Source organism: Pongo pygmaeus, chromosome 5 (genome assembly GCF_028885625.2).
Source record: "Pongo pygmaeus isolate AG05252 chromosome 5, NHGRI_mPonPyg2-v2.0_pri, whole genome shotgun sequence".
NCBI lineage: Eukaryota > Metazoa > Chordata > Mammalia > Primates > Hominidae > Pongo > Pongo pygmaeus.
Window position 1 is genome coordinate 84,925,255 of NC_072378.2, and position 71,173 is coordinate 84,996,427.

At 39.4% G+C, this 71,173-nt stretch overlaps 1 protein-coding gene, 1 long non-coding RNA gene and 1 pseudogene across 2 annotated transcripts; all 3 read right to left on the bottom strand.

The window, feature by feature from the left end:
• Positions 1-11,313: 11,313 nt before the first annotated feature.
• Positions 11,314-15,023, bottom strand: LOC129039257 (uncharacterized). Its single transcript, XR_008503299.2, has 2 exons — positions 14,110-15,023; positions 11,314-13,649 (listed from the first exon to the last, which is right to left on the bottom strand). It is a non-coding gene; the product is annotated as an uncharacterized LOC129039257 (long non-coding RNA).
• A 35,576-nt stretch (positions 15,024-50,599) lies between these two features.
• On the bottom strand, positions 50,600-51,033 carry LOC129039255 (deoxyuridine 5'-triphosphate nucleotidohydrolase, mitochondrial-like; annotated as a pseudogene).
• Positions 51,034-51,287: 254 nt separating this feature from the next.
• On the bottom strand, positions 51,288-52,038 carry LOC129039254 (translationally-controlled tumor protein-like). The gene is made up of 2 exons (XM_054492890.2): positions 51,645-52,038; positions 51,288-51,549 (listed from the first exon to the last, which is right to left on the bottom strand). The coding sequence occupies exons 1-2, from the start codon at positions 51,879-51,881 to the stop codon at positions 51,412-51,414; spliced, it is 375 nt and encodes a 124-aa protein (XP_054348865.1). The 5' UTR covers positions 51,882-52,038; the 3' UTR covers positions 51,288-51,411.
• Between the last annotated feature and the right edge of the window lie 19,135 nt (positions 52,039-71,173).

Consider the following 71,173-nt stretch of genomic DNA (forward strand, 5'->3'; position numbering starts at 1 on the left):
TGCATTGCATGTAACACTTCACACTACAGATACATAATTTTTTTTGAGATGGAGTCTCACTCTATTGCCCAGGCTGGAGTGCAGTGGCATGATCATGGCTCACCACAACCTCTGCCTCCCAGGTTCAAGTGATTCTCTTGCCTCAGCCTCCCAACTAGCTGGGATTACAGGCATGCGCCACCACACCTGGCTAATTTTGTATTTTTAGTAGAGATGGGGTTTCACCATGTTGCCTAGGCTGGTCTCAAACTCCTAACCTCAGGTGATCCACCCACCTCGGCCTCCCAAAGTGCTGGGATTATGGGCATAAGCCACCCCACCCGGCCTAAATATACAATTTTTAAGATACAGGGTCTCACTATGTGTATGTGTATAAGTGTATATATGTATACATATGTACCATAGATTGGGTGGTTTAAACAATAATTATTTCTAACAGTTCTAAAGACTGGGAAGTCCAGACTGAGGTGCTCGCAGATCCCATGTCTGCTAAGGGTCCACTTCCGAGTGTGCCAATGACAACCTTCTCCTGGTATCCTCACTTAAGGGAGAGCAGAGAGACAGGGGAAGGAAGCTTTTATCTGTTTCTGGTAAGGGTGCTAATCCCATTTGTGAGGGCCTCACCTTTATGACCTAACCACCTCCCAAAGGCCCTACTACCTCTAAATACTATCACGCTGGAGATTAGCCTTTAACAAATGAATTTTGGGGAACACAAACTTTCAGTCCATAGCTAGTATCTTAATTGATTACTCCTAAATAGACATGGCAAACTGACAGTCCATGAGACAACTTAAGTTGAAGACATATTTATTGGCCCAAGTAATGTTGATCTAATGCTTTAAAATTAGGATATTTCGCAGAGAATCAGGACATCCCACATCTCTTGAAAACTTAGACTATTGAAATCTGTAAACCACTATTTCTGCATGGCAAAAACTGGCTGGAGGTGAGCAGCAATTTTCTTCTTGGAAAGACACTGCCCTCCTCTATTTATCCAGGCCCATCACCTGCTTCACTCCAACTCTCCTCTCTATTTACACTGCCCTACTGGAACAGGGTTTGAGTTTTTCCATGTTTCTTAATGAAGGCAAGGTCAATGGTAGAAATTTCAGACATCATAGATATTTTTGATAAAGTTCTCAAAGCTGTTAATAATCACACCGCCACTGTCTACTAATGCTTATGGGTGAGATCAGCCTGCATCACAGTTTCAAAAGCCATGCAGTTCTGACCATCACTTTAAGAATGACACATAATCATTCCCAGCACTTTGGGAGGATGTAATCCCAGCACTTTGGGAGGATGAGGTGGGTGGATCACAAGGTCAGGAGTTCGAGACCATCTGGCTAACACAATGAAACCCCATCTGTACTAAAAACAGAAAAAAAAAAAAAAAATTAGCCAGGCATGGTGGCGGGCACCTGTAGTCCCAGCTACTCAGGAGGCTGAGGCAGGAGAATGGCATGAACCCAGGAGGAAGAGCTTGCAGTGAGCCTAGATAGAGCCACTGCACTCCAGCCTGGGCAACAGAGCAAGACCCTGTCACAAAAAAAAAAAAAAAAAGAATGACACATATTATTACTCAAAATATTATATTCAAACTGCAAATATTCTTTGAAGCAGAAGATTAAAGATGAATGAACCTGAGCCGAATAGGAACAGCTCCAGTCTCCAGCTCCCAGTGTGAGCGACACAGAAAATGGGTGATTTCTGCATTTCCCACTGAGGCACCGGGTTCATCTCACTGGGGCTTGTCGGACAGTGGGTGCAGGACAGTGGGTACAGCCCACCGAGCGTGAGCTGAAGCAGGGTGAGGCATCGCCTTACCTGGGAAGCGCAAGGGGTCAGGGAATTCCCTTTTCTAGCCAAGGGAAGCTGTGACAGACGGCACCTGGAAAATCGGGTCACTCCCACCCTAATACTGTGCTTTTCCAATGGTCTTAGCAAACGGCACACCAGGAGATTATATCCTACGCCTGGCTCAGAGGGTCCCACACCCATGGAGCCTCGCTCATTGCTAGCACAGCAGTCTGAGATAGAACTGCAAGGTGGCAGCGAGGCTGGGGGATGGGTGCCCACCACTGCTGAGGCTTGAGTAGGCAAACAAAGCAGCCAGGAAGCTCGAACTGGATGGAGCACACCGCAGCTCAAGAAGGCCTGCCTGCTACCATAGACTCCACCTCTACGGGCAGGGCATAGCCTAACAAAAGGCAGCAGAAACCTCTGCAGACTTAAATGTCCCCGTCTGACAGCTTTGAAGAGAGTAGTGGTTCTCCAAACATGGAGTTTGAGATCTGAGAATAGACAGACTGCCTCCTCAAGTGGGTCCCTGACCTCCAAGTAGCCTAACTGGGAGGCACCCCCCAGTAGAGGCAGACAGACACCTCACACGGCTGGGTACCCCTCTGAGATGAAGCTTCCAGAGGAATGATCAGGCAGCAACATTTGCTGTTCAGGAATATTCGCTGTTCTGCAGCCTCCGCTGCTGACACCCAGGCAAACAGGGTCTGGAGTGAACCTCCAGCAAACTCCAACAGACCTGCAGCTGAGGGTCCTGACTGTTAGAAGGAAAACTAACAAACAGAAAGGACATCCACACCAAAACCCCATCTGTACGTCACCATCATAAAAGACCAAAGGAAGATAAAACCACAAAGATGGGGAAAAAACAGAGCAGAAAATATGAAAATTCTAAAAATCAGAGCACCTCTCCCCCTTCAAAGGAACACAGCTCCTCACCAGCAAAGGAACAAAGCTGGAAGGAGAATGACTTTGACAAGTTGAAAGAAGAAGGCTTCAGATGATCAAACTTCTCCGAGCTAAAGGAGGAAGTTCAAACCCATCGCAAAGAAGCTAAAAACCTTGAAAAAAGATTAGACGAATGGTTAACTAGAATAATCAGTGTAGAGAAGTTCTTAAATGACCTGATGGAGCTGAAAACCATGGCACAAGAATTACATGATAAATGCACAAGCTTCAGTAGCCAATTGGATCAACTAAAAGAAAGGGTATCAGTGATTGAAGATCAAACTAATGAAATGAAGTGACAAGAGAAGTTTAGAGAAAAAAGAATAAAAACAAACGAACAAAGCCTCCAAGAAATATGGGACTATGTGAAAAGACCAAATCTACATCTGATTGGTGTACCTGAAAGAGATGGGTAGAATGGAACCAAGTTGGAAAACACTCTTCAAGAGATTATCCGGGAGAACTTTCCCAAACTAGCAAGGCAGGCCAACATTCAAATTCAGGAAATACAGAGAACACCACAAAGATACTCCTCGAGAAGAGCAACTCCAAGACACATAATTGTCAGATTCACCAAAGTTGAAATGAAGGAAAAAATGTTAAGGGCAGCCAGAGAGAAAGGTCGGGTTACCCACAAAGGGAAGCCCATCACACTAACAGCGGATCTCTCGGCGGAAACTCTACAAGCCAGAAGAGAGTAGGGGCCAATATTCAACATTCTTAAAGAAAAGAATTTTCAACCCAGAATTTCATATCCAGCCAAACTAAGCTTCATAAGTGAAGGAGAAATAAAATCCTTTACAGACAAGCAAATGCTGAGAGATTTTGTCACCACCAGGCCTGCCCTAAAAGAGCTCCTGAAGGAAGCACTAAACATGGAAAGGAACAACAGCTACCAGCCACTGCAAAAACATGCCAAATTGTAAAGACCATCGAGGCTAGGAAGAAACTGCATCAACTAACAAGCAAAATAACCAGCTAACATCATAATGACAGGATCAAATTCACACATAACAATATTAACCTTAAATGTAAATGGGCTAAATGCTCCAATTAAAAGACACAGACTGGCAAATTGGATAAAGAGTCAAGACCCATCAGTGTGCTGTATTCAGAAAACACATCTCACGTGCAGAGACACACATAGGCTCAAAATCAAAGGATGGAGGAAGATCTACGAAGCAAATGGAAAACAAAAAAAGGCAGGGGTTGCAATCCTAGTTTCTGATAAAACAGACTTTAAACCAACAAAGATCAAGAGACAAAGAAGGCCATTACATAATAGTAAAGGAATCAATTCAACAAGAAGAGCTAACTATCCTAAATATACATGCACCCAATACAAGAGCACCCAGATTCATAAAGCAAGTCCTTAGAGACTTAAAAGGAGACTTAGACTCCCACACAATAATAATGGGAGACTTTAATACCCCACTGTCAACATTAGACAGATCAACGAGACAGAAAGTTAAAAAGGATATCCAGGAATTGAACTCAGCTCTGCACCAAGCAGACCTGATAGACATCTACAGAACTCTCCACCCCAAATCAACAGAATATACATTCTTCTCTGCACCACATCACACTTATTCCAAAATTGACCACATAGTTGGAAGTAAAGCACTCCTCAGCAAATGTAAAAGAACAGAAATTATAACAGTCTCTCAGACCACAGTGCAATCAAACTAGAACTCAGGATTAAGAAACTCACTCAAAACTGCTCCAGTTTTTATATCCAGATATAATATCCAGAATCTACAAAGAACTCGAACACTTCTCAAAAGAAGACATTTATGCAGCCAACAGACACATGAAAAAATGCTCATCAAAACTGGTCATCAGAGAAATGCAAATCAAAACCACAGTGAGATACCATCTCACACCAGTTTAAATGGCGATCATTAAAAAGTCAGGAAACTACAGGTGCTGGAGAGGATGTGGAGAAATAGGAGCATTTTGACATTGTTGGTGGGACTATAAACTAGTTCAACCATTATGGAAGTCAGTGTGGTGATTCCTCAAGGGTCTAGAACTAGAAATACCATTTGACCCAGCCATCCCATTACTGGGTATATACCCAAGGGATTATAAATCATGCTGCTATAAAAACACATGCACACGTATGTTTATTGCAGCACTATTCACAATAGCAAAGACTTGGAACCAACCCAAATGTCCATCAATGATAGACTGGATTAACAAAATGTGGCACATATACACCATGGAATACTATGCAGCCATAACAAAGGATGAGTTCATGTCCTTTGTAGGGACATGGATGAAACTGGAAATCATCATTCTCAGCAAACTATTGCAAGGACAGAAAACAAAACACCACATGTTCTCACTCATAGGTGGGAATTAAACAATGAGAACACTTGGACACAGGAAGGGGAACATCATACACTGGGGCCTGTCATGGGGTGGGGTGAGGTGGGAGGGATAGCATTAGGAGATACACCTAATGTAAATTACGAGTTAATGGGTGTAGCACACCAACATGGCACATTTATACATATGTAACAAACCTGCACGTTGTGTACATGTACCCTAGAACTTAAAGTATAAAAAAAAAAAGAAGAAAACCACAGGAACAGAAAACCAAACACCGCATGTTCTCACTGATAAGTGGGAGCTGAACAATGAGAACATATGGACACAGGGAGGGGAACAACACACACCAGGGCCTGTCGGGGGTTGAGAGTAAGGGGAGGGAGAACATTAGGACAAATACATAATGCATGTGGGGCTTAAAACCTAGATAATGGGTTGATAGGTGCAGCAAACCACTATGGCACATCTATACCTATGTAACAAACCTGCATGTTCTGCATGTGTATCCCAAAATTTAAAAAAAAAAAAAAAAAAGAAGTGTGTTTGGAAAAAAAAAAAAGGTGACTAGGTTAAAAAAAAAAAAAAATGAATGAAACTTGGGTATCATCTAATCCAATCTCTTCTTTTTATCAATGTTTGAATCAAGGCCCAGAAAGACAAAGTAACTTGACTGAAGTAACTTATTTTTGTACTTCTTGTATTTTACTGGGTTCATTCATTTATTCTTAGATTGCTTCAAACAATTCAAGAAAACTGGTACTTGAGAAATTAAAATATGTTGAAAAAATAATTTTTTTGCCTGAATTTAGAATAAAAGAAAAGGAAGAGGAAACTCAACAAAGGTAGACACTCATTAGACCTCTAGTTCTGGCCTACCTAAAATATTTTTATGTAAGTGAGAACTGACATCAAAGAAAAAATTAAAAGAGCAACATTACCATTATTTTGGACATGACCTTGAAATGTCAGTAAATGAATTCTCTACATTTAAGCCTTCAAGCTCCAATTTACATACTTAGCCAACAGACTTGTTTAAAGGTAAGATTTTATTTTAATTTGTTCAATCTCAGTGACAAACTTGTAGCCTAAAAGCATCCTAGCCTGATTTTCATATAATCTAGCCATTAACTTAATTCACTGGCTTTAAACTTATGCCATAGTCCTCATGTGATTGATGTTTATAAATTTGCACTAGTTGGCCAGGCGCAGTGGTTCACGCCTGTAATCCCAGTAGTTTGGGAAGCCAAGATGGGCAGATTGCTTGAGTCCAGGAGTTTGAGACCATCCTTGGCAACATGGCAAAACCCTGTCTCTACAAAAAATACAAAAATTAGCCAGGTGTGATGGCTAGCACCTTTAGTCCCAGCTACTCAGGAGGCTGAGGTGGGAGGATTGCCTGAGCCCAGGAAGTCAAGGCTGCAGTCAGCCATGATCACACTACTGCACTCCAGCCTCAGCGACAGAGCAAGAACCTGTCTCAAAACAAACAAACAAACAAAATTGCACTAGTTTACTGATCAGTTTGCCAGTTAGTTATTTGCATGCCAAACTCACTTTCTTACTGCTACTTGACCCTCAGTTCTACTGCCTCTCCTTTCTGGGTTTCAACCTTTCTCTCTCTCTCTTGGACTGTAGACATCAACTCAACTCATCTACCCAGGAAATTCCTTGCTATGGGCCACCAGTTGTAGTGACCTCACTTTTGAAAGAATGCAAAGAAAGGAGGTTTCAGAGACATGAACAAATATATACTCAGGATATATTATGTGCCAGACAGGAGGCCATGCACTTCCACACATTATCTCAAACTCTCGGTAGAGAATTAAAGAAATGAAAAATATATCCTTGTAGGATGGGGCATTAAGCTTAGTGCTATGCAACGTAGAAAAGAAAATGGTGTCTCATTTCAAGGCAGAAGAAATCTATGACTCCCAAGGTGATAAAATCCATAACACTATCTGAAATACTTGGCTCCTAACCACAAGCAGCCTTGCAGCTTCTCTTGTATTGCTTCTCTGTGCTTGTCATGTTCATAATGTATACCTTTTCATCCTGCTTCTGCCTGTGGCTTATCTCCAGACTACCTTATAAGTCTTTGAGAGCTGGAATTGAGCTCTGCTCTCATCCTGCCCTTCCATAGCACTAGATAGATGCAGTCCTCTGTTAAGGGTTGAATAGCTGCTCAATCGATGCTTGTTGAGAGAAACTGCAGTCAAAGAAGGTAAAAGGGCATTTTAGTGGAGACGGTGGGAATAGCAGTCCTGAAGGTTCAGTCCAATTACCTCAGCAAAATTGCTTAATTGGAGCAATGGGTACTTAACAACCTAATTAGACTATTCAAGTATATCCCAGGAGATGGTTGCAGCATCTTTCCTTGCTACAAAGCTAAAATAACTTTTTATGACTCCATGTAAAACGTGTTTGTCAACTCGGGTTGCTTTTGTGCAACTCTAAATCTAAATTTCAACCAATCACCTCTACCAGTGCCTTATCTAGGCCCATTGACCCTGCTGTTTAATTTTTAAAAAGGCTTTTGCAACCACATAAGAATGTTCATAGACTTGTTAATGTTTTTACTATATGAGCTAGATCTGGACTAATCCCTCTTCCCTCATTCTTTCACATTTCCTAGTGGGCACCTAGCTTCAAGCTAGAATGGGTTTCTACTCTTTGATTTCAGGTTTGAGAGCTAGAAACTGTAAGATTTGAATTACATGTAATTCTCCTAAGTACCACAATTAAATCTAATTATAAAAATATGTTGATAACACCATGTCATAAACATTACATAGTTATTTTATAGTTGTAAAGACTTAAAAATGAAAACTCTAAATGGGGGCTTAGATTTACTGACATTGAGTTTTATTCGTTTATCTCAGCCCTTGACATTTGGACTACTTCTTCTCCTAGAAGTTGTATGTAGGAACATTCAACAAGAAGTAGGACTGTGATAAACTAGAACTGAATTTTTTCTATATGCATTTTCTTCTGATTACAATAGCAAAATACTCATTTGTTCACTGATTCACTCAACAAATATTTTTTGAGCACCTACTGTGTGACAGCCATTCTGATAGTAGTAGGATGCTATGGTGAACAACTGACACATCTCTGATCTTATGGAGCCTGGAGGCAGTTTTGTTTGAATTGAAATCACAAGAAGAGATATAACTGGGGAATGGTTATATACAAAGGACAAGAAGGACATTTCAGGGAAACTAAACAGTATAAACAAAGGTCCCATGGCACTTCTTTCAAGAAGGCAGCTGATTAGGTGCGAGAATCTCCACTCCCATGGAGATACATATATTGTTCCACATTAAGGCACAGTTGCGCTCAAAAAAAAAAAGGACATCTCTATATGCCAAAAATTAACAGGGCACTAAAAATTACAAAGATAAGCAGTTTTTGAAACCACCCAGACCTTGAGAGAAATTGGACCAGACATATATTTTAAGGGCTGGTGTGTTCATACCTTTGTGGAAAAGGAATTGATTCCTCAGGCCCCAAATACATCAAGGAGTAGAAAAGGGGAATCCTGCTTAGCACTAATTGCCCAAAAATGTGCTGAAAATCTTATGAACATTACCTGGAAATTTTCTCCAGCAGGCCAAGAGTTATAGGAAAAAGTAAGCTGACTTCCTGGGGCTCTCAGAAGCAGAGATTCCAAAAGCTGTCCTACCACACACTGAGAAGTTTGAATCTTGAACCCACATCATGCACTGTCGCAAAATCAACCACCTTTTTATTGCCCATTCACTATGGGAATCAGGAGCTGAAAGCCTAGTTTAAACAATGGTTTGGAATCAGTGAACTCAGTAGGACTTGGGCAAGGGCAATGGTGAACCTCTGTCATGAAGAGGCCTCCGCAATCTCTGGGACATGGACAAGACTCCCTCTAAAGGTAACTCCTCCTGAAGATAAGCTTGTAGACCTAAACTATGAAACACATGAAGAAATACAAAACAAAAAGGGAAATTTGGACAAAGAATTTATGTCTGGGAAATCAAAAATATGAGTATTGTTAAATAGATTTTTAAATGAATATTTTAACTGTACAAAAAGAAAAGAAAATGTAGAATCTAATTTTTTATAAGATACAAAATAAATAAGAACAGATTGATTTCAAAATGAACAAAGTGGAAACTTCCAGAAGTGAAACATGTAGCCAAAATAGAAAGAACAATAAACAGGTTAAACAATAGACTCAGATAAAAAAATAATTCATGAATGGGAATATGGATCTGAGGAAATCACTCAGAACACAGCTCAGATCAGTAAAGAAGCGGAAAATATGAAAGAGAAGTTAGATGCATGGCAGCTGAAATGAAAGGCCCTGACATGTTTAGTAGGTGCCCTAGAAGAAAAAACTAAAGAGAATTGGGAAGACGGAACTTTGAGGTAATAGTGGAGAATTTCTCAGATTTGAAGAAAGCTATGAGATGTCATATGAAAATACACAAAATTGGCCAGGCATGGTGACTCATGCCTGTTAATCCCAGCATTTTGGGAGGCCAAGGTGGGTGCATCACGAGGTCAGGCATTCAAGACCAGCCTGGCTAAGATGGTGAAAACCCACCTCTACTAAAAATACAAAAATTAGCTGGGAGCGGTGGCAGGCATCTGTAATCCCAGCTACTCAGGAGTCTGAGGCAGGAGAATTGCTTGAACCTGGGTGGCAGAGGTTGCAGTGAGTCGAGATCACGCCACTGCACTCCAGGCTGGGCGATAGAGTGAGATCCCATCTCAAAAAAAAAAGAAAAGAAAATACCCAAAATTAAACGACATAGTAACAGAGTAACAAAGGCTTGCCTATACACCTCATTATGAAACTAAAACTAGAGAACCATCCAGAATAAACAGGAAACCTTGGAAGCTATCAGTGAGGAAAGGCAGGTTACCTAAAAAGGAGCAACAATAAGACTGACAGAATGCTTCTCATCATCAACAATATATGCCAGAGACAACAGGTGAGTATCTTAAAGGAAGGAGGGAAAATAATTCTCAGTCTAGAATTCTATATCTAGCTTAATTATACTCCAAGAAGTTAGGGGAAAAAGGCATTTTAGGACATACAAAGACAATGACATAACTGTCCACAGACCCTCACTGAACAAAACCTACTGAAGGACATACTTCCATGAAAAGGAAATGAGTAAGGCACAGGCAACAAAAAACAAAAATAGGCAAATGGGACTCAATTAAACTCAAAAGCTTTTGCACAGCAAATGTTCAATAGAATGAACAGACAACCTGCTGAATGGGATAAAATATTTGCAAACTATCTATTTGACAGGGGACTAATATTCAGAGTATGCAAGGAACTCAAACAACTCAATAACAATAATAATAATAATAATCCTATTAAAAGGTGAGCAAAGAACACAAATAGACATTTTTCAAGAGAAAACTTACAAATGGCCAACAGGTATATAAAAAAAAAGTTCAACATCACTAATCAGAGAAATGAAAATTAAAACCACAATGAGGTATCATCTTACTCCAGTCAGAATGTCAATTACTAAAGAGTCAAATAGTAACGGATTTTGGTGACAATGTAAAGAAAAAGGAACTCTTATGCACTGTTTATGGGAATGTAACCCTTATGGAAAACAGAATGGAGATTTCTCAAAAAATGCCAATCACAAAGAAGCTAGTATGGTTATATTGCAATGGAACACAATAGACTTCAAAGCAAAAACTATCACTAGAGATAAGCAGGGACATTTCTTAATGATAAGAGAGAATGAAAAAATGGGAATAACAAAAGAGAAATAAAAAAAGAAAGTATAACAATTATGAATGTTATGAATCTAATAACAGCTTCAAAATACATAAAACAAAAACAGATAAAACTAAAGGAGAAATTAGACATGTCCACAATCAAAACTAGAGATTGTAACATTTTTCACTCAGTAGCTGATAGACCATCTAGAAAAACCATCAATACAGATATAAAATATTTGAAAAAAATTATCAAGCAACTTGGCCTAATTGACATTTGAAGAAAACTATACCCAGTAGCTTCAGAATTCCTTTCATGAACACATACAACATTCACCAAGCTATACCATATGCTAGGCTATAAAGTATATATATAAATTTCAAAAGATTAAGATCTTTCAGAGTATATTCTCTGAAAACCATGGAATTAAATTAGAAACCAACAACACAAGATACAAAAGCACCAGACATTAGTAAATAAATAATACAGTTTCACTAAATGTATTATAATACACTTTTCAAAATTTATTATAATAATTCATGAGTGAAAGGAGAAATCACAAAAGAAAATATAAAATATTACAAACCAAATAATAATGTAAATAGAACATATCGTAATTTGTGGGATGCTATTAAAATAGTCCTTAGAACACTACTTAATAGTAAAAAGAAAATAAACTACTGATGCATACAACAGCATGAATGAATACCACAGATATTATCCTTTGTGAAAAAAGTCAGACACTACCAGTGAGTACATTCTGTATGTTCTCAGTTATATGAAATTCTAGAACAGGCAAAACTAGCCTAAGATGAAAAACAAAAGCAGAGCAATGACCGCCTCAGAAATAAAGAGGCATTAACTAGGAAAAGACACATGGATCTTGCTGGAGAGATGAAATGCTCAATGTTGTGATAGAGTCATTGGTTACACAGGTGTATCCACATGTCAAAAGTGTACAGCTAAGATTTGTGCATTTCAGTTATATAAATGTTATCTTAAAAACTGTAAAAAAAGATGAGAATATTCAAGTAGGGGATGGGAAGGAGGTGAGGCATAAATGAAACAAGAACAGTAGAGTGTCGATAGTTGTTGAAGCTAGGTAATGGTACTTGAGGGTTTATTACACGATTCTGCCATTCCTTCTGCTTTAAGGATACATGTCCTTAGTTGCAAAAGGAGGAGAAACTGCTCTAATATCTCAAATATTGTACCTACTAGATTATGAGCACTTTGAGAACATAAACATTTTTTTTTTTGAGGCAGGATCTCACACTGTTTCCCAGGCTGTAGTACCATAGTGTGATCACCTCATTGCAGCCTCAGCCCTTCGCACTAAAGCAATCCTCCCACTTCAACCTCTCAAATAGCTGGGCCTACAGGTGTGTGCCACCATGCCCAGCTAATTCTTAAGAAATTATTATTTGTAGAGACAAGGTCTTGCGATATTACCCAGGCTAGTCTCGAATTCCTGGGCTCAAGCTATCCTCCAGCCTTGGCCTCCTAAAATGCTGGGGCTATAGGCATGAGCCACCATAACCAGCCTTGACCATCTTACCCATGTTTTGCGCTTAGTACCAAGAACACTAAAGGACTACCCAACCAACTAATGACCCTTTAGTGGTAGGAATACACCTGTACCTGCCCCAATTTCAGATATGAAGCACCTAGGTTCCAAAGCATTTTTTTGTCTTTAACACCTTTCTGGTGACTCCAAAATTATACTTTGAAGTAATTAATTAGACTCTCCCCTTGCTCAAAACACCATTTAAATTTAAACTGTCCTATTGTATGCTCAACTTGCATGCTGAAAGCATTTTATGTTAGTAGTTAGGCGATTGGGATCCTTGTTCTGACTGTGCCACTACAGAGCTGTGAGAACTTCAGCAAGTTCTTTCATCTCTGTGGTCTGAATGGAAAATGAGGGAGTGAGACTAAATGATTTCCCAGATCCCTTTCAGCTCTCAGTCTGGATGCCTCTATGTAGGGCGCTTTTGATTTCGCTGTCTGTGATGGACTCCTGTTCCTGTTCCTGAAGAGCTTTAGAATAGTTCTGTCCTGGAGAACAGAGCTCCTTTTAGTCCAAATGCAAATTATGAACATGAGCGTGAGCATAAATGAGCAGCTGCTGTCTATTCACCCCACTGGACTGTGGCAAAGTGCTAAGAAGGCAAGGACATTCTGGTTTGATTACAGAATAAGATGCTGAAGATTTCACAATGAAAAATAATTAGTGTAACACTTATGTATTGAGGTGTGGCAAAACACCCCAAAAGTTAGTGTCTTTAAACAACAACCATTTTATTTGCTTACAATTCTGAGTTGGCATTTGGTTTAGATTTAGCTAGAAGGTTCTTCTGGTCTTGCCTAGAGTCACTCACAAATTGCAGTTGTCTAAAAGTTCACCTGGGCAGCATGGTCTAAGACAGCATAACTTGCATATCTGAATGTTGTTATTGCCTGTCGGGTCATCTGTGTGTCTTCAACAGGCTAATCGAAGCTCCCTCATTTGACAACAGCATATCCACAGGGTTAGACTCCTTGAGCATAGCCTTGAATGTTGAAGGCTGCATTTCATTTCTCTGCATTCTATTGGTCAAGCAAGTTACAAGCCCAGCCCAGATTCAAGGGGGAGGAGAAACAGTCTCCACCAATCGACGGGAGAAGTTGGCAGAGTGACACTGCAAGGAAAAGTGAGTTAGGGGACAGGAGGGATTTTGCAAACATCTTTGTGAGCAACCGGCCACACTCAATTATAGCATGAAGAAGTTGCCCAGTAAACACTTGTCTGAAGGATACATGTCCTTAGTTGCAAAGGCTTTGGGGGTTATTTCCTTTCCTAGAAGAGAGGAACAATGACACAGATCAAATGTCTTACTAATGGAAAATCAGTTGAGTCACCATTGAGTACAAATTCTGGTATACACCAGGGAGGGTGTGGGCGGGCAGCAGGGTTTGGTTTTTGTTTGCAGTAGCTTTGTCATTCTCCCTTGCTCCATGGATATAAAACATACTGACATGGAATGTCGACCCCATAATAACATCTTTAAAATGACAGTTACATTTCTATAAGAGAAATACTAGAGGTGAGATTGTTACTTTCTTATCTTCATAAGTTAACAAAAAAAATCTGTCAAATCAATTCAATAAATATGTATACAATATCTATTTGGTGCCAGGAACATAGTCCCTGAAAATAAAAATTACACTGAAAAAAGGTGTGTACCTCTTTCCCCGTGCCTGGCCCAGCCCAACGTAGGAGGCTTCATTAGACCCTTGACATGCAGAATATTTCTTACCATTCTTACTGTTGCATCCTCAAGAATTACAACCACCAGCATTGGCTGCTTCAGCTACTCCACTTTTCAGATGAAAAGTTGTGAGCAAGACTTAAGCAGCAACTTGCTTTGAATGGTTGTGGCACATTTGCACATGCTGTTTCTTCTGAGCAAAATGACTTTGTCCTCTTTTCTGCCTGATTTGCTCTTCCAATGCATTCTTCAAGTCTTAGTCCAGTGCTTCCTCTCTGAAACCACACCCTAACCCAGCCTGCTGGTTTGTCATCTATTTTCCAGGCTCTTCGTAACCCTGGGCATATCTCCATATACACCCATCACACCTGCTATTACTATTGGTTGATGTGTCCATCTCTCCCAGGACTTTGAGCTCCTGCGACTGAGAACAGATATAACTTAGTATTTATCTCTATAACTCTAGACAAATTCTCCATAAATGTTTGATAAATGATTTAAGAAATGACTGGAAGAAAAAGCAAATGAATAACAAGCCAAAGAACAGTAGACAGCCTACGCTAACACTTTGAAGCTTACAGTGCAAATTGAACTCTGCCTCTCCTCTCAACGACTGAATCTATTCCACTTTGTTTCTGCCTCCCTTACTTTCTTATTCTAACAGATCTGAAGCAAATTTTAAAATCTATAATTAACTTTTTTTATATTACCCTCAAGGGATCATAGATCAATGACTTTCCAGAAAAAGAAAGATCCCCATTCTTACCTTTGCATAATCTCTTTTTTAAAAAAACAAGAGATCACATTTCATGTTCAAATGCCTAAATTATCTCTTCTTAGGCCACACAGCAATATTATCTCCCATTTTGACAATTGCCATTGGGTTTACTTCAATTGAAATGAAACACACTTTCATTGTAATTCTGCAAGCACACTGATGAAGTTGTTTTCAATCAAGTACTAAAACTCATCTAGGGACAGTTATGCTTAGCTAAACCTTTGGAATGTGCTAAGTCATGGTTAAGTTGTGCTGAGGGAAAGAATGCTGGGGAACTTATGCCAGTCTCTCAAGATGGCAGCCACAAAGCAGGCATTAGAGCCATAGAACTGAGGTAACTGACCCCGAGTTCAGTTATCACTAGTATATGGATCATAACAGTCAAAACAACCAAAAAAATGATAAATTTCCATGGAGCAAAGGGGAACAACAATCCCACTACAAATTTCCAATGACTGGATTTTCTTTCAGATAATAATGTGGTAGTATGAAGAGCTAATGCCTTTGACAATCTAACAAAGAAAGTCCCTGAACTCCTTGGGGGAGACCTTATTGCACTCTTCTTTATGTCATCATCATCAAACATGACAGCTACACTAATACAACATTCAATGCCTGATAAATATTTATATTTCAGATAGCAGCATGTGTGTCAGAAATTATTTGGAACCTAAGTCCAATAGACACAGCTAATTAAATTATAAAATGTGGAGCAAAGTGTGTTGGATGCTTTAAGAGCTTATATATACATGCAGAAATGAAAAGCAATGAAGAAGACAGAAAACCACATGGAACCAAATAAAAGGAAACAGTAAAGTTTCAAAGTGGTGCTTACTAGGTGTAATCTTTCTGAGGTTCCCTGAGCAACTACCATTGTTTCATTCAATTTGATCTTCCCCGGTACAGTAATAAATAATGCCAGGAGTTCCTTATAAGGGTCGTTCTCAAACCTCACTAATTATCTCAATTATCTAAGGTTTTTTATTTTGAGTCATGGTCTTACTCTGTTGCCCAGGTTGGAGTATAGTGGTGTGATCATAGCTCACTGCAGCCTCCAACCCTTGGGCTCAAGTGACCCTCCCATATCAGTCTCCCAAATCACTGGGACTATTGGTGTGAGCTACCATACCCAGGTCTTAAAATATTTTTTACATGTAAAGATTTCCAGCCCCATTTCAGACCCACTAAATGAGAGTCTCCTAAGGAGGGGCCAGGAATCTGTATTTTTAAATATCTCCAGGTAATTCTAGTGATCAGCCACTCAGCTAATACCAGTGATTTTTAAAAAGAAAAAAAAAATTGTAAGATATACTGCTAGGGGCTGAATCGTGTTCCCCTAAAATTCATATGTTGAAATTCTAACCTCCAATACCTCAGAATGTGACTGTGTTTGAAGACAGGGTTCTAAAGAGCTAATTAAGTTAAAATGAGGTGATTAAAGTGGGCCCTAATCCAATATGACTGGTGACCTTATAAGAAGAGAAAATTAGGACACAGAGCGATACAGTGGGAAGGACGTATGAAAACAGGGAGAAGGTGGCCATCTGCCAGCCAAGAAGAAAATCCTCAGAAGAAACCAACCCTGCCGGAATCTTGATAATGGGCTTCCAACCTCCAGAACTCAGAAAGTAAAATTCTGTTGTTTAAGCCATACAGTCTTAAGTACTTGGTTATGGCAGTCCTGGCAGACTAATACATGTACCTCCATGGTTAATGATATGGTTTTGTTCTGTGTCCCTACCCAAATCTCATCATGAATTGTAATCCCCATAATCCCCACATGTCAATGGCGGGACCACGTGGAGGTGATTGGATCATAGGGGAGGTTTCCCCTATGCTGTTCTCCTGACAGTGAGTGAATTATCACGAGATCTGATGGTTTTATAAGCATCTGGCATTTTCCCTGCTTGCACTCACTCCATCCTGATGCCCTGTGAAGAAGGTGCCTGTTTCTCCTTTGCCTTCCACCATGATGGTAAGTTTCCTGAGGCCTATCCAGCAATGCAGAACTGTGAGTCAATCAAACCTCTTTCCTTTACAGATTACCCAGTCTATGGTATTTCTTCATAGCAATGTGAGAACAGAATAATACAGTTAACTGGCACATCTGAAAAGCAAGAAAACATTGTGAAGGATGACCTGTGTGATAAAGAGACATTATCTTATATCCCAAAGGGAAAATAGTCCCTATTAAAATGGCTGATTAATTGTTACATTTTACTTCTAACTTCAATGGGGAGAGAAGCTGCTGAAAGAGAAGGGAAAGAGAGAAAAGAGTCTGAAAGTGAAAGGGAGTAACAAGTTGCTGGTAAAATGAGAGAAAGGAGCAACATTCAGGAAAATGGAAACCATATCCCATAAGGAATGAACTATAATACAATGACATTCTGAGGAAACAGCCTCCCCAGGAAAAACAATGAAAAGTAATGCCCAGGAGCACCTTTAGAAGTCATGGGGAATTTTGTCTGAGTCTTTCCTTGCCAGAGGGAAAAGTTTTCTTTCTTTCACTTATTTCATCAACAACCATTTATAGGCTGCCTCCTACATCTTAGACACTAGGCTACAGCCTGGCTGTGCAAAGATGATCAACACAGGAGCTGTGCTATCTTAAGAATGTCAGTCTAGAAAAAGGAGTTCTCTTTACAAGCCTCCCTAAAGGTCCAATCCCAAGACACACTTAAACCTCCTTTAGAGATCTTAGGTTCTTCAATTCTTATCTCTTTATTCAGCCCCCAGGTTCCCAGGTAGGAAATCCACAGCCAATTCCTGTTCCTAAGCACCCAGGAGGCAGGTGTGTTTCCAATTACTATGCTCTCTTCGGGCTATAATTAGGAAAAGTAACTCTCTGACATTTTGACTCTAGCACAGGGCCAGGCACATAGTAAGTATTCAATAAATATTTTTGGAATTAATTAATGCCTTAATCAAATCTATCAATCCTAGAAGCCCTCCTGGTGAGTCTGGTACACCTTCCCCTCCCCTGCTCCCTAGATCTTTCCCAGAAGCAGCTTTGCCTTTTTGGAATCTCCCAGAAGAAGCTTCCTAAGGTAGTGTTGAGGAAATATAATTAAAAGCAAAATCCCCTCCCAGCCCAGAAAACCTCTCCACAAACATAATCAAGAAAGAAAACAATTTTACTATTGAATAAACATTAAACCAGAATGTAACGTGTATCACAAACAATTCACTGGAGAGATTGCAATGGTGAAAAGAAATCTTTCATAGAGCAAAGTGGATATAATCCATTACACTCATGTTTTCAAGAAAAAATCCCTAAGTTTATTGTATCATTATAACTAGAGGCAGGGGTTTGCCATTTCAAGTCAGGGGAGAGTTGAAATTAGGCCCATTTTCTCCCAGGAAACTGAGAGATGAGGCCTTATCTTTTTTGACGATTACATTTCAAGAAGATGAGGAAACATGAGGAAGTGTGTCAACCAATGTTGCCACAAATCCATGAGGAAATATTCTTGAGTTGTGTCAACCAAAGAATCATGAGGTTTCCACATTTGGACAGGAGAACTTTATTTCTTATAAAAGGTTGCAGCCTCCAGGGTAACAATTCACAGCCTGGGAAGCATAACCTCCAGTAGAAGCAGAGAGGAAATGGTGACACAGGAATTTAGGCCAAATGGGTTGGCTAAGCATACATATTCATCAGATTACAGGAGCAATAAATATTCATGAAAGAGGGCATGCATGCATGCATGCATAGTAAACTAACATGCATGTCACATACATCCCAGGTTCACTTTTTGGTGGATACTTAACATTTAAATGCATTAAAATTAGGCTATACACATTATAAGGTGAAATGGAGGACACAGAGGCATCCAGTGCATAGATTCCATAAACTGACCAAAACCAGTTCATGGTTAGTGGTCTCTTATCAGGAAAAAATGCTGGTTGATTGTTGGGTCAAAACAGCAAAAATGGAGGGGAGTCCACTGAGTCTTTTGAAATGGCTGGTTTCTGTTAAATCCTTGGGAAAGAAGGTTTAATGGCAGCTACTGAGAGAGAAAGTATAATGAAGCATATCCAACCTCCCCCATAATGGGCCAAAACTTGGTTTTTAAGGCTTCTCTGGGGTCTCCTTGGCTAAGAGGGGGTAGATTCAGTCAGTTGGAGGGTTTAGGATTTTATTTGTATTTCTCAGGTGTAAAACTCACAAGATGTTTATTTAGCATTTGACCTTAATAGTGGCAAGGCAGTCTAGTCTTCCTGGAACACCATACTCATCAGCATCTCTTTGAGACTGGCCTACCCTCTGAACAGGAATGCACAGAAACTGCCTGCTGGGACTGCAGGTGCTCTGTTAGCCAGGTCTCCTGGCCATGGCACTGTGCTCTAAGGCCAACTCTTGGGACAGAAAAGTGAAACCTCTTTCTGTAAACCCATTTAGTAAACCCTTTGACCTTGAACATTAAGCATCAAAACACTCAAAGAACAGACTTTGAAATTACACAGACCTCTGCTAAAATCCAGACTACTTCATCTGTGTTGTCTGATCTTGAGTTAATTGGTTGGTTAATTTTTCCAAGACTCAATGTCCTTGTCTATAATAGGGAGATAATATCTTCCACAGAGAGCACAGCTGAAGAGTTGTTAAGTGCTCTTATTACTATAATTGAAGCAAGAAAGTAAAGAAGTTTGGTGCATACAGTCTGAACCCAAATGCCTGGCTTTCATCCCAGATCCACTTTTGGCAAAATCACTTTTCCTGTTCCTTAGCTTCCTCTAAGTAAAGTTGTTTAGAAGAATTGCTAGCCCACATAAGAATTTAATAAATGTTGGCTATTATTTTATTTTTTTCACCTTCATCTCCATTTTGCCAATGGAGATTGGAGAATTGTTTCAAGTCTCTTTCATTTTTTAAACTAAGTAGAATCCTTTGAATTGCAAGCTCTGTAGACAAATTATTATCCAGATTAAATTCATTTAAAAGCAAAGGGAAATAATTTGAAAACCTAAAGAAGCATGAAATTCCAAATTGCAGTAGAGAGAAGGCCACTGGTTATTATCCCTGTTTAATGCTTATTGTCTTCCCTCTTTATCTTTTTCTTTTCTTGGCAGTTTCTGAATTAAAAGAGAAAGGCTTAGCCTTTCATGTCTATTTAATATTTATTTAACAATTTACATGGCTTTTAAGAACCAACTACATCCCCAGCAGGAGAGTTACTCTAATTGCTCTCCAAATGTGTAACAGTCATCATTCTTTTCTGTTACTAGGCTAAGATCAGATCTGGGGGCAAAGTTCAGTTAAATAAATCACCCTAATCAAATCAACTCTAACAACTGATAAACTAGCATATTAGGTAGAGTATTTTTAAAGATCTACATTGATTGATCAAATGCAAACTATTTATCTTTGTTTAAGCTAAATATAAATCAAAGTTCTAATGCCTTTTATAGTGTCTACTGAGACAGAAATGAACTGTCTTTTCATCTCAAAATAATGCAGCATCCTAGACTTAATCATGATTAAAATTGTCTCCAGATTTGATTTGGGTAAATAATAAGTCAGATCACGGCAAAAGAGTGCAGCAGATGAATAATGAATATCATTTTTGGTGCTATAGTCCAACAGAAGACTGTTTAATCTTTCACTTTTCAGCCAGCCGTGTTTACATTCACTTTCCAGGATTGGCCCCATATAGATTTCGATCCTATATCTGCCATTTACTAGCTATGTCAATTTGAGCCAACCAGTTAAGCTCTCTGGCCTCAGATTTCTATTCTATAAACTATGGATGATGATACCTTTCTCAGATGGTTATTATTTGGGGGATTAAATATGATAGTGTGTGTAAACTGTGTTCCCAATCATTGTGCCCACTTCAGTCCTATATAACCTGTATGACTCATAGCCCCACTTCAGCAAACATTGTTTCCCTTCCCTCTACCTCCCCCTCCAGATAAAGGCTCTATTTGTCAGCCCCAGACCACAGATCCAATGCTATCTTCCCAACTCTGTAGAAAAATAATTTAATTCCAACTCATTCTTCGGATCCTCACTTTATTCGACTTCCTCCTGTCAACCTAAAAGGAAGAAGCTAAGGCAAAATTAATATAGAGAGTTTAAAATCAGTAGCATTTCTATACACCAACAACATCCAAGCTGAGAGCCAAATCAAGAATACAATCACATTCACAATAGCCACAAAAAGAATAAAATACCTAGGAATACAGCTAACCAGGGAGATGAAAGATCGCTACAAGAATTACAAAACACTTCTCAAAGAAATCAGAGATGACACAAACAAATGAAAAAAACATGCCATGCTCATGAATAGAAAGAATCAACATTGTTAAAATGGCCAGACTACCCAAAGCAATTTATAGATTCAGTGCAATTCCTATCAAACTACCAATGACATTCTTCACAGAATTAGCAAAAGCAATTTTTTTTTGAGATAGGCTCTCACTCTGTCACCTAGGCTGAAGTACAGTGGTGCAATTGGCTCACTATAGCCTAGACCTCCCAAGCTCAATCGATCCTCCCACCTCAGCCTCCTGAATAGCTTAGACTACAAGCACACACCACTATGCCTGGCTAATTTTTGTATTTTTTGTAGAGATGGGGTTTTACCATGTTGCCCAGTCTGGTCTCAAACTCCTGGGTTCAAGTGATCCACCCACCTCAGCCTCCCAAAGTGTTGGGATTAAGGGCATGAGCCACCACACCCAGCCAGAAAACACAATTTTAAAATTTGTATGGAACCAAAAAAGGGCCCAAATAGCCAAAGCAATCTTCAGCAAAAAGAACAAAGTTGGAAGCATCACATTATCCAACTTCAAACTATACTACAAGGCTGTAATAATCAAAACAGCATGGTACTGGTACAAAAACAGACACATAGACCAATGGAACAGAATAGAGACTGCAAAAATAATGCTACACACCTACAACCATCTTATCTTCAACAGTCAACAAAAACAAGCAACGGGGAAAGCAGTCCCTATTCAATAAATGGTGCTGGGATAACTGGCTAGTCATATGCAGAAGATTAAAACTGGACCCCCTTCCTTACATCATATACAAAAATCAATTCAAGATGGATTAAAGACTTATATGTAAAACCCAAAACTATAAAAACCCTAGAAGATAACCTAGGCAATATCATTCCAGACATAGGCCCTGGCAAAGATTTCATAACAAAGATACAAAAAGCAATTCCAACAGAAACAAAAATTGACAAATGAGGCCTAACTAAAGAGCTTCTACAAAGCAAAAGAAACTATCAATGGAGTAAACAGACAACCTACAGAGTGGAAGAAAATATTTGCAAACTATACATTTGACAAAGGTCTAATATCCAGAATATATAAGGAATATAAATAAATTTACAAGCAGAAAACAACCCCATTAAAAAGTGGGCAAAGAATATGAATGGTTTTCAAAGAAAGACATATATGCAGCCATGAAAAAGATGCTCAAAATAACTAAATATTGGAGAATGCAAATCAAAACTACAATGAGATACCATCTCACATTAGTCAGAACGGCTATTGTTAAAAAGTAAAAAAATAACAGGTACTGGCAAGGTTGTAGAGAAGAGGGAATTCTTATACACTGCTGGTGGGAATGTAAATTGGTTCAGCCATTGTGGAAAGCAGTGTGGCAATTTCCCAAAGAACTTAAAACAGAAGTACCATTCAACTCAGCAATTCCATTACTGAGTATATACCCAAAGGAATATAAATAATTCTACCATAAAGATACATGCATGCAAATGTTCATTGCAGCACTGTTCACAATAGGAAAGATGTGAAATCAACCTAAGTGCTTATCAATGGCAGATTAAAGAAAATATGGTACAAATAAACTATGGAATACTATACAGCCATAAATAGAGACAAGATCATGTCCTTTAGAGCAACATGAATAGAGCTGCAAGCTGTTATCCTAAGCAAACTAATGCAGGAACAGAAAGCCAAATACCACGTTTTCATTTATAAGTGGGATCTAAACATTGAGAACATGGACACAAAGAAGAGCACAACAGACACTGAGGCCTACCTGAGGGTGGAAGGTGAAGGGTGAGAGGAGGGAGAAGATTAAAAAACCACCTATCAGGTACTATGCTTATCACCTGAGTGATGAAATACTCTGTACACCAAACCCTGGTGACACACAATTTACCCATATAACAAACCTACACATGTACCCCTAAACAGAAATAAAAGTTAAAAAAAAAAAAAAAAAAAAAAAAGAAAGAAAGAAAAGGAAAGGAAAGGGGAAAAAAAATGTAGAGTTTATCCGGGCCAAGTTTGAGGACCGCAATCCAGGAGCACAGTTTCAAATTGCCCTGAGTATACACTCTGATTAGCAGCAGTTACAAGTGGATTTTTAAAGGGAAAGAAGAGGCAGTTCCAGAGTTGTTTACCAAAAATTCACATTATAATGACATTATTGATTGGCTACGCATTGTTAAGCTGTAGAATGTCAGTTATAGTGTCCTGGGTGGCATTATTAGGTTAATTTGTAGTTACTTGTGGCAATAACAAGCAGTTTCAAAAGCTGAAAACATAGCTCAAAAAAGAGGAGAGTAGGACACGATTGCTGTTTCATTTTAATGCCTCTCTGGGCCTGATAATTTCAGTGGACTCACATAATTTTCTTATTCCATTGTCCTGTTTTTTCCAAACTGAAACTATCTCCCCTTTCTTTGAATCCCTCTATAGCTGTCATTTTTGTACCATTCATAGTACAGGCCATGTTCTGCTAGTGGTCCATTTTTCTTAGTCTCTTCTGTCTCTATTACTAGATCTTTAAGAGTTTCGCTGGTCTAGCATGGTGCCTTAGTCACAGTTTGTCTGCCTCTGAGTTCCTCTGAAAGCGAACCCCAAGGCAACCCTGGGTTAGGTAGTTTATTGGGAATATGATCCCAGGAAGTGCAAGTGGGGAGATCAAGGCAAAGAAAGGAGGAATGCCAATAGTGTGTGCATCAGTGAGTCGATGGCCACTGTGGGCAGATGAGGACCCTATGGGAAGCATCCTTCAGAACTGTTCCACCAAGGGATACAGAAGCTGCAGTATTTATTCACAAACTCTCATACCTCATTGATTAAGTGTTGCCCCTGGAGCATCCATTTCCAGCATTGCCAGCAGCCCCGCACATGGCTGAGGGAGCTCTTTTTGTTGCAGGGAGAGAAACAGAGAGCCGTGGACAGGTAAGAGGGGAATCTACCAGTGCACCCTAGAGCTCTCTGCTGTAGCTGCAGGTGAACTCAGGGTTGGTTATCCATGCCATCTACTGTAGAGTTCAATAAAAATCTAGTTAGTATTGAATGATTGGAAAAAATAAATGTTTCAGAAACACTGCTTATTTCTCAACACAAAGTCACATATCTGGAAGAGTTACACCTATTTCTTTTTATACCACTATTCTATTTAACTCGTTTACTACACAGTGTTTAAGGACCAATTCTGGAATGTTCTAGAATACAGATCATGGCTATTTTGCTCCCTGGTTCTGTTTGGGAGACTGTCGAAGTCCCTGGGTATTGCTGTAAAAGACAAAAGGCAATGTAGCAAATAGCTATCAAGAAGCTTTCTCAAACATTTCTCAAATATTCTTTACAAAACATACAGTAACTTGTCCAGGTTTAAATAGTAAGTCAGTCCTCAGGCTGGAAAAACAACTTGGAATTTGTCAAGTTTTCCAAAAGCCCAATCAAGAAAGGCAGGTAATTAACCACTCACACAGCCCACATCCCGGACCCTCCACCTAACTAACCATTCCATCTGTGCTTCTACCGTGTTTTCTTTACTCCTACAAATACCATGACTTTATGTTTCCACAGAGCTGTTATTCCAGGAGAACCACGGGTAGTACAAACAACTCTGTGATTCTAAATAACTTCTCTTTGTCCCTCACTGCTTTTCCCAAACACCATGGGTGGTAAAAGTAAAGGCCCATAATTTTAATGACAACATGTAATATTTTTAATCAGGCTACAGAATTCACACAGGAATTTCTTGGGGGAATGGCAACCTTTGCATCTTACATTTTTCCACATTAATAATGATAAGATTAGCCTAAAATCAACTAATAAAAAAGGTAAGAGCAGTAATAGAAGCCAGAATTGCTTATTAATTCTTATCAATTCCAGTCATGTTGTTTTGCAATGTCTTTAACACCTGAAATTAGAGCAAACTTTCCCAGATCAGGCTCAGAGTCTTCAATGAAGCATTAAAATTTGGCCAGAGCTTAGTGCAGAGCCCTACTCAGAAAGAGGCCTTAATAAATAGGAACAACTCTGGGAAGATTGTGTATATTCTCAAGACTGACAACTAAACCAAAAATGACAATCTCCATGAGCAACTGTTCCAGGACAAAATAAAGGTCTGAAAAGTTTCCTTGGGATTAAAATTTTTAATTGTTCCTGCCTAAAATGTTTCTTTCAAAAAAAAAAAAAAAAAAAACTGGATTAGGGCACTAAGCTTTATTTAGGTAAACTCTGATCTCCTACCAATTTTATTCACAAATATAAAACCGCCTGAGTAGTGCCAAATATTCTCAGTACCCAAGTTTTACAACTACCTTCCAAGAACAGAATTTTCAAAGCCACATGAAAACCAGGAAGCTCAGGCCTTTTGGTTGTGTACATTTTTAAGAAGCAGAAGAGAGAGGGAGGAGGACCTGAGAGCACAAAGAGAGAAAAACAAAAACAACGTTTAGTACCAGATGCACTCAGGAAGGCCTGAGCGCTATCCAAGTGGGAGTTTTGAATGATCCTCAGCAACTGTGAGGACCTTTGAAAGGTTTAAAAATATAAATTGTGGCCACTAAAAAGAAATACGTTCACAGCTGCTTCAGGAAGAAAATAGTATATATTTTCTGAGTCTGAATAGACTCAGACCCTTACACACAGCAGACTTTAACCTTGTGGGTCCTTTTCCATTTCCTCGGGGGCAAACAGGAAGTCATTTCTGTCCTTGCTCTCAAAGTGGTTACAGCCTAGCTGGGGACTGAACTGAAACATACAGGAAAAGAAAGTGAACCCCTCCAAACAATCCCAGCCTGGAGGACTTCCAGACTAGACACACCTAGAGGGAAGGGGCTGAGTCAGTTGCTCACCCAGACTTTCCAGTCTCTGAGGGAGTCTGGCTCCCCTTAATTGCCAGTTAACTGAGAACCATTTCCCTACCAATGAGGACCCTAGTGTGTGTGTCATGAGAGTTTTCTTTTGACAGTGCAGTGTAAGTGCTAAATAAACAACTGCTTTTATTCATTGTTATTACTATTTGTATTTGCTTCCTTCATTAGCAGTATCTTCCTAGAGGAAGAACTTCCTGGAGGTTAGGAAAATGCCCTGTGACTCCCACCTGGAACTGAAATCCACTTTCCTACTGTTGTAAATAGAACTTAGGGGATACTGAATACTAATTAAATGTTATTATTTGCCATCAGACTACAACTATAACAGATAACGTTCTTTGAGACACTGAAACCAGAATTCCTGACAAGGTCAACTTTACAGCTGGTTGGCAGACAAACAGGAAACATTTGGAGCCACATCCTTGATTACTAGTGTCTACCAATGGTTAATAGGAACCAGACTGGTGAAATAGGCAACATGTGCTCAAAGTCACCCAGAGGAGGGGAAAACACAGAGACTGAAACCCAGGCCCCACCCTGCCCCAGGACAAAACCCTGCTTCTGTGACTACAACCACAGCCTTAGTTTTCTTTGCATGAAAAAGCTTCTAGGGGCCAAGGCCATGGTCCAGGGGGCTGTGCTGCTTACAGGAGGAAACTTTCTCTAGTTCCTCTGTCCTGAGAAGGCACAGAGAATTAGGTGAACCTGGCTCAAGCCTCCCAATTGCACCATCTTGAATGAGCCTTGTATTCTCCCTGTGAAAGATGTAACATCCTCAAGATACCTTCATTTGCTCTAGCTTCTGTACAGGGGTTCCACTGTAGGCCAACCCAGAAGCAAGATCTACCCCTCTTATTTTCCACAAGAAGAAAGCCAGTCTCATGAGCACATCATGATCATAGTTGTTGGGTCAAAGATGAGTGACCTTGGGGGTAAGGGTACTTCCCACAGGACAACCCAGGTCCCAGCTCTCCTATTTTTCTTGCAGAGTCAGCCCCATACCTGGGCCCTGGTCTCTAAAAGCCCTAGCCCAGCCATCACCCTGTCCACTGCACACAGCAACTTTGGGAAGGCCTGTCCAGCCCTGTCCTCCTCAGCCTGCTTCTCTCCCGTGGGCCAGCCCTTGTCCTTTCCAGTCCTTTCCAGAATTCTAGTGAATAAGATGTCTCCACACAAATGAATAATTCAGTAAGCACCTGGCACGTAGCTGGCACTTACCAAATATTGGTGGAATATGCAAGGGAGGGAATGAATACATGAACAATTGGAGCCTCATCATGTGTATTACCTAAGAAAGCTGAATTCCGGGTTGAGGTGGAATCGAGTGTTTCTGCAGCCTGTTTCAAAATGGACAAGTCAGCACAAGGCATCTGGCTCCTCAGCAAACTTCCTAATCATAGGAAATAAAAGGTTATACGGCACAGAGGTTACCTACAGGCTGGAATGTTTTCTAAACAAAAGAATAAAACACCATGCCTGTGAAGGAAAAGCAAAGCTAGAGCCAGGAGCCAGGGAAGGGTCCTTGGTAAAGAAGACTAGAGCGTCATGCCTTTGACAAGGAAAGAGATGGCCAGCAGACCAGATGCCTGTCACTGAAGCAAGTCCCCTTCCTGCTTCACTAGACCCCCATGGCCAGCCTTGTAACAAGGCACAGAGACGTGGCTTTAGCTGTGAGTCATCCCATTCAAGGAATGTACATCTCCAACTCCAAAAAGAGCCTGCCTCCCTGACTTCACTGAACAGCAAGTCTCTGCTTTCCTCAAAGTCTCAGCCTGGGCAGGAACAAGCTATTCTCACACCTCCAATTGCAGCCCCTGAAACATCATCTCTATCTCTTGGCCCAAAGAGAAACGGTAAAAATATCCACTTCACACCATAGGACTGTTTGCCAGAAAGAATAGAGTTTTACCCACCCTTCATTAAGTATGTTTTCAAATGTTATTCTTTCCCTCTCTGCTGGGTATGAGTGAATCACATCCTCAGGAAATACGACTGGGTATGTAAATTAGCACTCTGGAATGTCTTAAGACATGAAGTTAGTTCAGCTGACTCCCTGGTTTTATGTGGCTTTGAAGTGAACATTTAAAGCCTTTAAACAGGTATGACCTGTTACTAATTCAAGATGGGTAATGTTGGTGCTCAGGTGTTTGTCCAGGTAAAAGGCAAATCAGCTTAATGTAAAGCCCTTACTCCACGGTTTTGACACACATGCTGTTGCCTAAATAAATGAATCTTGCGGATCACTTCTAAGGCTGGTGAATGAAGTCAAAGCAGGTGGGGACCCAGCTTTAGGAAACAGCATGGCTTATGTTACCCTTAAACCACTTTTGTTTAAAAAAAAAAAAAAGATAATAGGGACCTAACAGAGAGGCTGTGTGTCCTTAGAGCACCTTTTATCAATGTAGCAGGAAAAAGAGGTTAAGAACTCTGAATCTGGAGGTTGTCAGGCCTCTGAGCCCAAGCTAAGCCATCATATCCCCTGTGACCTGACATATACATCCAGATGGCCTGAAGCAACTGAAGATCTACAAAAGAAGTGAAAATAGCCTTAACTGATGACATTCCACCATTGTGATTTGTTTCTGCCCCACCCTAACTGACCAATGTACTTTGTAATCTCCCCCACCCTTAAGAAAGTTCTTTGTAATTCTCCCCACGCTTGAGAATGTACTTTGTGAGATCCACCCCCTGCCCGCAAAACATTGCTCCTAACTCCACCGCCTATCCCAAAACATGTAAGAACTAATGATAATCCCACCACCCTTGGCTGACTCTCTTTTCGGACTCAGCCCACCTGCACCCAGGTGAAATAAACAGTCTTGTTGCTCACACAAAGCCTGTTTGGTGGTCTCTTCACACAGACGTGCATGACAGAGGTAACTTTAAGAGAAGGAACAATATAATCCTTGTATGTTCAAGCTATTTGCTCCTGTGTTCCAGCCTTGATGGAAGAATCGGGCATCACTGTGGGGGCGGTGAGTCAAGCTGGCTGGCAGTGCTTCAGGAAATCGGGTGTGAGGCCTGTCCATGCTATGCAAATAAATAATACTCCCAGACGGAGGCAGGATTTTAATTCAATCTTCCGGAATTTGTATGAATCGTAGACCTAAAAATGATGGGCAATGAAGCTGAGTCACAGTATAATCTGAGTGGATCCTATAAACTCAGTTACTTCACTCTGTCTTTTGTTTGTATCAGCCCAGAGAGATCTTACTGCAAACCTAGAGGAAGGGCTCTCAGAAACCAGAACACAGGAGCTCGTTTGTGCTTCCAAGTTGATGGAAGGGAATCACAGGTGTCAGTCCTGATTGGGCACAGAGAAAACTCACACCAAGTTACAAGAGGAAATTTCATTTGTTTCTCTAAGATAAAACAATACATCCCTCCAGATGCTAATTTATAAAATGTCATTGTACTCAATGTTTTTTCAGTCCAATTCAAGCTTGTGGCTATGAATTCAAAATAAACAGAGCTGATCTGGGGAGCCACAAAGCTTTGCAGAGAAAAACAAACATCAGTTATTGTTAAGGGAAAAACCACACACATCTTTGCCTCAAATCAGAAGAAAGGTGAGGCTAAAAGCCAAGTGGTTTAACATTTGAAAACTTCCTTTTTCTAAGGGCGCGTTTGTCTTAATAAGTTAATGCTTGATATGCCTGTGCAAAGTCCAGGATGGATAGCTGCCCCAACTCTAACCAGACAATGTCCCCTCTGTGGCCCAACCCTGATTCTGACTTGGGGAAATCTGGGGGCTGGGGAAGCCGGGCTCTGTGCAGACAACCTCCAAAATCCCTCCTGCTTTCTGGCCTTTCTCCACCTGAACTGCCCACTCCAACACAACTTTATCCACTTGTTCTCTTCAGCAAGAAACTCCTTCACGGAGAAACCACCAGCCCGTTCAGCCCCTTTGTGGGAAATATGAAAATGCACCTCACAGTACCACTGACCCAGGGTGCCTCTGAGAGGCAGGGAGCACCCTGTAGCGAACCAGGTAGGGCTCCTCTCCCCTCAAAGGGTTACAGGCTACACACACGTGACCCATGCCCCATCCTCATTCTCCCCCTACTCTAGATCGAAACCCAGCCTAGGAACCACCTTCAGCATGTCCCATGTCATCTGGTGCTTCATCACTTCCAAAGAGCCCCGGTGACAACTTCCTAATCTCATCCTGGCTAGAATGCTGATAAAAATGTGCTAAGGGGAAAACCCAAGCCCGGGCCTTTCTTGCTCAGACCTTTTTTCTATGTTGTTCCTTTATAATTCTAAAACAATGCCTGTTTATTGTGCAAAGCCTAGCCTACCTCTTTTTAATTTGGGATCAAAATTAAATAGAAGCTTTGGGCTTTTTTGTGTAATAGATCATACTTATTTTCCCATGACATTAAAAACTTTTTTGAAACATAATGACAGCATAATATCCCCTTGCATAGAAATACCTTCAGAGTCCACCTGACCCTGACTGTGATATGTTCATTTATGCATTACTCATTATTGCCTGTGTTTTGGGGTTTTAGCCATTGTAGGAAAAGGCAAGGAGTGATTAAACCCTTAAGTTATCCTATTCTGTTTCTGTCTGGGGCCCTGACTGACACAGCAAAAATGTGCAAATGCAAATGCCCCTTTAATTATAACAGGACTGTGTGATACACCTACAAGAAGGGCAAGCCCCAGGTTTCACAGACCATTTTGCTTTTTTCCAGTCCTTTGAGTCCTAGAAAAACAAGTTAGAGAATGTGTCAGCCCATGATACACGCTGTGTGGATGGGACAAATGATGTGCTCTACAAGCATGTGGGAAGGACAGGGACAACTGATGGATTCCACAGGAGATGGACCCCCTGAGGCCACATCCCTGAGGGTAGGAACCATTTCAGTTGCATGAGACAGCCCCCACCTGGATCAGAGAGCCTCCCTGCCCATATTAAACAAGATCAGACACAGCCTGCGACTTGCAGCCTGTTCTGGCAACACAACAACTTCTACCAAAGGTAGGTATATGAGATCCAGCACTTCATTTATTCATTTGACAAATGTTTGTTGAATATTTGTTAATTTACTATCCTCTATATGCCAGATCATGTTCTAAGTGATAATCTCACTTTCCAGCATGCCTTTCATCTTGGTGGTACTAAAAGCAAGTGCTTCTCTCTCACACACAGACACACACATCATCATCATCATCATCATCATCATCTTTGGTTCCCACCTTGAAAACCACATCTTTCATCTTTCACTACTCAGGACTCTTCCTCCTCATGAGTTTTCTGTAAGATACCCAATATCCCTCTCTGGCAAACTCCTAACTTTCATCCATCTCATTTCCTCACTCCCATAGGACCTTCCCTTCCACCCCATAGAGACATGGGGACTTCAATCCTCCATTTATTTCCATTCATCTTTTCCCTCCTGGATCTCCTCCATGCCTTGCTACTGCCACAGCTTCCTAATTGGTCTCCCTGTTTTCAGTGTCTCTGAAATTCAAATCATTCTCCACCCTGCCATTGGAGGATGTATCTAAAATTACCTCTGCTCATACTGCTCCCCAAAATCTTAGCAAAGCATAACCATCTTGAACTCGCTCCCCTTCTTCAAACTTGACATGATCCCTGAGGCCTCAGCAACTGTGGCTCCTGTGTTCTCCTGTCCATGGTGTTCTTTTCTCTCCTTGCTTTGGTGACTTCCCATTTGACCATACAATTCCAGTCTGTCATCACCTCATCCTGGTGGGCGAGGCTGAGGAAGAACTTAAAAGAGAAGAAATATTTATAGAAGGAGGATTTCATGTTTCTCTTGCAAGTTGAGCCCTCTCCTACAGATCACCTACATTGGCTAATGCTGCTCTTATGGGCACAGAGTCTTCCAGAAATAACCATGATAGGTGTGAGGTTTTGCCTCTAGCCAGCACAGGTTGACATGGCATGTTCCCAAGGCAGAAGACAAGTGACCCAGTTGGCTCTGCTGCATCGCTACAACCAGCACCCTGGTTCTCAAGCCCACCATCATTTGCTACATACTGGGGCAACTCCTCTCTACCAGAAAATGCTTCATGGATTTTTTTGCTTGTTTATTGTATGCTTTCCCCACTAGAGCAGGGTCTATCATTTATTTATTTATAGCAATTAGAACACTTTCAGAAACATAGTGGTTCAATGAATGTTGCCTAAATGAAAGCAGAAGGAAAGTCTCCTAACTCTTCATACAATCACTAAGTCATCTGTGCTCCAGGCTGGAGAGGCCAGGGAAATTTGGGTTAGATACTCAAGTTCAAATCAGACCACATCATTTTGCTTCTCAGAAGTTTCAAATGCTCCTGGGCTTCTAACTGGCAATGGTGGAAATGCTATAAAATGCAAACCTCTTAACAGGGCAGGGGAAGGTCCTTGCTCTGGCCCCTGCTTGCCATGCTGGTGTCATCTTTCACCACTCCTGGGCTCACATTTTATCCTCCAGAGCACTGAGGAGCTGTTGCTTCTCCCACATATCCTGTGTCCCTCATTCCCTGATACTGCCCACACGGTCCCCTTCCCGCCCTTCCCTGTTCTTTTCATCTCTCTCAGATCCAGTTATTCTTTGAGGATTCACTCAACTCATATCTCTTATACCAATTATCCTCTCTCATCCCTAGTCCCCAAAACAAGTTTGGGAACTTGCTCCAGGTCTTGGGAGAGGCTTTAGGGAACTTACGAGGCAGGCTTTTTTTTTTTTTTGGTTTTTTTGTTTTGTTTTTGTTTTTGTTTTGAGACAGAGTTTTGCTCTTGTTGCCCAGGCTAGAGTGCAATGGCATGATCATGGCTCACTGCAACCTCCGTTGAGGCAGGTTTTAAGGGGAGAGATGCAATATGAGAAAGAACGTCTGCAGAGACTGAATGCCTCAGCATCTGTGGCTACACTGAGGGAGCTGGGGTTTTATTTTTTCTAAGTAGAATATTCTTCTGATAACTTTCATCATTGAACTTAATAAACTGACTTTACAAGGTTTTTTCCTTGCAAATGATTATAACAATAGCAAAAAAAAAAAAAAAAATCTCCTATCCTACCCTTCCATATTCCAAGTAGATTCATGTTGCCACCATCTCAATCACTATACAAGACAGTTCCATCATCACGAAAATGCCCTCATACTATCTTTTTATAGTCACACCCTTTGCCAACCTTTTTCCCTTAACAATCATGAATCTATTCTCCATCACCATGGTTTTCTCTTTTCTTTTCTGATCTTTTTCTGAGACAGAGTCTCGCTCTGTCAACCAGGCTGTCATGCGGTGGTACAATCACGGCTCACTGCAACCTTGACCTCTCTCGGCCTCAGGTGATCCTCCCATCTCAGCCTCCCCAGTAAATGAGAATACAGGCACATGCCACCAGGCCTCGCTAATTTTTTTGTGTTTTTTAGTAGAAACGGGGTTTCACCATGTTCCCCAGGCTGGTCTCAAACTCCTGAGCTCAAGCAATCTGCCTGCCTTGGCTTCCCAAAGTGCTGGGATTACAGGCGTGAGCCACTGCATCCAGCCAGTTTTGTCATTTCGAGAATGTCATATAAATGGAACCATCTGGTATATAACCTTTTTTTTTTTTTTTTTTGAGACGGTGTCTCGCTCTGTCACCCAGGCTGGAGTGCAGTGGCACAATCTCCCCTCACTGCAAGCTCCGCCTCCTGGGTTCACGCCATTCTATTGCCTCAGCCTCCCAAGTAGCTGGGACTACAGGTGCCCACCACTGCGCCTGGCTAATTTTTTGTATTTTTAGTAGAGACAGGGTTTCACCATGGTCTCAATCTCCTGACCTCATGATCCGCCTGCCTCGGCCTCCCAAAGTGTGGTATGTAACATTTTTGAGACCAGTACCTTTAACTCAGTGTAATGCCTTTGAGAGCCACCCAAATCATTCATTGGATCAATAGTCTATTCTTTAATATTGCTGGGTAGTTTCCATTGTATAAATGTACCGAAGTTTATCCATTCACCCATTGAAGGACATCTGAGTTGTTTTCAGATTTTAGCAATTATGAATAGAGCTGCTATTTATATTTGTGTATTTTTCTCTAGAGTAAATACGCAGAAAAGGAACTGTTGAATTGTAAGTGTACGCTTAACTTTATAAGAAATTGGGAAACCCATTTTCTTCCCACAACATATGAGTTCTTTTGTTTTGTTTTACTTGCCACCACGCCCAGATAATTTTTGTATTTTTAGTAGAGACCGGGTTTCACCATGTGGACCAGGCTGGTCTTGAACTCCTGACCTCAGGTGATCTGCCCGCCTTGGCCTCCCAAAGTGCTGGGATTACAAGCATAAGCCACTGCGCCCAGCCGCACAGCATATGAGTTCTAATTGTTCCACATTTTTGACGGCACTTGCTATTATCAGTATTTTTAATTTAAGCCATTCTAATAGGTGTATAGTGGTATCTATTGTAGTTTAATTTGCATTTCCCAAGGGCTAATGAGGCAGAACATCTTTCTATGTGCTTATTTCTATCTTTGTACTCTCTTTGGTGTAGTGCCTATAGATCAATTAGGAGAGAACTGATACCTTTTCTATGTTGAACCTTCCAATCCATGAGCACAGTATATCTCTCCACATTTTTTTTTTTTTTGAGATGGAGTCTCACTCGGTCGCCCAGGCTAGAGTACAGTGGCATGATCTCGGCTCACTACACCCTCTGCCTCCCGGGTTCAAGTGATTCTCCTGCCTCAGCCTCCCTAGTAGCTGGGATTACAGATGCCTGCCACTGCACCTGGCAAATTTTTGTGTTTTTAGTAGAGACAGGGTTTCACCATCTTGGCCAGAGGCCTTGAACTCCTGACCTTGTGATCCACCTGCCTTGGCCTCCCAAAGTGCTGGGATTACAGGCATGAGCCACTGCACCCGACATCCACTTTATTTTGTAAAAGAATATGTTTAGTATAATTTTAATTAAATTGTTAATATTTATGACCCAGAATATGGTCTTCCTTGCAGAATATTGTATATGCACTTAAAAATAATCCATATTCTGCTGTTGGATAGAGTGTTTATAAATGTCAATTAGATTCAGTTGGTTGACGGTGAGATTTAGTTCTATATTCTTGCTGATTCTCTACCTATTGGTTCAATCTATTCCTGAATGAGGAGTGTTCATCTCTCCAACTATAATTTCAGATTTGTCTGTTTCTGTTTCTTTTCTTTACCTCTGTCAGTTTTTGTTTCAGGTATTTTGAAGCCCTGCTATTAGGACATACATATTTATAATTTTTATGTCTTCTAGGTGAATTGACCTTTTTATCTTTATGTAATCAATATGTAATGTCCCTTTTCATCTCTTTCCTCTGAAGTATACTTTGACAATAATAAAATCACTCCAGCTTCCTTTTTATTAGTTTTTGCATGGCATATCTTTTCTCATTCTTTAATTTTTAACTATTTTATTACATTTGAAGTAAGTTTCTTGCAAACAGCATATGGTTAAGACATGTTTTTTATTCCTTCTAACAATCTCTGTTTATTAATTGGTGTATTAAAATGACTTCATTTAGTAAAATTTTTATGTGTTTGGATTTATGTTTACCATTTTATTATTGTTTTCTGTTTGTTTCTTCTGTTTTTCATTTCTCTCATTCTCTTCACCCTTTTCTGCCTTTTTGAAGGGATTATTGGGTATCTCTTGTCATCCTATTCTTTTTGCATGTTTGTGTTGTTTTAACTTTTTGGTGTTGGAGAGCAGGGGTTGGAAACAGGATCTTGCTCTGTAACCCATGCTGGAGTATGGTGGTGTGATCATGGATCACTGCAGCCTCGAACTCCTGGGCTCAAGTGATCCTCCCACCTCAGCCTCCTGAGTAGCTGGGACTACACGTGCACACCAACACCTAGCTAATTTATTTTATTTTATTTTTTGTAGAGATGGAGTCTCACTGTGTTGCCCAGGCTGGTCTCAAACTCCTGGGCTCTAGCGATCCTCCCACCTTGGCTTCCCAAAGTGCTAGGATTACAGGCTTGAGCCACCATGCCCATCCTATTCTAATATATCTATTGTGATTTTAGCAGTATATGTTCACATAATTTTTTTTAGTGGTTGCTCTAGGAATTACAAAATATATACTTAACTTTTCACATCTATCTAGAAACAGAAACCTTAACACCATAAAGTCTCACCTTTCCCTCTTTATGTTAGAGTTGTCTTAAACATCACATCTATATGTACTGAAAACTTCATCAATGTTATACTTTTGCTTTCAACCATAAAATATTTTAAAGCACTAGAGAGGAAAAGATAGTCTGTTATATTTACTTGAACATTCCCCATTCTGTCACTCTCTTCATTCTTGAAGTTCCCATTTCTTTCTAGAATTATTTCACTTCTATCTAAAGATCTCCCTTTAGCTATTCTTTTCTTTTTTTCTTTTAATAACATTGGTACCAACTTTAGCACTTCTTTTAGAGCAGGACTGCTGGATTAAAATTGGGTCTTCATGTTTCTTTACTCATATTTTATTTAACTTTCATTTCTGAAAGCTATTTTTCCTTATATGAAATTCTGAGGTAACAGTTCTTTTTTTTCAACACTTGAAAATGTTGTGTTACTTGTCATCAAATCATTGTTCTCCTGTAGATTTTGTATTGTTTCTCTCTGGATGTGTCAAGAATTTTTCCTTGTCTTTAGTGTTTCAGAAACTTGAGTGTGGTGTGTTGGACATGCATTTCCTTGATTTTATCCTATTTGGAGTTTGCTCCACTTCTTGAATATGTACATACATGTCTTTCTCAAAATGAATGAAGTTTTCAGCCACTATTTCTTCAAATCTTCTTTTCAGTACCACATTCTTTCTTCTTTCCTTACAGAAAACTCATGACAGAAATATTAGACCTTTTGTTGTTATTCCACAGGACCATGAGATTCTGTTCTTTTTTTACATATTTTTTTTCTCTCTGTTGTTGAGATTGGATGACCTTTCATTGATCTATCAAGTTCACTATTTCTTTCCAATGTTATCTTCATCCTGCTAGTGAGTCCCTCCAGTGAATTTTTGATTTTAAGTACTGTGTTTTTCAGTTCTAAACTTTCCATTTGATTATTTTTATATCTTCTATTTCTATTGTAACTTCATTCCAAAAGTGCTCACAATTGCTTCTTTGGCCATTTGTATGATAGTCATTTTAAACTCTTTGTCAAATAAGTCCAACATTTGTATTGTCTCATCATTAGCATCCATTCTTGCACAAGTTGAGAATTTCATTGTTCTTTGTATGCCAAGTAATTTTGGATTGTATCCTGGATCTTTTGTAAAAAGCAAAAGATTTATACAATTGGAAGAGAAACAAGAGTATGTATCCTGGATATTTTGAATATTACTTTATAAGACTGTGAATCATGTTTAAATCCCAGAAGAGAATGTTGATATTTGGGTTTTAGCAGGCACTTGCCTGGTTAGGTTCCAGCCCACTTTCTGGGTGCTGTGATTACAATGTCAGTTCAGGTTTCAAAGGCTTTAAGTGCTATTGAGATCAATTTTGTGGAGAATGTTACCCACGGATCTGTCTGGGCCCTAGGAAGAAGTCTATCTGGTGGCTCAGTTCTCATCATTTTTGGAATGCTAATGAGAAGCAGATCCACCTATAGGCAGGTTGGAGATCAGTACAGATGTTAATAAACAGTTTTATGTGATCTATTTCCTGTGCACTTCCCTCTCTGCTATCTTCCTAGTAGTTTCTAGTTCCCTGGGTCTTCTTGTGTTCAGTCCATCAGCCAAAATCCACCCACTTCTGTGGTTGAGCTACATTTGGGGACCAAATGACAAGGGAGAGAGGGGACATTATAAAGGGGATTTGGGGTTGGAACTGCAGCTCCACCAAATGAAAAATGAAGGCTCCCCTCCCTTAGAGTTTTAATTCATGTAGTTTTCCATGATGAACACTGCCATCCCCATAAGGTTGTGTAGGGCTGGGATAAAAGAGAATGGAGAAAAAGGAGGTGGGGGGAAAAAAACTCAGGTAAATCCATCTCTACTCTTTCTGATCTTTAGAATTCTTTTTTTTTTTGAGACAGAGTCTTGCTCTGTTGCCCAGGCTGGAGTTCAGTGGCAAAATCTTGGCTCACTGCAACCTCCACATCCTGAGTTCAAGTGATTCTCTTGCCTCAGCCTCCCAACTAGCTTGGATTATAGGCATGCGCCACCACCAGGCCCAGCTAAATTTTTGTATTTTTAGTATAGACAGGGTTTTACCATGTTGCCCAGGCTGGTCTTGAACTCCTGGCCTCAAATGATGCACCCACCTTGACTTCCCAAAATGCTGAGATTACAGGCATGAACCACCATGCCCAGCCAAGAGTTCTCTTTTAAGAGTTCCTCAAGCCAGAACTAAATGTGTTTCCTTGGCTTTCTTTCTGTTCCACAGTGATACTTCTAGATTTTGACCATGTTGAGAGCCAGCTGGAGATCCTGGAGGAAAAAAATATTGTAAACTAACTGCTAGTTTGGTGTTACTTGAAATTTTTCTATTCTTCTGCATTGGCCTACGACTGCAGGTAGAGGGGCAGTAGCACCATCCTCTGAAGAAAGGAACCAGCCACTTGGTAGCAGGTTGACTTTATTTCATCCTTCAACCCTCACAGGGGCAGTCATTCATCCTGACTGCTAACCTTACTTTTGTAAGCTCCAGGAACACACATCACTAAGAATTCTAGAGGAGCTATTCCCAGAAAACATACAAAGACTGCAGATCCAAATGACTAAAGAGGTGAAATGTAATGTATGCTCTGGTGTACTTCTCAGATGCCTTCACCTTAGGTCTGAAATACTCATTCCCCAACAATGCCTCCATGCTAAAAGTGTTGGTAACTAATGGGTCTCAGCTGAGCCCCTCTCTAGGCGTTACCCTGGAGAAGCAAGCCAAAGGCTACCTTACCCAAGACCACACCGTATCCCTGGAGTCGGCTCACATGCAGTGACTGTACAAAGCCAAGCATAAAGCTGGGGCAGCATTAACACAAAGAAGGACAACTCTGAAAGGCCAGGATTCCCTGTGGAGCTGGCTAAGTCTTTAGTTTAACGCCTTCCTTTGTCCAGTCCCACTTCCTTTATTCCTCCACAAGTGTTGATAGGAGGGTACTCGCCAATTAACCTCCTGCACACAAATTGTCCCAGAGTTTGCTTCCTGGGGACAACCTTATATACTAGGTCTAAGCATGGTATTTATGACAGGAATGGGTTCAGTAATGGGCAAGTAACTTGATTTAGGTAAATACAGTATGAGGAGGTTTGTTCTGGGATCTTCTGGGAAATTTTCCTGACGCTAGAGAAAACCATAGGAAGAGATTATCTCTCCTTGAAGTTAAATCTGAACAAGAACTCCTGCAGCTTCCATTGCTGCTGACAAACATATTTTGACCCCCAAAACAACCAGTCTCAGAACAAAGATTATACTGTGATTAGCAGAATGGAGAGATGGAAAAAACCTGAGTTCTTAATGATGCCGAGTTGCAAGATCAATGCACCCTGAAGGCCACCCCATTTTTAGACTTCTCATTATGTAGACCAGTGAATTTCTTTATTATTTGAAGCAACCTAGGGGTCTCTTTTTTGTCTGTTTCTGCTACTTACAGCCAAAACATCTGACTGATACAGGTGTGCATCTCACTGACTCTTCCTTCCTATACTGCTTCTGGAGATTTTTATAAACATTCAAAAAATATTGAGAAATTCACAACCCAGACAAAAAAACTGAACTGTAACTAAGAGCAGTTGGTGGCTGATGGTAAGTTTTCTTTTCCTTTCTTCCTCCTTTCTTTCTTTTCTTTCTTCTATGGGGCACCAATAATACATTTTCTTAAAAAGGGGACCTAGCTAAACAAATATATTTTATGTAAAAAAATAATAATTAAGACCACAATGATTTGTGTAACTGTTTGACAAAAATTATCTTAAATTATACTTTTAGAATCAAAGTACAATCTAGGCCATGAATTTGATATATAATTGGAACTTCTGAAAGCTCCCTCTGTAATAAACAGGTAAAGTCAGACACCTGGTAATTGCAAAGGGTATTTATATGCCTTTGGAGGAGGAAGAAAGAGATTTTTGCAAAATTGTTTCAGAAGGAAAATGCCAGTAAAACAGATATAGTTCAAAAAATGAACTGTTTGCAACTTAAAAGATAAACGATCCATTATGAAAAACCAAAAAAATGTTACTCATCCCCACACATGGTATCTTGACTCAAACTCTGAAGGTCAGAATAAACTGATTTTTGTCAGGTCAGAAAGGAAAGAGTTTTCAAGAAGCAAAGTGTTCTGCCCTTTCACACAGAACAGCATATTGCCATTCCTTCAGATTCAAGATTATGACAATGGAACACTCTTTGTTCTGATTTTAACTGTTTTACGAGTCTCTGGTATCTGCTGGATTGATTGCGTTCTTTTCTTCCTCAGCACTAGTCATTCCAAAACTGTTTCTTTAAGCGTTTAAATACAAAATCTAAAGATTCCATCATTGTGGATCATAGACAAATCACTGGGCTGAATTTAAGACACAGGCTTTCATGTCATGCCCACCAACGAACTGGGTGGCATTGAACAAATCTCTGTCTCTCTGAGCCTCCATTTCATCATCTCCAAAATGATCTCTTCTCGCTCCATGATTGTAGATTTCTTGAGAAATGAGAGGAGCTGCCTGAGTGCTGGGTGACTTGTGGCAATGATAGCCCATTTTTCTGTCTACCCACCCCCCAATATTTCACACTTCAAAGTCTTAGCCCAATCTATAGCCTGGTCAGTCTGTTATGGGGAAGCTGGAGGCTGAGGAGATTTCTTCACAAATATTCAAGACAGAAACAACAAATCCTCTTCTTCCAAGTCTACAATCAACCTCTATTTTACTTTTGGTGCCTTGAGAGTTAGCCCACATCATCAGTGCAGAAGAAAAATGAACCAAACACTTCTGTTCCTTTTCTGCTGTGAATTTTAGAAATGATCTCAGAGGTCATTCTGTAGTGAGTCTGACTGATTTTGTATAAGTTAAGGTGGTGGTGAGTAAGGACTGAATAAACCTAGAGTCCTTCAGAGGCATATTAATAAGTTTGAATCTTCAAATCTATACAAAATTTGCTCTTTGTTCTCTAAGTCTAACCCCAAATACCTAGCAAGATCCTCAGGCCACAGCATCAAAGCCAACCCCATGACCCACAGCACCATAGATAGAAAAGCTGGCTCAGAAATGCAATCTAACCAGGAAACAGTGACTGGAATCCATGGAGTACTTTGCAAGATACCTGGCTTGGCCCCTTCAAAGGTTCCATGAGAAAGAACAGAGGGAAAAGGGAAAGCTGCTCTAGACTAAAGGCTGTGAAAGAAATATAGCAGGCAAATGTAATGCATTAACCTTGACTCTAACGACATTCTGAAAACAATTTACGAAATTTAGTTATTGACTATGTGTTGGGTATTATTGAATTAATGTTCCTTAGATGTGAAATGTTCCTATTCAATTGTGATTGTTGAATAGGAAAATTATATGGGAGTGATGTGTCATTATGCCTGCATACTACTTTCAGATGGCTTACAAAAGGAAATGTGTGAGTGAGTGAGTAAGTGTGTGTGTGTGTGTGTGTGTGTGTGTGTGTGTGTACATGAAGATGCTGCTAGCTTTAAATCTAGGAGAGCAGTATATGGGTGTTAATTTTTCTGAGTGTTTTTTTTTCCAATTTTTTTTCAAGCATTTAAAAACTTTTTTTAATTTAAAAAAGTTAAGAAAGATATACAATTCAGCCAGCCTTGGTCAGAGAGCATGTGGGGTTCCAGGGTAGCTCATGGCTATACGCCCTTAGGATGTTTCTTTTTCCCAGGTGCCACTTTACTTCTAGTTCTCTGAGCAAAAATCATTACTGACATTTGTCAGGTCCAACCACAGAGATTTAAATTGCAAAAAAAAAGGAGGGGGGTGGGGTGGGTGCAGGTACTGCAGTAGGGACATATTTATTCTCCATTTACAGAGGAGAAAACCAAAGCACACTTAAGTTAGCTAACTTGCCGGAGGCCCCTGCAGGAGCCACACTGATTTTCAACTCAGATTCTCCTGAATCCCTTTGACCAGTTCTCTGTAATCTTGTAGCTACTATATCCTTCACTTCCAACAGGCCTCACAGGCAGAGGACTAACACCTGGCCTGCTGGAGCCACTTCACCCAGACTCCAAATTCAGGAGAACCAGAAGTGCTAAGGACTTAGGTCCTTCCAGAGGAACCCATAGCAATGACTGCCTCATCAGTCTCAGGAATTCCTTCCATTTCAATGCAGTCCCAGAAAATAAATCCTCCCTTCACTGTTGTCATACTTTCAAAGACCAACTGCTTATTCCCCAAATCAAACCACTTCCCTCCCAAACATCCTGATATCCCACATGCATGCTTGTCATTGCCTCCCACACCATCTTCCATTGCCATGGATGAACAGTACTTCAAGATAAAGTTTCATAATTACAAGTTTATGTTGTATTTGGTCTCTTTCAGAAAAAAAGAATTTTGTCTCTAAGTTGTCCCAGTGTCCTTCTTTATGAGGAACATGTATGAGCACAATGCCTGGACTTTGTGAAATCTATTCTTATGGTTCTGGGATTTCTTCTGTTTTCTTCCAGAATCTTGGCTGAATTCCAGAACTAAGATTGGCTAAATAGCCATAAAGTCTGGTTAATATTGTTATTAGCAGGAGGTGAAGACCAAAATATGTGATAACTAGTACAGCACAGACGGCGCCACCTAAGAGTGGGTGGGTGCAGGCAGATGGTGCGCCAAAGCAGGATCCTGGAGGGCACTCCTCTCACTATGCCGCATATGAGCCCTTCAGAAGCTGGACTGTGAGGAGGGCTAGGGGGTCCCTTGGCATCAGAGGAGCACTCAGGTGGGTCTTGTGGCAACAGTTACTTGCCGTCAGGTACAGAAGTATTTCTATATTTAACAGTCATGATAGCTGTGCCACTGAGGACCACCTGACCATCAGTTCTGATTGTGTTTTCATGATGAAAATAACAGGAAAAAATTATTCTGAAGCCATGTAAGAGAGGATGAGAATGAATGAGTAAATGAATACAAATAGAGGATAAAAGATACTAAACACAGATACATTAGACTCTTTCTCTCACTCTCTCTCTCTCACACACACACACACACTTACACCCAGGAAAACAAGTGAATTGCCACACCTACAGCAACAAGAATTTTGTGGTCAGTGTCTATTTGCACTCAGCTTTAAAACTTCAGTTCTCCTTTCACTAAAAGTTTTCCCTTTTAGTGAAAGGGCTGTTCTGGTGCTTTCTGCCGTTGAGGTTCCTGGCCAGTCAGCCAGGAGCTGACCTCAGGAAAATGTGAAACATTTTTCAGCCAGTGGGGAGGAGCTGGTCAAAGTAGGGAGGAGTGCACTAATGAAAAGCAATAATATTATTCAGGAAAACTTAAAAGGGGAAGAAGCAACACTAGGCATGATAAGCATGGAGGAACAAAGAGGCCTGGGAGAGCAGAACGTTCGCTTCTGAGCTATCTAAAAAAATTTTCCAAGTTCTTGGGCCCTAAAAATGTCCTGGGTCAGCAGAGGTTACACTGACCAACCCTGTCACCTCAGCCCTTGGTCAGCAGGTGCCATGAGCACAGCAGCACTGTAGGACCTAAAGGAAAAAGAGGCTTGATTTTGAGAGACAGGTTTAATCATGTTTTCCAATTAGAATTAACAAGGATTTTTCCTTTGTTACTTGCTAATGAGTAAATTAAAATCCAGACATAGTGAGAGAATAGGTTAACTAAGCAGAGAATGATCTTCCTGGCCAAGAGGTGAAAATATTGCTACAAATTCTAGGTGGGGACAGCCAACCACAGGGTCACCACACAGAAGACAAACCTACATAAGCAGAGAGCTCCAAAACTGAACAAGTGAAAAAGTTAACTTTTGTGACTGTCTTAGTCCATTCCTGCTACCATAACCAAATACCACAGACTGGGCAAGTTATAAATAATAGAAATTTATTTCTCATGGTTCTGGAGGCTAGGATGACCATCCAAGATCAAGGCACCAGAAGATTTGGTGTGTGGTGAGGACTCACTCTTTCCTTCACTTATGGCACCTTGTCTATGCATCCTCACATAGAGGAAGAGGCAAATAAGCTCCCTCAGACCTCTTTTATATGAGCACGAATCCCTTGTGGAGCCCTCCTGACCAAATCACCTCCTAAAGGCCCCACCTCTTGATGCTATTGCATTGGAGATTAGATTTTAACATATGACTTTGGAGGTGGGAAAGGACACAAGCATTCAGATGATAGCAGTGATGCTTCATCACACCATCTATTCCATGGTTCTAAGATTTATCTCCAACCGAACTTGTCATCAGAAAGGATTTTCCTGATTTTATTATGATGCCAGTAAAATAAGAAAAATGAAATGACTTACAAAAGATTGTTTGTTCTCCTGATGACCTCAGAGACAGAAAGAATACTAAATGCAATCAAAATAGAGTGATGGTATTAGTAGACATTAACCTAAACAACCACAACCAACTTTGTCAGTAGTGAGACAACCTGAGCAGAGGACAAGGATAGGAAAAACAGCTGTGAACCTAAGACAAAAGCCAGAGGGTTGGAACTTCTGGCCTTCTCTTGGGAAAGTGAAGTGAGGTCTGTACATGCGGAAGTAAATCAATTTACAAAGAAGAAGCCATAAAAGCAAGAGTCAAAAGAAGCAAGGACAAGGAGAAGGAAGGCTTTCCAACTTGACTCCAATTTCTAGGATACAGAGGCTGTGCCAAGACTTATGCAGAAAGGCCTAAACTGATCACTGACTTTTGGGAAAACTCTTCCCAGGTCCTACTGATAATGAAATCATTGGCCGATGTTGCACTGGTTCCCCTGTAATATTCACTCTTTTTTCTGGAGGGTCCTTAGGGAAGAACGTAACAGCTCTAATTTGACACTAGTTCCAGGTCCTAATAAGAAGATATTCAACTAAAACATAGTCCTTTACCTCCAATATTTTAATGTAGCAAACAGCTCACAACTTCAGTATACTTTATTTAGATAAGAGGAAACAGTAGGGTCAATTACACATCTGGAATTTTAGACAGGATGCTTTCTTTGTGAGCCAATATGAGAAGTTCAAATGAATTAATACATGCTTGGAAATTTAAGTTTAGATCTTCAATTTGCAGTGAAAATTACTAATACTTGAAAGAATGTTCATAACTATCTATTCTATATATATTATATTGAGAAAATTCTAAATATAATCAAAATCTGTTCTACAAATCTAATATTTCACTTTGGACTAGAAAGAATGTAAAAGAAGGAGGAATGGTAAGTCCAGGAGGAATTAGTCCAGGCCTCAGCAACATTTGTTTGTTTTGCTTCAAGAAACGTCAGTAAGACTATCTTAGCTTATTATTGTTCAAGTTTCACCTGCCTTGGAAAGTTTTTTCCTCTGACCATCAAAGAGAACGGTGATCCAGCATTATATCTGATACATAATAGATGTCTACTGGATAACTGATACAATGCTCTGGGGATCCTAAACATAAGTCTGTGGGGGTAATGAAATGGAGAGAGAGGTGGAAGACAAAAGAAGACAGGAACAGAAGAAGGGGAGAGAGGAAGAGGAGAGCTATATACAATGGGGCCTGATCCAGGATCTGAAATGTCGTCTCAGGGGGTCCATTTAGTGGCATGTGTGATACAGGAGATCTAATCCAGATCAAAGCAATCCCCTGATTCCAGGAAGGTCTGATCATAAAGCAACCTAAAAAACACCTAGTTTGTAGGAACTTAAAGGAGTTAAGTTAGTCAAAACCTCCTCTCAAAATTTTTCAGATGTTTGTGGAACAGGCATTGCCAATTTCTCACACACATGCCAATTGAGTAGATTGTTTGTGTCAAGCTTCAGCAATATGAGGATTCAGTCTTATCCAGGGTATTGGCTGGACCAAGGATCAGCATTTTTTTCTGAGCTAAATGAGCAACACGTTTGCTGAAGGCACTCCTGATCCTGGACATGATGAAGTTGCCTTCCTGGGTAACTTGATAGGCCCTACAAGAATGAGCTGCCATGGTTTATCCACTTCTTGCTTGTCTGGAAATTCCCCTCTGCCAGAGATATTTCCAGAGTTATTATGCACAAAAATGAAACGCAACAGCCAGGAAATCCAGAACACTTGCCATGTTTTTAGGTGTAACACAATTTCCTTGAGAAAGGTCATTGGTCTGGCATGATGAGAATGTAATATATTTTTATGAATTACTTCTGCAAAGCCCTAATTCCTGAGATGCATACACTAGCTTGACTTGTGCCCAATCCTAACCTTTCAAGCTCCTCTGTGGCTACCAGCTTGCTGGTCTTTCCCTGCCCTCCTTTCCTCTGGTTTCCTGGAGTTGCTCTGCTGCGAGGGAGAAAGAATGCACTGCTTGTTTCTTGCCATTGATGTTCAGCACAAGGGCTGGCATCAGTGCTTCGTGGCTTGAGCTCAAACCAGAGCATCACAGAAAAACATACAGACAAAAACATTGTTATTACTTTGATTTTGCAGTTCAGTGGGGGTGTGACTATGTCTGCCTAGTCTGCAGAGCCAAAATCCTTGGGTCCTAATTCTAAAAGTTAGCAAGCTGTAGAAGGGAGGGTATATGGAAGAAAAGATGACATCAGAATGTCGTTAGGAGCCAGTCCCAGCTGTAATTAGGACCTCAGAAAAGTGGTGGCAATTTTACACTGTATTCAGTGTCTTAACTTTAAAAACTTGCTTTTTGCTAGATTATAATGAAAGATGGATTTCATTTTAAAAGTGCAACATTAAGAAATAACATGTGATGTGGAAGACATTCACAATCGAATTAAATGTTATGATTTAAAGTATGAAATTCTCCAGAATTTTAATGTGCACATGGATCACTAGTAGGTCTTGCTAAATATGTAGGTTGTGACTGTAAGTCTGGGGTGGGACCTGAAATTCTACATCTCTAACAAGCTGCCTGGCCAGGTCAGTGCTGGTGGTCTTGGGATCACATTTTCAAGCAAGCCTCTAGACTGCATTGGTTAAGAAAGGGTACATACTTGAAAGAACATGGCCTGCTTCCCAAGCTATTCAGCTGACTTAATGTCAAAAAGGAACATCCTGGGCCAGGTGCAGTGGCTCATGCTTGTAATCTCAATACTTTGGGAGGCTGAGGAGGATGGATCTCTTGAGCTCAGGAATTCAAGACGCACGTGGGCAACATGATGAAACCCCAGCTCTACCAAAAATGTAAAAAATTATCTGGGTGTTGTGGCGCAAGCCTGTAGTCCCAGCTACCTGGGAGGCTGAGGCGGGAGGATCCCTTGAGCCTGGGAAGTGGAGGTTGCAGTGACCCGAAATTGCACCACTGCACTCCAGCCTGAGAAACAGAGGGAGACTCTGTCTCAAAAAAAAGAAAGAAAGAAAGAAAGAAAGAAAGAAAAGAAAAGGAAAAGAAAGGAACATCCTACAGCAAATAGTTTAAATCACATTCCTTGATATCACTGTGATAAAATTGTAAAATAAAAGAACAATTAAGAATGAGAAAGTAAAAATGATTACCAATAGTGAGGTAATTTAAACTCCTTGTTAATAAGTTTGAAAATCCAGAAAAAAAATTTTATAGCTTTTGAGAAGGATACAAATTTTTTTTAAAAACCCAAGTAGGCAGACAATCTACAGAAATTTATAACCCTGGAAAATATTTTTCAAGTTACCTAAGACTAAATATCCTCCAAAGTACAAGGATTAGAGCATTTTCCAGATGAAGTCTTTCAAATCTTCAAGGAATAAATATTTAAAAGTTTGTTAAATTTTCCAGAGGAAAAAGGTGGAAAGATTTCCAATTATTTGTATAAAACCATGCAACACTGATTCTAAAACTTAATAGAAAACTATATCCCAGGTTGACTCATAAATATTGATGCAAAAATCCTAAATAAAATATTGGAAAATAAAGTCAAACAATATTTTAAAATACCACAATCCTATGATTAAAGACACTTTAGTCTGGGAATGCAAAGTTTGTTCAATATTAGCAAAACATCAAGTTAAAATGTCAAAAAGGAAAAATAGTTAATCACTTCAATAAATGATTTTCTTAAAAAATCAAACATCAGTTATTTTGAGGGTGAGGGGAGGGGACAGGGTCTTGCTCTGTTGTCCACACTGGAATGGAGTGACAGGATCAAAGCTCACTGCAGCCTCCCATCTCAGCTGGGACCTTGCAGTCCCAGCTACTCAGGAGAAGAACTCAAGAGATGCTGAGTAGCTGAGACTATAAGCAGGTGCCACCACAGGCAGTTAATTTTTTTTTTCTTTTTTAGACATAGAGTGTTACTATGTTACCCAGGCTGGTCTCAAACTCCTGGGTTCAAGTACTCCTCCTACCTCGGCCTCCCAAAGCACTAGGATTACACACCTGAGCCACAGTGCCCAGTCAATTCTTTTTTAATTAAAAAAACAGGAATCAAAGGGTACTGACTTATCATAATCAACCTATAATCAACTGATATTTATCAAAATTAAAAAAATAGGCAATGGAGAAAGGACTTCTATTCAATCAATGGCGCTGGGAAAACTGGCTAACCATATGCAGAAAAAACTAGGCCCATACCTATCACCATACACAAAAATTAACTGAAGATGGATGAAATAATTAAATGTTAGATCTCAAATTGTAAAAGTCCTAGAAGAAAACCTAGGAAATGCCCTTCTCAACATCAGTCATGGCAAATAATTTATGACCAAATCCTCAAAAGCAATTACAAGAAAAACAAAAACTGGTGGATGGGAACAAATTAAACCAAAGAGTTTCTGCACAGCAAATGGAACTCAAAACAGAGTAAACAGACAACCTACAGAATGGGAGAAAACATTTGTAAACTATATATCCAGCAAAGGCCTAATATCCATAATCTACAAAAAACTTAAATAAATCAACAAGAAAAAAACAAATAACCCCATTAAAAAGTGAGCAAAGGACAGACACTTCTCAAAAAAGACATAAAAGTGGCCAACAAACATATGAAAAAATCCTTAACATTGCTAATCATCAGAGAAATGCAAATCAAAACCACAATAAGATACCATCTCACACTAGTCAGAATGGTTATTATTAAAAATTCAAAAAGTAACAGACATTGATGAGGCTGTGAAGAAACGAGAACACTTACACACTGTTGGTGAGAATGTAAATTAGTTCAGCCACTGTGGAAAGCATCCTGGGAATTTCTCAAAGAGCTGAAACAGTGACCATTTGACCTAGAAATTCCATTCCTGTGTATATACCCAAATTGTTCTACCAAAAAGTCACATATACTTCTATGTTCCTTACAGCACTATTCAAAATAGCAAAAACAGGAAAACAACCTAGGTGCCCACCAACTGTGGATTGGACAAAGAAAATATTGTGCATATACACTATGGAACACCATGTAGCCATAAAAAGGAATGAAATCATGTTCTTTGTAGCAACGTGAATGCAGCTGGAGGCCATCGTACTAAGCAAATTAACACAGGAGCAGAAAACCAAATATCACATGTTCTCACTCATAAGTGGGAGCTAAATCTAGACATAGAGTTTGGAACAATAAACACCAGGGACTACTATAAGGGAGAGAGAGGGAGAGAGGTGAAAAACTTCCTACTAGAAGTTGGGATCACTATCTGAGTGTTGGGATCAGCGGAAGCCCAAGCCTCAGCGTCATACAATATACCCTTGTAACAAACCCGCACATGTACCTCTTGAATCTAAAATAAAATGGAAATAAAAATAAATAAATAAATGAAATAAAAATAAGACATGACTGCATAAAGTAATAATTAGATGAGCCTATAATGTATAAAGATGTAATTTATATAACAATGGTAACACAAAAATGGGGCAATAGAACAAACATATAGTGGCAAAGTTTTTGTGTATATTGACATTAAATTGGTATTAATCCAAAGTGCTTGTTATAATTGTTAATTATAATCTCCAGGGCACCCACTAAAAAAATAAGTCAAAAATATAGTGAAATAAAAAAAGAAGGGGAATTAAAATGATACAATAAAAAAAATATATACGTAACAGAAAAGAAGGCAATAATGAAGGGCTAGAGGAGCAAAAAAGGGCATAAGAGAAATATATAATACAAATTGTAAAGTGGCAGATATAAATACTTTCATATCAGTTATGACATTAAATGTAAATGGATTAAAATTCCAATCAAAAGGCAGAGATTGGAAAATAGATTAAAAAACATGTTCCAGCCACATGCTGTCTACAAAATATATACTTTTTTAAGCAAAAATTCTTTATTTTATTTTATTTTATTATTATTATTTTTTTGAGATGGGGTCTCCCTCTGTGGCCCAGGCTGGAGTGCAGTGCCTCGATCTCTGCTTACTGCAACCCCCGCCTCCCAGGTTCAAGCGATTCTCCTGCCTCAGCCTTCTGAGTAGCTGGAATTACAGGCACATGCCACCACACCTGGCTAATTTTTTTTGTTTTCAGTAGAGATGGGGTTTCAGCATGTTGGTCAGGCTTGTCTCCAACTCCTCACCTCGTGATCCGCCTGCCTTGGCCCCCCAAAGTGCTGGGATTACAGGCATGAGCCACTGTGCCCAGCCAGTTTTTAAGAAAAATGTGTAATTTCTCATTTTCTATTCTTGGCATAAATTTTAATTATTTCCAGTGGAACCAAAACCTCCTGAACCCCTTTCAGTGTCATCCAAAGCTTGAACTTCTTCTATTTCTAGATTTAAAAAATCCATTCAGAACTGAACTGTACAATTTAATCACTGTTTTTGACTTCAAACTTTGCCAAAATTAAACAGTACAACACCAACATTTCCTCTATAATTTTCATCTATGACACCAGCTCCTACATCAATAAAATGTTTTGCAGCCAAGCCAGACCATGGACACTCATAACACCCAGAGAAGGAAGAGCTATCTGAATGTCTATTTTCATGAGTGCTTTCTCCATAGGTGGTATTGTCTAATCATAGGCATTGTACAAGTTGTAGCCTGCACTTCTCACAGACCCTCAGGTTGGAGCCATGGCATGCTCAGAGAGCTGGGCAAGGCACAGCTGCATGTCACCCTCCTCCACAGGCGAGCCGATTTGCTGGGGGAAATGGTGGGTGTTTCTTCAGAGCAAGTTATGGCAGAGCAAGAAAGCAAGCAAAGAGAGAGCCCAGGGAACTAGGGAGCACAGGATGGCAGGGAACTGGCCAAAAATGTCAACATACACTTTAGATTCAAAAACTTTTCTTTCTTTTTTTTAGACAACCTACATGACATGTTTTTCTTAAAAACAATGCCTCCACTCCAAATAAATCATGGTCAAAATAAATGAAGAGCTCAAGATCTCACATCAGTCCCATTTGTCTTAAGTCCTGGTGTTGTGTGGTTGACAAGCAGAAGCCAGTTATGATGACAGGTAATAGATCCAAAGTCATTGCCAAATTTGTTAATTTTTTTTCCATTTCTAAGCCATCCTTAAAGGAAATCCCATATGGGTTACACCAACCTCACGGTAGTCCTGTGGAGCAACCATGCCATCTGGATTCACATTTTCACCAGCAAAGAAGTGGTAGCTTTTGAAATTAGCAAGGATGTGCTTGATTTGTTCTGCAGCCCCTGTCATAAAAGATTTTACTCTTTCTGGTCTCTGTTCTTCAAGTTTGCCTTTGGTTGATTTCATGTAATCTTTGGTGTATTATACTTCTTGTAGGCTTCTTTTGTGAAGCTTGTTGCCTGCAGGTGATGGTTCATGACAGTAAGGATACCAGTGATTACTGTGCTTTCGGTACCTTTGCTTTCAGTACCTTCAGCGGAGGCATTTCCACCAATGAGCGAGTCATCAATGTTACCTTCTGTCCTACTTACCAATTTCCCCTCCACCTCCAGGCACAGCCCATCCACAATCTCCCGGATTTTGTAAATGTGGGAAAACATCTCATCATGGCTGATGAGGTCCCAGTAGATAAATCATGATGGTGGCTGAAGGGAGACGATGGCGGCATTAGTTTAGCAGGAGCCCAGAGCTCGGAGCGAGCGGGGTGCAGCTTGAGCAGCGCTCCAAGGGAGCGGGGAGCCGCGGAAAAGAAAAACAAATTTCAAGAACCAAAGCAAGAAAATAAAAGGATGGTAAAGGGAATATAATGCATAAAGAAACCAAAAGAGAGCTGGAGTTGCTATATTAATATCGGACAAAGTAGACTTTAAGAAGAAGAACATTTTATAATGATAAAAGAATAAAGTCATCAGAAATAAGAAAAACAATTATAAACATGTATACATATAACAACAAAATCTAAAAATACACGAAGTAAAAACTGACAGAATTGCAAAGAAAAATAGTCAATTCAATAACAATAATCGGAAACTTCAATACCTCACTTTTAATAATGGATTGAACAAGGAGACAGAAGATCAAGAAGAAAATAAAAGGCTTAAACAACACTTTAAGTAAACCCAGCACACATCTAAATAACACTCCACTCAACAACAGAATATACAGTCTTTCCAAGTGCACATGGAACATTCTTCAGGATAGACGACATGTTGGGCCACAAAACCAGCCTCCATAAATTAAAAAGGATTTACATCATGTAAGGAATGTCCTCCAACTACAATGGAATAAAATTAGAAATTAACCAATGAACAAAATTTAGGAAATTCACAAATATGTGGAAATTAAGCAACACACTGCTAAAAAAAACAAAAACAAACAAAAAAACCCCAATGGATTAAAGAAGAAATCACAAGGGAAATTAGAAAGTACTTTAAGATGAATGAAAATTTAAAAAATGAAAAACCACCATGACTCATGGGATACATTGAAGGCAGTGTTTAGAGGGAAGTTTATTACTCAAAATGCCCATATTTAAAAAAATAACAAGCTCAATAGCAAAAAATAGAAATAACCCTATTTAAAATGGGCAAAGAATTTAAACAGACATTTCTCAAAAGAAAATATATGAACAGCCAACAGGAATATGAAAAAATGTTCAATATCAGAGAAATACAAATTAAAACCACAAAGATACATCATCTCATACATATTAGAATGGCTATTATCAAACACACGGAAAATAACAAGTGTTGATGAAATTCTCAGAAGAAAATATGGGAGTAAATATTTATGTCTTAGGACCAAGCAATGGTTTCCTGGATATGACACCACTTTTTATAATATTAAAAGTTTTTGTGCTTAAGTGACCCTATCAAGAAAGTGAAAAGACAATCCACATAATGAGAGAAAATATTTGCAAATCATGTATCTTATAAGGAGTTTGTATCCAGACTACATAAACAACTCTTACAACTCAACAACAAAAACATAAATAACTCAGTTTTAGAAATACAAAAAGGATTTAGTAGCCATTTCTCCAAGATATACAAATGGCTAATAAGTACATAAAAAGTTGCCCAAATAATTAGCTGTTAGACAAATGCAAATTATAACCAATGAGATATCACTTCATAACCACTAGTACTTTGCAAAACAATCTGGCAATTCCTTAAGATGTAGAAACATCGAGTTTCTACATAAATCAGTCATTCCGCTCCTAGAGAGAATTGAAAACATATGTTCACACAGAAACCTTTCCTAGAATTTCATAACAGCATTATTCATAACAGGCAAGAAGTGAAAATAATCCAAATGTCAATCAATTAATGGATGAATAAATACAATGTTTTATATTCATACAATGGAATATTATGCACCCATAAGAAGGAATGCAGTACTGATACACACTATAACCTGGATGAACCATGAAAATATTATGCTAAGTGAAAGGAGTTAGTCACAAAGAACTGCATATAGTATGAATCTACTTATATTCAATTTCCAGAATGGGGAAATTCATAAAGACAGAAAATAGATTGGTGATTTCCTAGGTCTGGAGAAGACAGGGAGAAATGGAGAGTGACCACTAATGGGGGTTTCTTTACGGGGGTGACAAAAATGTTATAAAATTGACTTGGTGATAGTTGTACATCTTTGTGGATATATTAAAAACAACTGAATTGTACACTTAAAAAAGGTAAATTTTATAGTATTTGAATTACATCTCAATAAAGCTATTATTTAAAAATAGAGTTACCATTGAGTGCTGAGCAACATTTCTGTCTCTTTTGAAGGCCCAGGTTCTCAGGCACAATGGTCTGGGACAGGTTGAAGGTTACAGGGCTGAGACAATAAAATCAGGTTAATCTTATATTAGTAATTCTCATTAAAATGGGATTATGTTGCTGACCTATTTTAAAGCTTGTCCTTTAGCTTCTCTCAGCTAAGGGAAATCAAGGGCTCCACAATTTTGTAAAAATACACAGAAGCCTATGGAAGTGCTACAGATGGGTTCATAATTAAAGCAAGGTGATTTATTCACCTACCAGTTCTGTGAACTTGAGCAAGACATACACTCAAATCTTTGATTGTACCTTCTGTAATATAGAGATTTAAAAAGTACTTACTCTACTTCATAGGATTGTTGAGATAATTAAATGAGATTTAATAGTTATACAATGCCAGGCACATGGAAAAGATATGATTGATGCTGGCTGCCCTTAAAGATATATGTTAATTCATGCACACGTATGTTTATTGCAGCACTATTCACAATAGCAAAGACTCGGAACCGACCCAAATGTCCATCAGTGACAGACTGGATTAAGAAAATGTGGCACATATACACCATGGAATACTATGCAGCCATAAAAAAAAGATGAGTTCATGTCCTTTGCAGGGACATGGTTGAAGCTGGAAACCATCATTCTCAGCAAACTATCACGAGATCAGAAAACTAAACACCATATGTTCTCACTCATAAGTAGGAGTTGAACAATGAGAACACATGGACACAGGGAGGGGAACATCACACGCTGGGGCTGGTCGGTGGGTAGGGGACTAGGGGAGGAATAACATTAGGAGAAATACCTAATATATGTGATGGGTTGATGGGTACAGCAGACCACAAGGGCATGTGTATACCTATGTAACAAAATTTCACGTTCTGCACATGTAACCCAGAACTTAAAGTATTAAAAAAAAAAAAGATACATGTAAATTATTCTGCAAAGGGAAGGGGGAAACTCAGGCATGGTAATGTCAGTCTTCCTTATATATCAGCTGGGTTCCCTTTAATGGGAGTGAACAGGCTGCTCAGCTCCCCACAAAAATGTTCCTTGAATGCCATTAGTACCTACCACTACTTGCAGTACTTCCTAGTCCATCATTCCATGGACAGGGGCATCTGCGTACCCACCTCCTGCCCACTGTTGTTCGACGAAGCGTCTTTTCCAGGCCTGCCCAATCCATCATTGTATCACCAGAGAGCAATCTCTTTGGAAACTGTTTTGCAAGTTTGGGAGAGTAGATTATTATATTGTCTCTTCTGACATAGAATGAGGAATTATGCCACAGAGGAACCAAGACTCTTGCCCAAGGTCTCAGATAGTGTGCTGTTTCTAATACGTGCTTCCTCCCAGTCCAAAGAGATAAAAATGTGTTAAAGTTTGACCCAATGAGATTAGAGAGCCAGACAGATCCGGATATGCTGAACTAGGCAAAGGATTTTCTCCTCTGTGCATCCTCAACTTTGAAAAGGCTGCTGTGAGAATTAACTAAAACAATGAAAGTAAACTGTTGACCATAGGGCTTACCTCTCCTCATATTTTCTATAGCTTAAAAAAGTATGTGTTACATGTATACTTTTTGAAACCGCCTTTGCAAAAATTATAACAGTGAGAAAATTATGACAGTGAAAGAGAGCCGATCTAACTAACCCACATCTTGCCTTTAACCTCCAGACTGCTCTTGCTCATTCTTGGGCTTAGACCAAGCTAATTTTGGGAGACCTTTATAGTTTAGATGATAATAGCCCTTCCCCAAAACTAAACTGCCTTTGTAAAGCTAATGAAAGGTCACCAGGTTAGAGTGTGAGGGGCCTGAATTCTGCTAAGGAGTAGTTATAAACAATTACCAGCCATTATCCCAGAGGTCACAAGACTTGCAACTCTCCCAATTACTCTTGCAGATAACATCACTATTGTAGACCCTAAGATTGGTCTTTTGAGATGTCTTTTCAGGTGTTTGCATTTCTGATGACCTGTGTGTCCACTCGGACCCACCAACTCCTGCCAGCTGGTCCTGTGGCCTCACCCAGAAGCCGACTCCCTGGCCCACTAAACTATTCTTGAAAAACCCTAGCCTCCAAATTTTCTGGGAGATTGATTTGGGTAACAACTCTGTCTCCCATGTGGGATGGCTGGCCTCATGTCAGTTAAACTATATTGCAATGCCATGGTCTCTGAATTTATTTTGTTTTTGCAGTGGGCAGGAAGAACTCACGGAGCAGTTACCTTTTCTTCAAAATGTAGTAGATACAAATATATAGCTATGATTTTTCCACAAGTGGTTATATTCTTTCAAATTTCTAGTTTTCTGGTGGAAAAAAGGGGGGTGTTACAGAATAAAATGTAGCTTGCTTAAAATGGGAATTGGACTGTTAATGATTATTAATATAGAAATATGAGAAAAAAGCTTCATCTTTGGAGCTCTGTACTTCTGATCATTGTTTCCAGAACAAATGGAATCCTCATTTTTCTGCAATAGCTTTAGGGCAGGCTAACCTATAAATTTCTTTTTAAATAACTGTTGAGTCTATTACAAAGAGTTCTAAATTTGCTAGGCAGTGCGGCCAACATATCGAAAACAAAGCACACTGTGATTCTCTGGCCTCTAACCTCTTCTACAACATACCAGAAAAATGATGTAAGGTTTCTGAAATCCCCCTATTTCTATTGGGAAAAAGGCTAGAAATGGCTCTTTGCCAATTATGTGATAAGTTTAAGAAATGATTTTTTTAACTTTTATTTTAGGTTCAGGGATACATGTGAAGGTTTGCTATATAGGTAAATTCATGTCATGGGGTTGTATTATACATGTTATTTCATCACCCAGGTATTAAGCCTAGCACCTGTTAATTCTCTTTCCTGATCATCTCCCTCCTCCCACCTTCCACCCTCAAGTAGACCCTAGTGTATGTTGTTCCCTTCTTTGTGTTCATGGGTTCATCATTTATCTCCCACTTATAAGTGAGGACATGCAGTATTTGGTTTTCTGTTCCTGCATTAGTTTGCTAAGGATATGGCCTCAAGCTCCATCCCCGTTCCCACAAAAGACATGATTGCATTCTTTTTATGGCTGCATAGTATTCCATGATGTATATGTACCACATTTTCTTCATCCAGTCTGTCATTGATGGACATTTAGTTTGATTCCATGTCTTTGCTAGTGGGAATGGTGCTGCAACGAACATTTGCCTACATGAGTCTTTATGGTAGAATGATTTATATTCCTCTGGGTATATATCCAGTAATGGAATTGCTGGGTAGAATGGTAGTTCTGCTTTTAGCTCTTTGAGGAATCACCATACTGCTTTCCACAATGTTAGAACTAATTTACACTCCCACCAACAGTGTATGAGTGTTTCATTTTCTCCACAACCTTGCCAGCATCTGTTAGTTTTTGACTTTTTAATAATGGCCATTCTGGCTGGTGTGAGATGGTATCTCATTGTGGTTTTGATTTTCATTTCTCTAATGAACAGTGATATTGAACTTTTATTCATATATTTGTTGGCTTCTTTTGAAAAGTGTCTGTTCATGTCCCTTGCCCACTTTTTAATAGGGTTGTTTGTTTTTATCTTGTAAATTTGTTTAAGTTCTTTACAAATGTTGGATATTAGATCTTTGTCAGATGCATAGTTTGCAAATATTTTCTCTCATTCTCTAGGTTCCTGTTTACTCTATTGATATTTTATTTTTCTGTGCAGATGCTCTTAAGTTTAATTAGACCTCATTTGTCAATTTTTACTTTTGTTTCAATTGCTTTTGGTGTCTTTGTCATGAAATCTTTGCCTGTTCCTATGTTCAGGATGGTATTGCCTACATTGTCTTCTGGGGTTTTTATAGTTTTAGGTTTTACATTTGAGTCTTTAATCCATCTTGAGTTGATTTTTATATATTGTGTAAGGAATGGGTCCCACTTCAATCTTCTGCATATGGGTAGCCAGTAATCCCAGCATCATTTATTGAAAAGGGAGTCTTTACCCCATTGCTTGTTTTTGTCAGCTTTGTTGAATATCAGATGTGTGGCCTTATTTTTGGGCTCTCTATTCTGTTCTATTGATTGATATATCTGTTTTTGTAATAGTACCATCCTGTTTTGGTTACTGTAAACTTGTAATATAGTTTGAAGTTGAGTAACATGATGACTCCAGCTTTGTTATTTTTGCTTATGGTTGCTTTGTCTATCTGGGCCCTTTTTTTGGTTCCATATGAATTTTAAAATAGTTTTTTGTAGTTCTGTGAAGAATGTAGTTGGTAGTTTGATAAGAATAGCATTGAATCTGTAAATTGCTTTGGGCAGTATGGCCATTTTAATGATATTGATTCTTCCTATCCATGAGCATGGGATATTCTTCCATTTGTGTGTGTCTTCTCTGAAGAAATGATATTTCTTTTTAACATTTTGAAGCATATCATCGAAAAATTGGCAATGTAGAGGTTCCCCTTTACTACACAACTGATTGAAATTGCATGCCATCTTCTTAAATAGCCAACTCCTTGTTTTGTTCACTATGTTCTTGCTGTTGACATCAAAAAATAATTCTTATATTTTTTAGTCCTTTTTAGAAATTACAAATGCTGTCAATATTTTGAAATTTTATTTCCTTTTTTATTGATATATACATATTTTGGGGGCACATGTCATAGTTTGATACTTGTGTACAGTGTGTAATTATCAAATCCGGGTAATTGGAATATCCATTACCTCAATCATTGTACTTGTGTTGAGAACATTTAAATCTTCTCCTCTTGCTTTTTTGAAATATACAATAAATTATTAACTATAATTTCCCTACTGTACTATGGAATACTATAACTTATAGCTTCTGTCGAGGCATTTGAACCAAAGCAACTCCATTTTAATAGGAGCTGGGTAAAATGAGGCTGAAACTACTGGGATGCATTCCCAGACGGTTAAGGCATTCTAAGTCACAGGATGAGATAGGAAATCAGCACAAAATGCAGGTCCTAAAGACCTTGCTGATAAAACAGTTTGCAGTAAAGGAGCAAGCCAAAATCAAAACGGCAATGAGAGTGACTGCTGGTCGTCCTCACTGCTACACTCCCACCAGCGCCATGACAGTTTACAAATGCTGTGGCAATATCAGGAAGTTATCCTATATGGACTCAAAGGGGAGGCATGAATAATCCACTCCTGTTTAGCATATCATCAAAAAATACCATAAAAATGGGTAACCAGCAGCCCTCTGGGCTGCTCTGTCTATGGAGGAGCCATTCATTTATTCCTTTACTTTCTTAATAAACTTGGTTTCTCTTTGCACCGCGGACTTGCCCTGAATTCTTTCTTGCACAAGATCCAAGAAGCCTCTCTTGGGGTCTGGATTGGGAACCCTGTCCTGTACCACTTCTATCTAACCGTATGTTTGTGCCCCTTAATTAAGTTGAAAATGGTCTTTAAGAAAGAAAGAAGAAAAACAATGCCAAACACAATTTTGCCTGGAAAGAAATACTTTGTACTCTGTGCAAATGGAGCACTTGTGAGATTTGTCACGTATCCTGTTTTCTTACTTTCACGAAGAAAAAAACCCTCCTCAGGTCATTACCATTCATTGCTCCCTATACAGACAAGCCCTAATAAGGAAGACTCCTGGTATCCTGAAGTTTTTCCATAGCTATAGAGTCAATACCCTTATCAGAAGCAGATCTCTGAATTACTGCATTTTGAAAAAGTTTTGTCAGAAAATGAGAACATCATAGAGAGTGCTTCTCTACCACTAAGAGAGAAAACCATAAAAGAGAGAAAAACTATAAGTAGAAGTTATACTTTTTCTAAGAGAAAAAGAAAACTCATTCTTGTTTCACTCTGAAAAAAAAATGATACTTTGGTTGTATTACCTGTTAGTTTTTTATAATTATATGAAAAAAATTAATCTTTTATATTTTTTAAACAAGGAGAATAAGCTACCCCTTGTTTAGCATATCATCTAGAAATAACCATAAAAATAGGCAAATAGCAGCCCTCAGGACTCCTCTGCCTATGGAATAGCCATTCTTTTATTCCTTTACTTTCCTAATAAACTTGCTTTCACTTTACAGACTCTCCTTGGATTCTTTCTTTTGTGAAATCCAAGAACCCTCTTTTGGGATCTGGGTCAGGCCTCATTTCCTGTAACAGTATCATACAAGTAGTTTCACAGCCCTAAAAATCATCTGTGCTCCACATGTTCATTCCTTCTTTGCTCCAAACCCCTGGCAACCACTTATCCTTTTACTCTCTCCAAGTTTGCCTTTTCCAAAATGTCATATATATATCATAGAGTAGGTAGCCTTTTCAGATTAGCTTCTTTCATTAGTAATATGCATTTAAGTTTCTTCCATGTCTTTTAATTTCTTGATAGCTCATTTCTTTTTAGCACTAAATAATATTTCAATATACCATTGTCTGGATGGACCGCAGTTTATTCATTTACCTAATAAAGGACATCTTGTTTGCTTCCAAGTTTTGGCAATTATGAATAAAACTGCTCTAAACAGTTCATCCACAGGTTTTTGTGTGGACATAGGTTTTTAACATATTTGAGTAAATACCAAGGTGAGCAGTTGCTGGATTGTATGGTAAGGATATGTTTATTTTTGTAAGAAATGCCAAACTGTCTTCCAGAATGGCTATATCATTTTTTATTCCCACCAGTAATGAATGAGAGTACCTGTTGCTCTACATCCTCACCAGCACTTGGTGTTGTCAGTGTTGTGGATTTTGACCATTCTAAAAGGTGTGTAGTGGTATTGTCAGAGGCGTTTGAACCAGAGCAACTCCATCGTGAATAGGGGCTGTGTAAAATAAGGGTAAGATCTGCTGGGCTGCATTCCCAGACAGTTAGGCATTCTAAGTCACAGTCTGAGATAGGAGGTTGGCATGAGATACAGGTCATAAAAACCTTTCTGATAAAACAGGTGTAGTAAAGAAGCCGGCAAATCCCACCAAAACTAAGATGGCAATGAGAGTGACTTCTGATCATCCTCACTACTACACTCCCACCAGCACCATGACAGTTTACAAATGCCATGGCAATGTCAGGAAGTTACCCTATACGTTCTAAAAAGGGGAGGCATGAATAATCCACCCCTTGTTTAGCATATAATCAAGAAATATCCATAAAAATGGGCAACCAGCAGTCCTCCTGGCTGCCCTGCCTATGGAGTAGCCATTCTTTCTTCTTTTACTTTCTTAATAAACTTCCTTTCACTTTACTCTATGGACTCGCCCTGAATTCTTTCTTGTGCGAGATCCAAGAACCCTCTCTTGGGGTCTGGATTGGGACCGCTTTCCATTAACAGTATCTCATTGTTTTAATTTCCATTTCCCTGATGACATGTGATGTGGAGTGTCTTTTCATATGCTTATTTGCAATGTGGATGTCTTGTTTAGTAAGGTATCTGTTAGATCTTTTGCCCATTTTTTTGTTTGTTTGTTTTTATTATTATTGTACTTTAAGTTTTAGGGTACATGTGCACAATGTGCAGGTTTGTTACATATGTGTACATGTGCCATGTTGGTGTGCTGCCCCCATTAACTCGTCATTTAGCATTAGGTATATCTCCTAATGCTATCCCTCCCCCCTGCCCCCACCCCACAACAGGCCCCGGTGTGTGATGTTCCCTTTCCTGTGTCTATGTGTTCTCATTGTTCAATTCCCATCTATGAGTGAGAACATGCGGTGTTTGGTTTTTTGTCATTGCAATAGTTTGCTGAGAATGATGGTTTCCAGCTTCATCCATGTCCCTACAAAGGACATGAACTCATCATTTTTTATGGCTGCATAGTATTCCATGGTGTATATGTGCCACATTTTCTTAATCCAGTCTATCATTGTTGGACATTTGGGTTGGTTCCAAGTCTTTGCTATTGTGAATAGTGCCGCAATAAACATACGTGTGCATGTGTCTTTATAGCAGCATGATTTATAGTCCTTTGGGTATATGCCCAGTAATGGGATGGCTGGGTCAAATGGTATTTCTAGTTCTAGATCCCTGAGGAATCGCCACACTGACTTCCACAATGGTTGAACTAGTTTATATTCCCACCAACAGTGTAAAAGTGTTCCTTCTTCTCCACATCCTCTCCAGCACCTGTTGTTTCCTGACTTTTTAATGATTGCCATTCTAACTGGTGTGAGATGGTATCTCATTGTGGTTTTGATTTGCATTTCTCTGATGGCCAGTGATGATGAGCATTTTTTCATGTGTTTTTTGGCTGCTTAAATGTCTTCTTTTGAGAAGTGTCTGTTCATATCCTTCACCCACATTTTGATGGGGTTGTTTTTTTCTTATAAACTTGTTTGAGTTCATTGTAGATTCTGGATATTAGCCATTTGTCAGATGAGTAGGTTGCAAAAGTTTTCTCCCATTATGTAGATTGCCTGTTCACTGTGATGGTAGTTTCTTTTGCTGTGCAGAAGCTCTTTAGTTTAATTAGATCCCATTTGTCAATTCTGGCTTTTGTTGCCATTGCTTGTGGTGTTTTAGACATGAAGTCCTTGCCCATGTCTTTGACCTGAATGGTATTGCCTAGGTTTTCTTCTAGAGTTTTTATGGTTTTAGGTCTAACATGTAAGTCTTTAATCCATCTTGAATTAATTTTTGTATAAGGTGTAAGGAAGGGATCGAGTTTCAGCTTTCTACATATGGCTAGCCAGTTTCCCCAGCATCATTTATTAAATAGGGAATCCTTTCCCCATTGCTTGTTTTTGTCAGGTTTGTCAAAGATCAGATAGTTGTAGATATGCGGCATTATTTCTGAGGGCTCTGTTCTGTTCCATTGATCTATATCTCTGTTTTGGTACCAGTACCATGCTGTTTTGGTTACTGTAGCCTTGTAGTGTAGTTTGAAGTCAGGTAGCATGATGCCTCCAGCTTTGTACCTTTGGCTTAGGATTGACTTGGCAATGTGGGCTCTTTTTTGGTTCCATATGAACTTTAAAGTAGTTTTTTCCAATTCTGTGAAGAAAGTCATTGGTAGCTTGATGGGGATGACATTGAATCTATAAATTACCTTGGATCTTTTGCCCATTTTTTAATCAGGTTGTTTGTTTTCTTACTGTTGAGTTTCAAGAGCTCTTTTTATACTTGGGGTAATAGTCCTTTACCAGATATGTCATTCAGAAATATTTTCTCCCAATCTGTTTCTTGTCTACTCACTGTCTTGACAATGTACTTGGAAGAGCAGTAGTTTTAACTTTAATGAAGCCCAGTTTTCCAATCCTTTATTTAATGCTTCATGCCTTTGGCATTGTATCTAAAATGTCATCATTATACTCAAGATCATATTCTCCTATATTATTTTCTAGGAGCTGTATAGTGTTATTTTTATAGTTAGGTCAATGATCAATTTTGAGTTAATTGTTGGGAAAGGTATAAAATCTCTAAGGTCTGTGTCTAGATTGTTTTTATTTTTTTATTTTTTATTTTGCATGTGGATGTTCTAGCACCATTTGCTGAAAAGACTACCTTTTCTCCATTGTACTGCCTTTGCTCATTTGTCAAGAATCAGCTGACTATATTTATGTTGGTTTATTTCTGGACTCCCTATTTAATTGCATTGATCTATTTGTCTTTTCTCTTTTCAGTACCACATTGTCTTGACTACTGCAGTTTATAGTAACTCTTGAAGTCAAGTAGTATCAGTTCTCTAACTTTGTTCTCATTCAATATTGCATTGGCTATTCTGGATCTTTTTGCCCCTCCATATAACCTTTAGAATCAGTTTGTCAACCTCCACAAAATAAGTTGCTGAGAATTTGGGGGGATTGTGTTGAATTTTGGGAAGAGTGGAGAAGAACTGACATCCGGACAATATTGTCTTCATATCCATGAATATGACATACCTGTTTACTTAGTTCTTCTTTGATTTCTTTTATCAGGGTTTTCTAGCTTTCTCATATAGATCTGGTATACATTTTTTTAGATTTATACCTAAGTATTTATTTTTAGGGGGGGCCAATGTAAATGGCACTGCTCTTCATTTCAAATTCCACTTGTTCATTGCTGGCATATAAAAAAGTGATTGATATTTTGTGTATTAGTTTTATATCCCATCCTACAACCCTGCTATAATTGCTTGCTAATACGAGGAGTGTTTGTGTCAATTCTTTTGGGTGTTATACATAGACAATCACTCCATCTGTGAATAAAGACAGTTTTATTTCTCCCTTCACAATCATTATACATTTTATTTCCTGTTCTTGTCTTACTGCATGAGCTAGGACTTCCAGTGCCTACATTCTTGTTTGTGACAATGTTGAAAAGCAATGGTGAAAGGAAATATTTTGCCTTCTTTCTGATCTTAGTGGGAAAGCTTCAAGTTTCTCACAAGTAAGTATGATGTTAGCTGTAGGTTATTTTATAGCTTTTTTTTTTTTTTCTGGAGATGGAGTTTTGCTGTTGTTGCCTAGGCTGGAGTGCAATGGCACGATCTCAACTCACTGCAACCTCCGTCTCCCAGGTTCAAGGGATTCTCCTGCCTCAGCCTCCTGAGTATCTGGGATTATAGGTATGTGCCACCATGCCCAGCTAATTTTTGTATTTTTTCGTAGAGGCGGGGTTTCACCATGTTGGTCAGGCTGGTCTCGAAATCTTGACCTCAAGTGATCACCCCGCCTCTGCCTCCCAAAGTGCTGGGATTACATATAGATGGTTTTAACAAGTTGAAGAAGTTCTCTATTCCTCGTTGGCTGAGATTATTTATTATGAGTGGGTATTGGGTTTTGGCAAATACTTTTTCTGTATCTATTGTTATGATCATAGAATTTTTATTCTTTGTGTACACAGTCTCTGAAAATAAGGATAAAGGAAAAATTTATATAAATGAAATTAAAATTTGTATTCTTTAGCTTGTTGATATGATGGACTGCATTAATTTTTGAATAAATGTTGAACCAGCCTTGAATACCTGTGCTAAATCTCACTTAGTCATAAAGTATGATTCTTTTTATACATTTATTTAATTTTCTAATATTTTATTGATCCTTTTATCTAATCAATGCCAGAGGATACAGTTTATATCAGAAAGGAAACGATTATAAATCCACAGTTCAATTTTAATGTCATCTAGGCAGATAGAACTTTTGAGAGACTTCTGAAGTTTTCTGGTTATTTTACAGATTTCTCTTTTCTAGGAAATAAACATTATCAAAACCTCTCAGCAAGCTGGAAATAGAAGAGAACTTCCTTAATTTGGCAAAGGTGTTATAGGACCACTACATTCAACTGCTTATTGCACAGTGACAGACCAATATATCAAAACAGCAGGAGTTGCAGCAAAGAGTTTAATTATCATAAAACAGCCAAATAAGTAGACAGGAGGAAACATCTAATCCACATCTCCAGAAGACTGGGAGATGGGACTTTTAAGGGACCTGGACAGGTGACGGGCTAAAATGTAGTGATTGCTAATTGGTCAAGAAGTGAGAGGTGAAGTCATAGGGCAGGTAGATTAAGAGACTACATTCCTGTCCTGAGTCAGTCACACTCTGGGTCTTCAGACCAGCTGGAATCAGCCATTCTGCTGGAATTCAGGATCTCAGAAAACACCTTAAGCAATTATTGGGTTAAAACGTCCAGTATTGGCCAGGCGCAGTGGCTCAGGCCTGTAATCCCAACACTTTGGGAAGCCAAGGCAGGCAGATCACCTGAGGTCAGGAGTTCGAGACCAGCCTGGCTGACATGGTGAAACTCTGTCTGTACTAAAAATACAAAAAGTAGCCGGGCATGGTGGCACGCACCTGTAATCCCAGCTACTTGGGAGGCTGAGACAGGAGAATCGCTTGAACTAGGGAGGCAGAGATTGCAATGAGTGGAGATTGTGCCACTGCACTCCAGCCTGGGTGACAGAGTGAGACTCCATCTCAAAAAAAAAAAAAAAAAATTCCAGTTCTGGAGATTCTATCTATAGGAACAATGTGGGAGCAGGTGGTCAGTTTGCTACATGATTCTCAAGTTAGTTAGCAGCTGCAGGGAAGTGGGTCAAATTGCGCCAGTGCACCATGGTCAATACCTAACTATAATTCTGCCTAAAGCCTGGCTTCACTGGCTCACAGTCCTGCAGGCTATACAGGAAGCATGACATTAGTATCTGCTTAGCTTTTGGTGAGGCCTCAAGGAGTTTTTACTCAAGGCAGAAGGCAAAGTGGGAACTAACACATCACATGGTGAGAGCAGCAGCAGGTTAGGATTCCATACACTTTTAAACAACCAAATCCATGTGAACTCATAGAGTGAAAATGCACTCATTATTGCAAGGACAGCACCAAGCCATTTATGAGGTATCTGCCCCCATGAGCCAATCACCTCCCACCAGGCCTCTCACCTCCAACAACATTGGGGATTACATTTCAACATGAGATTTGTAGGGAACACATACCCAAACCATATTAATGTGAAAATAGTGAATGGTTTTCACCTAAGTTTGAGAATAACATAAATATATCTACTATTCTAATTTCTTTTTTATCTTTTTTTTGAGACAGAGTCTCACTCTGTCACCCAGGCTGGAGTGCAATGGCGCAATCTTGGCTCACTGCAACCTCCACCTCCCAGGTTCAAGTGATTATCCTGCCTCAGCCTCCTGAGTAGCTGGGAATACAGGGGCATGCCACCACTCCTGACCTTGTGATCCGTCCGCCTCAGCCTCCCAAAGTGCTGGAATTACAGGCGTTAGCCACTGCACCCAGCCCTATCTTTTTTTTTTTGTTTTTTTGAGATGGAGTTTCATTCTTGTTGCCCAAGCTGGAGTGCAATGGTGCAGTCTCAGCTCACTGCAACCTCTGCCTCCCAGGTTCAAGCGATTCTTCTGCTTCAGCCTCCCAAGTAGCTGGGATTACAGGTGCCCGCCACCACATCCAGCTAATTTTTTTGTATTTTTAGTAGAGACGGGGTTTCACCATGTTGGCCAGGCTGGTCTAGAACTCCTGAGCTCAGATGATCTGCCTACTTCAGCCTCCCAAAGTGCTGGGATTACAGGCATGAGCCACTGCACCCAGCCCTATTATAATTTCTAGCCAACACTATATTGGAGATCTTCTGTTGATGAGATATTTGCATATCCCAGGTCACCAAGACACTAAACTAAAAAGCACTAAATATTGAAATAAAATATTGGTTAACTATGTTGAAAATACTGATCTAGCCAAAGATGAAGTCATTGATATTTGGATAAAAATTTGACTACAACTGAAATTTAGCTAAAAAACTGTGATATTCTTTGAAAGAAATCTGCCTGTCTTGGCCTTGTAAAGTGAGCTGTCGAAACTTTAATTCTATTAACAACAATATAGTTTGTGACTTGGGATTGTCAGCATTTGTGGCCATCCAAAAAAAAAAAAGATCAAAATTCATCAGATAGCCAACATGACACATATTGCTTTGTCAAAGACCACCTCATAGTTTAATTCTCTTATTCAAGCTAAGCAACTACTGCTTTCATAATAATGTCTTTCAAAAATAAAATTTTGCTTACTTAGGCAAAATTTTAAATGTTTTTGTTTTTTAATATATTAATAAAGAATGTAGATATTACTATATCACAAATTTTAAAAATATTTTGATAACTTTATTTCACTATACCTAGCTTTCCTTGTAATTCAACTTATTTCATTTTATGCATTTAAGAATATTATTCTAAAAAGGGCCCTAGGCTTCACTGGATTGTAAAAAGAGCCATTGCACAGAAAACCTAAGTACCTCTGAGCTCAAAAGGATGTGTTATTGCAAAAAACAGTATGTCCTGGCCACTCAGTTTTTCTGAAAAGGAAGTAGGAATAGCTGTGAATCTTTGAAAGTGACAGCCATGTGCCCTTCAAGTGTTGGAATTATCATGGGCAATCTCATGAGATTGCTTACAATCTGAGTTTCTCAACATAGCACCCGGAAAACCACTTGCTGCTTGTTTTATAACAGATGACTTCATCATCTTATTAGCAGTGATTTAGGTCGGGAAGCTGCCTACATTCTTGTTTGTGACCCTGATGGGAGGTAACCTCAAATATCAAATTAGTCATTTCTCTAAGGATCCTGGTTCCCGTTAGTGGAAAATAATATTACTATAGTAGTGAGCATTAAGGTGTGTCATGGGGTCACATTGCTCTTGAGCTATTTCTTTCTTCTTTTTTTTTTTTTTCTTTTTGAGATGGAGTCTCACTCTGTTGCCCAGGCTGAGTGCAGTGGCGCAATTTCAGCTCACCGCAACCTCTGCCTCTGGGGTTCAACCAAAACCCTTACCTCAGCCTCCCAAATAGCTAGGATTACAGGCGCCCATCACCATGCCCAGCTAGTTTTTGTATTTTTACTAGAGATGGGGTTTCACCATATTGGTCAGGCTGGTCTCAAACTCCTGACCTCAGGTGATCCACCCGCCTCAGCCTCTCAAAGTGCTGGGATTACAGGCGTAAGCCACAGTGCCCAGCCACTCTTGGGCTACTTCAGTGGAAGAGCTAAACTGTTTTTCTTATAAAGGAAGTAGTTTATATTGATATTTACAATCTAGTTGGAGCAGGTCCATGCTCCTACTAAAATTCTTAACTTCCTTTGAACTGAGTATCTTTTACTAATCCTCTTCCGGAAGAAAGCAATATAGTTGTTTATGCTTTTCCCATAATTTAAGTTAAAAATAATACAATATCCATGGAAATATCAATTCTTAATATAGTTGAAAATTTTTCCTTTAATTCCGCTTGGTTTTAGAAGGTAGCTAATTTGGTGGGATCTAACAGAGTGATGTAATTTAATCCTTTGGACTCAGGATCCAGCAATATGGAACTACACAACAGAGTAGCAGAAGGGGATTGGAAAGCAATAATGATATTTTAAAAGTCATCTACCCAGGGACAGAGAGGATCTGCTCCAGGAAACTCCCAGGTCCTGCTGCCTATGGGAAAGAGGCATCTCACATGGAAGAGAGAGACTCAGACTCCATGTTGCTTCTGGGAAGCTGGTGGGCGGGAGGAAGTCCACTGCGTGAAGGGACCAAGGTCTAATGGGGAAGGGGAGAAAGATTCTGCTTGTACTTCTGCTGTGAGCAGCTGAGTAGTAGATTGTGACAGAGAAGCCGCACATTGAACCTCTGTCGTCCCAGAGTGCTGGAGAAAGAGGCATGTCTGAGCTTAGATGTCAGAGTCAGTGACTGTGCAAGAGGCCAGTTTCCTCATCCCCTGTGCATTCTATGTGCAGCCTCTGAAAACATACATTCTGTGTCCCGGATTGACTCGAATCTAAACCACTCTATTATTTGTGGCTTATGAAAGAGGCCAATATACACTGATGGTCCTCCTATGGCCACAAAGAGACCACAGCAAAGTTGGAAGAAAGAATTCTGAGCTTTTGTAGCCTTCTCAGAAGTCCCCAGACCAAGAACTACTCCTTGGGCATAACAGGTGGCAGACAGCAGGAGGTAAACCTTTTGCGTGGACAGAGAGCCTTTATGTGAAATAGAGTTACAAATATAAAAAGAAAAAAAATCCTGTCCACCTGTGGAACTTTGAGCAATTAATTTAACATGTTGAAGCTCCATTTTATTACCCATAAAAGGAGAATGATATTGCAGCATTATCACAATAGTCAAGCTTTGGAATACACCTAACTGTCCATCAATGGACGAATGGATAAAGAAAAAATGCGGAGAGTAGAATGGTGGTTACCAGGGGCTGCCTGAAGGGTTACTGGAGAGGCTGGTCAAAGAATATAAAATTTCAGCTAGATAGGAAGAATAGATTCAAGAGATGTACTGTATAATTTGGTGACTATAGTTAATAACAATGTATTGTATACTTGAAAATCACTATGTGAGTAGATTTTAAGCATTCTCACCACAGAAAAAGTGGGGGTCGGGAGCAGATAATAATATTTACCCTTCATGCTTTTGTAAAGACTTAACAATGTAACCTGAGTATTGGAATTCAATTGTGCTCAAAACCTGACTGCCACTTACTTGGACATGAATGATCTTAAGCAAATTATTCAGCCAGGTTAAATATCACATTAAGTTTTCTTACCAATAAGATGAAATATTAATAGTCATTTAACAGTATAATCCAAATGTGCCAGGATGCCTATGATAAGGTCCCTCTGTTTTCTTCCTTTTTTTTCTTTTTTGAGATGGAGTTTCACTCTTGTTGCCCAGGCTGGAGTGCAATGGAGCGATCTCAGCTCGCTGCAACCTCCGCCTCCAAGGGTTCAAGAGATTCTCCTGCCTCAGCCTCCTGAGTAGCTAGGACTCCAGGCACCCGCCACCACACCCGGCTAATTTTGTGTATTTTTAGTAGACATGGGGTTTCACCATATTGGCAAGGCTGGTTTCAAACTCCTGACTTCAGGTCATCCACCCGCCTCGGCCTCCCAAAGTGCTGGGATTACAGGTGTGAGCCACCGCGCCTGGCCGGTCCCTGTTTTCACCCCACATTCATCTAAAAGCAGACCTCAGATTTTTAATTCAGCCCACCTAAATAAATCTATCTCAGCAAATTTAAAGAAAAATTGATATTTTATTAAAGACTTTGTGATAAGATATAAAATAGGTTCTCATCACAAAAGAAACTTAAACATATATTATCCATTAGATAGCTCCAGTGGTGTGCTGGTAAATGTTCAACAACTGACTCTTAAAGAAAAACGCATGCATTTATATATATACATATTTATTATAAATTTTTCTGATATAAAAGATTGTTACACACAATTTACTATTTGTAAATTTTACTATTGGTTCCTACAGACTGCTTTCATTGACTTTTGCAGAACTTTTGTAATCCATAGCCAACCTATGGTTCCGACTGAACTGTGATTTGACAAATGGAGTTATATATCCATTTATTTTCTAATAAATCAATAACGTATTGTTATTGGATCTAATATGTAATCTATTATTAAAGTATTTGTCACCCTATTATATAATGAGTGTAGTACAGGCTATACTCATTAAATTAAAACCTAGTTTTAGCACTAGATATGTTGTTCATCAATGATGTGAGTGAGATTTTTCCTGAGTCAGATAATAGTTTTCTAATATGTACTGAAATAATATTTTCTCAATTTGAGGGGCTATTCCCAACGTAATGGATATTAGCACCACACACTTTTTAGTTTATTCTGCATTATTT

Bases quoted from the DNA above. Each gene is read 5' to 3' on its own strand.
- LOC129039254 (XM_054492890.2), bottom strand. From the start codon at position 51,881: ATGTTTTCCCACATTTACAAAATCCGGGAGATTGTGGATGGGCTGTGC. The intron at 51,550-51,644 runs AATACACCAAAG...GCTGCAGAACAA, and splicing joins AAGAAGCCTACAAGAAGTAT to ATCAAGCACATCCTTGCTAA.